At 36.0% G+C, this 72,089-nt stretch overlaps 3 protein-coding genes across 4 annotated transcripts; 2 read left to right on the top strand and 1 right to left on the bottom strand.

Moving 5' to 3' along the window:
• Positions 1-4,917: 4,917 nt before the first annotated feature.
• On the top strand, positions 4,918-5,232 carry LOC144971781 (uncharacterized). The gene has a single exon (XM_078912855.1). The coding sequence runs from the start codon at positions 4,918-4,920 to the stop codon at positions 5,230-5,232; it is 315 nt and encodes a 104-aa protein (XP_078768981.1).
• Positions 5,233-8,145: 2,913 nt separating this feature from the next.
• LOC144970665 (small ubiquitin-related modifier 3-like) lies at positions 8,146-21,000 on the top strand. Its single transcript, XM_078910528.1, has 4 exons — positions 8,146-8,231; positions 15,150-15,275; positions 15,660-15,731; positions 20,677-21,000. The coding sequence occupies exons 1-4, from the start codon at positions 8,202-8,204 to the stop codon at positions 20,740-20,742; spliced, it is 294 nt and encodes a 97-aa protein (XP_078766654.1). The 5' UTR covers positions 8,146-8,201; the 3' UTR covers positions 20,743-21,000.
• Positions 21,001-27,790: 6,790 nt separating this feature from the next.
• LOC144970654 (MBT domain-containing protein 1-like) lies at positions 27,791-64,386 on the bottom strand. Of its 2 annotated transcripts, none has more exons than XM_078910496.1 (22): positions 64,180-64,386; positions 60,030-60,045; positions 59,104-59,219; positions 58,413-58,587; positions 56,773-56,930; positions 56,186-56,252; positions 55,559-55,638; positions 54,390-54,513; positions 53,908-54,042; positions 52,265-52,353; positions 51,269-51,412; positions 49,552-49,645; positions 47,222-47,301; positions 45,277-45,378; positions 44,449-44,596; positions 43,223-43,302; positions 41,784-41,848; positions 41,163-41,332; positions 38,732-38,845; positions 37,731-38,078; positions 36,058-36,527; positions 27,791-33,518 (listed from the first exon to the last, which is right to left on the bottom strand). In XM_078910496.1, exons 1-22 carry the CDS (start codon positions 64,180-64,182, stop codon positions 33,357-33,359), a joined length of 2,940 nt encoding a protein of 979 aa, XP_078766622.1. In that variant the 5' UTR covers positions 64,183-64,386; the 3' UTR covers positions 27,791-33,356. The 2 variants fall into 2 exon arrangements, with proteins under 2 accessions (XP_078766622.1, XP_078766623.1); XM_078910497.1 differs by having other exon boundaries at positions 38,732-38,830; positions 64,180-64,383.
• Between the last annotated feature and the right edge of the window lie 7,703 nt (positions 64,387-72,089).

The raw sequence follows: 72,089 nt of genomic DNA, 5'->3' as shown, positions 1-72,089 counted from the left end.
CTGCCCTGCCAGCCGAGCAAGTGGGCTTCAGGGAAGGTAGGTGCACCACGGAGCAGGTCGTTGCCCTTATAGAGAATATTGAAGCAGGTCGAAAGGAAACAGCAAACTGGTGCTATTTTTATAGACATACCAGCGGTGCGAAGGATTAATGCTCAAACTTGCAAAGATCATAAGGTGCGAAAAGACCTTGAAATTGTACTCTTCAATCTTAGGGGAAATGTGCCGACTCCCAAGTACCGTGGGCTGGACCGCAGCCTTACCTACCGGGTCCATCTCGGAGATGTTACCCGGAAGTTAGAGAAACGCAAAAGTCTTCTGAAGAAGTTGGCGGGAATAACTTGGGGTGCTAATCAAGCGCTTCTGGGGACTTCCGCTCTAGCACTATGCTATTCTACCGAAGAGTACTGCAGAATTCATGTCAATGCCGTCTTTGTATTATTCAGTTCCAACCACCTATGAGCTTAAACGATGACACTGGTACTCTTATCTTTTCTGAATCTGTTCTCTGTCGGAGACAGATATTCTTCCACCCTTGATCTTATTCTGTTGAGTATTATTACGCTGAGAAGTTTCCATAGTGTTGAAAGAAGAACATTTGTTCTTAGAATTTCTAATGGTCCTTTTTTCTTGTTTGGTTTATTCAACAGAATTAGTTTACTGGAGCCGAGATCAATATGTGTTTTATGTTTGAACATTCCATTAAATATATTAACATATTAAACATATTAGCAATGGCGACTTGATGTGGTTCAGTTAGACATTTTTGCTCCTTTGCTTTGATTATGTCCGGGCCTTTAGTCCGTTGGCTTAGCGGCCCAATCCGTGCGTTTTGTGCACTTTTTGTAACCAGCAAAGTACACAAATTGGTGCAGAAAATTATGAAAATTCGAAAAATAGGTGGCTCCAAATACAATTTCTTATTGAAAAATGTGTCTTAATCTAGTCTATCTAGTGAAAACGCGCACTTTATGACGTTTTGGGGCTAGATAGATGACAAAAGTGCTAAAAAAAACAACATTCTCACCCATTAAGAACATCTTGATTAGTTTTTGGTCGTGGATATATCTATATTTGTTTTAATGTTTTCCATTATTTACCAAATATTTAGCTTTTAATTGTTTTTAAATAGATTTTTCGTCTTCTGGCCGCAGAAAAAAACCCAATAAAAATTGTAATTTTTCTGCCCAGGCAACAAAAATACAAGTCAGAAGGACGACCTATCCTTTACTAAATATGTACAACGATGTCTGAGCTTTTGTAAACGGAAAATAAGAACAAGGCACTAAAAAAAACTATATTTAAAGCAGTTAAAGAGCTTTCTTTCAACCTGTGTGTACATTACAATTATGCTTAATCGAAATACGGTTTTATCATTTGACACCGCCCCTACCTTTCAAGATAACGACAACTCCATCTACTGACAATGGCATCGTGTGTTTAAAAAAAGCTGAGAGGAGTCATGGTTTTTGCCAAATACCAGAAAGAGAGGTCTTATTGATAAACTGTCTACTCTGGGTTTATCAATGTCCTATGATAGGGTAAACGATATTACAGCTGAAATGAGTAAAAGAATTTGCCAGTCCTAAAAAGAGACAAATATTGTCGGCTCTCCAAGAGCTCTCAAAAATACATTTACAACAGCATCAATAGATAACATACATCACAAACCATTATCATCAACATCATCAGAAAGTTTTCATGGGACAAGATAAGCTTAGTTCAGCACATCGGTCAAGAAACAAACACAATCTGTCCAAATATATTTGAAAAGGACATTGGAACAAAAGCAAAGGCCGTCTTACCAAAAAGCTATACATCCATCTCATCCCATTCAGAAGTAACATGTTCAATACCATTGCCAAATGTAAACCTTGATGCGATGGCATACATTCCGAAAAATGTGTCATTGTTTCAGAGTATGACTGGTTAACAGATTGTGAAATTCAATTTTTGAAAGATGAAGAGTTGGAAATTTGGTCAGCTTTTAATTCAATGCAAACTTGTTCAACTGCTTATAGAAGTATTTCCTTACTGTTTCCCCTTTTATATCAAAGTATCCAGTCCTCAGCTACGGTCCGACATTCTTTTGCATTGTCAAATCTGCTCTGTCCTCAATCAATCCATCACAGCTACCTGTCATTACAGCTGATCAACTAGTATATCCTATAGCAATACAAATTCATTGGTTGATGCCTTCGATGTATGGTGAAGACAAATGTATTATGATGATGGGTGGCCTTCATATGAAATGTGTATCTTGAAAATTCTTGGAACATGGTTGGTTGGAAGCGGCTGGGTAAATACTTTAGTTGTAGCTGAATTTGCATCTCTGGGGAAAACTGAGTCATTTCTAGCTGGAAGTCATGTCAAGCGTTGTCACTATGTTCACCAGGGCTCACTTTGTGTCATTTATCACTTAATGCTCCAATCCTGGAAATATTCAGCCAATGAAGAAGAATCCTTGGCGCCATGGCTCTCCAGGCGGCGCAAGGAATCCGTACAGTGTGACGATTGGTACCAAGCCATGTGTCTCCTGACCCTTCTGACTTTTGTGTAAAGCATAAGATTTGCTAATTTCCTTTTGTTCAATGATTTATATGTCAACTGTGTCCCTGGTTATTTGCATTGGACAGGACAAATTATGTACATTGGGTTCCTGTGTTCCTTCGTTCTCTTGATGTTCTTAAAACTATGCACCTTGCCATTTTCAAAGAATTCGTGGATGGTCATTTTGTATCTACAAAAACAGACAGAGCATTTTCCTGCAAGTCTGATGATCATTCTGATATGAGCAGAGCAAAATAACGAACTTATCAAGTCAGATGGTGGACCTATAGGTATTTTTGATAAAGAATATGCTCTACTAAACTGGATGGTTGCAGGTCCCGAAATTGTATCTTTGCTAGAAAGTTGTGAGAGAAATTTTGACATCATCAAGGTAATGGAAACTAAATGTCACAATGAGGACACGCCTGCAAATAAGAGACGCTTCACAAAAACTGTTAAAGATTTTACTGCAGAAATAGAGACCTTTGGAAACCCATTTAATTTGAGGAAGAAGAGGATAGACTAATAACATTCCACACTCGCCAAGTAATGTCAAAGGAATCGGCCCTTGTCTGTCAGGGATGCATACACAATTGGAAAGCAACGCTTTCAGACTTGTTATAAACATACAATTGAAACCGCAATCCATGACCCGTTAAAAATAATCTTCCCATCTTCCATGCAAGTTTCTCAAAGAAATCATCAAAACAGAAAGAGATTGTCATTTGTTATCAAGACTTAATTCTTGCCGGAATAGAGAGGGAAATTCGGACGAGTTTTTTAAACATGAAAACCACCCTTAACCATCTTCCCTGTCAGAATTCGGAAGGCTCCGTTCATGTCAAAAGTCTGACATTATACACTGTCTTCCTCAGTCAACGACTGTCCTGATTCAGTTCAATTTTGTGTCTATGACGGAGCACTCTCATTCATATGGTCTCCTGGAGGAAACTGTAAACATTTGGAGAATATGCTTCTGGTGTATTTATTCATTATAGAAACACCCAGTTGAAAAGATTTAATCGAGTGGACATTGTATTTGACGTCTACGTCAAAGGAAGCAGACACAAGAGGTGTGCCTCTACAGAGGAGTTTGATGTGAAGGACTTAACATCAATTTCTAGAAAATATTGGCCGTCAATTGAAAAAAATGAGAACAACAAAGTACAACTATTCTGTTTCTCATCCTCAAAAGTATCAACAATGAAAACACCAGGGAAGCGTGTTGTTTACACTACAGATGAGAATATGTCCGCATCTATTACAGACGTAGAACATTCATTGCAATCGCTGTACCCTTGTACTCAAAAAGAGCACCAGAATGGCACTTCATTTGAAAAATGGAAGCTAATGTCATTTCAATTCTGGGGTTATACGAACAGTTCACTTACATGTGGTTATCATTCTGATATCACAGTTTGCTGCAATGAAAATGGAAAAGGTGTTTGCAACTGTGGTACAGAAAAATAGGAGAAACCTATCCAGTCAATTGTTGAATCCCTGGGTCCTGAAAAATCTCTGGCTATATCCTTCTTCTATACCTTTACGGGGTCTGACAGTGTCAGCTCATTTTCAGGGAAGGGAAAGAAAATAGCATGGTCAGTTTGGGCCGCATTTGATGATGTTACAGACTCATTTAAAGCTCTTGCTAATCAACCCTCTAAGGAAGATATAGCCAGCCATTTCAACACCATCCAGAGATTTGACAGAGCAACAAAGTTATCTGCTGTCAATGAATGCAGGCGTGAACTTTTTACAAAAAAGTCACGCATTCCAGACAATATGCCACCAACTCGTGAAGCTCTCAAACAGCATTTAAAACGAGCAGTTTACCAAGATGGTTATGTGTGGAAACGCTCTCTTGCTAAAGACCCTAGTCTTCCTTCCAAATCAGATTTTGGTTGAAAAGAAGATGGGATACTAAAGTTTTCCACTTTGACTGACCTTACTCATGCCTCATCAAAGAGATGCTCCAAAAGATGCAATTGTGTTAGGCATCTCTTCCATGTACTCTATTATGTGCCTGCAATGGTCAATGCTCTAGAGACAATGATTGACTATAAACACGTTTTCCAAGTGTATGTTTTCAACAAACTATATAATTAAAAAAGGAGGCAATTCTTCAATAATGCTGTTAAATATGTACACAGAAAAATGTTTTAAATGGTTCAATACTTCATTGAATAAATATGTATTGTACAATATATCAAAATGTAAACGTGTTATTTTCTATATGATAGAAATACTTTGTACGATTATGTTTGGGAATGGTTGTAAGTGTGTGTCGGGAGGGGAAGGGGTACTTGCCTTGGAAGTTGAATTGCCCATTATTGTTTTGCTGAAGCCTTGAAAGAGGGTGTAAACATAATGATGGATCAAGTCCACCACCTGTTCAACTTGATCTGGACAAATGAGAAAATACCATCTGATTGGAAGAGGGGCCTGCTAGAAAAATTACCCAAACATGGCGATCTGTCCCAGTGTGACAAGTGGAGAGGAATCACCTTGTTTACCATACCAAGCAAAGTGCTCACAAGAATCATTCTTGACAGGATGAAAGTTACTTTCGATAAATCACTACGAGATGAGCAGGCAGGCTTCATAAAAGAACTGTCATGCACAGACCAAATTGCAACTCTAAGAATCATTGTTGAGCAGTCGATTGAGTGGCAATCATCCCTATAATGTATGCTTTATAGACTTTGAGAAAGCATTTGACAGCGTAGAAAGGTAAAGCATCTAGAACATCCTTCTCCACTATGGGTGCCAGAAAATTTATAAACATCATCAGACGACTTTATGATGGGTTTTCCTGCCAAGTCATCCATAATGGTCGACTCTCAGAGGATTTTGACATTACATGAGGAGTTAGGCAAGGCTGTTTGCTGTTCCCACTTCTATTTCGTGTGGTATTAGACTGGGTGACAAAGACAGCATATGACAATTCGAACAATGGCATCCAATGGACGTTTTTAAAAAGACTTGAATACCTCGAATTTGCAGATGACCTAGCATTCCTCTCACACCACCTACAAGACATGCAGAACAAAGTCACGGCCCATGGAAGAAACAGTTCAGTGAGTTGGTCTCGGGATTAGTGAAGAGAAGACAAAACTACTGCGCTTAACCTCCAAACAAGAAGCACAATCACCATCTCTGGCACAGAAATTGAAGATATCAGGGATTTACATACCTTGGCAGCAAAATCAGTCAGGTGGAACTGATGCAGACATCATCGCTAGAATCAAGAAATCGCGCCAGGCCTTTGCAATATTAAGACCAAATGGATGTCCAGGTCAGCCTTAGAAAGTGGCGGTGGGTTGGCCATACCCTGCGGAAAGAGCCCTGTATAATCAAGCAGGTTCTCGAATGGAACCCACGTGGCAAGAGGGAACGGAGTCGTCCAAAACAGACTTGAAGGAGAAGCCTTCACCAATATTTGTGCGTCTCCAATCTTACCTGGAGTGAGGCAAAGGTCTGTGCCAAGGACAGAAGAATATGGAAGAGTGCTGTTGAGGCCCTGTGCTCCGCCAGGAGCCAAGAAGCTCAAGTAAGTCAAGTCAATCAAATTAGAATGGAAAAATAATTAGTGAGTCCAAAGGACCCAACGGAATACCAAAATAGCCACATTGTTATAAAATATTTTTAAAAATTCTTTAAAATTTATTTTTTTCACCTTTAAAGGGCAATAACTTTTGGTTCCAACTATTTTTCAGCTTGGAGTCAACTATTTTCGAAATCTTCATAAAGTTCTGTTTGTCATCACAGATTACTTTACCCTCATCATCAAACATTATATGACGACTTTTTGTTGTTGTTTCTGTTTAATATTTTTATTAATAACTTTGATAGAGATAGATAGATAGATAGATAGATAGATAGATAGATAGATGGATAGATAGATAGATAGATAGATAGATAGATAGATAGATAGATCGATCGCTTCAGCTATATATATATATATATATATATATATATATATATATATATATATATATATGTGTGTGTGTGTGTGTGTGTGTGAGTGTGTGTGTGTGCGCGTGCGCGCGGGCGCACGCATGGCACGGTACTTTAAAAATCTGGTGGTTTTTATCGATGCGTGTAATATGCCCATTAGCTGCCACATTGTGCCTCTTTTTACAGATGCACATGCCATGCAACTTCTCTCCCAGTTCGGAGGGGACATCATCTCGTTTTCTCCTTGACCAAGAAGTTTAGCGCCAACTTCTCACTTTGAGGTAACACGTTGTGCTGACGCCTGGGTCTTCTTTCGATATAAACTTATAAACCTAAAGGAAAATTCTCCCAATGACAATTATAATTTTTTTTTTTTTTTTTTTTACCGTTTCAGGTGTTTATAATAAAATAAATAATAATAATAATAATTCCTTTTATTCATCACTAAAAGGACATATTTCTATAGGATCTATCCCAGAATAGAATAACCCGGGCGTCAGCCGCAGCGCAGCGCCGCAGAGCGAGCTAAGGCTAAATGACCTGCTCAAGGCCACACAGAGCAACGGATAGTCGAACTCGGTACCTTTCGAGTACGAAGAAAAGACCGGAGCGCTGAGCCACGCTGTCCCACAGTATGAGTGTGTATGCGTATGTGTGTGTGTGTGTGTGTGTGTGTGTGTGTGCGTGCGTGTGTGCGTCCGTCCAAGGAGGTGGTAGGCATGTGGCAATGGAGATGTGGCGGAACATTTCCAGGCTACTAAATGTATGGGAGGAAACTTTTACCTTTCGACTCGACTAATCATATGAATATAACCGACTACTTAATTTACCATATCGTTGGCGCTTTGTATTCAATGTTCTGAAATATCTGATATTAATAGTCGGCCAATCAAGTGCCGTTTTGCCCGTAAGAAAATAGAGGTATTTGCAAACCAAATGCCGCAATCAAAAAATTAAAAGACAACCGTAGAACAAAGGACTCTAAAAGTATCATTAATTATATCAATTTAGTATCGATTTTAATAAAGGAACTTGAATAGAGCAGTAAAGTTAGATGCCCCAAACGTAAACAATAACAAGTTGCTAGTGATTTCCGTTAGGGACCGGAATAATTTACGCACAATATAGGTCTCCCAATTTTGTAGTGTGATTTGTAGGCAATACACTTTCAGTATTGAAAATATGTTTACATAAAATCTAACAGTTGCAGAAATAATAATATAAGGCTAAATTATTCTGAAAATCAGGCTCTGAATAATTCTCGTTTTGTTCACACCAGCGCAATAATTTGCTCTGGTCTAAAAATAGATAGACTGTAACTTTTGATAAATTTTAGAAAATTTTACCTTTTGTTCCATAAAATATCCATATCTAGACATTATTTGATGCATGATCGAGTATTTATGAATATGTGTTTCTTTTGCCACCTAACAGCCAAATTTTAAAGGTTATTTTTTTCTATTATTTACATTGGAACGTGAGCTGTCAAGACAGGAACATGTGGTTTGCCACGTGCTTCTCGACCTTTGTTTACGTTTGGGGCACCTAACTTTACTGCTCAATAAAAGCTCATTCCCGCTATCCCAGTGTGCACTTTCCTACTTATTTCCCTTTGCTTTGTGCTTATCCCAGTGCGTGCGCCATTTTTGCAACACTTGCAAGTAAAAACCCAACGCACGTTTCACATTATTTTCAAGATGGAAGAACAACAAAGCCAACAAAAGAAGGTAATTAAAACAATTTAGTTCCACACCATGTGTGTGACGGTGTTAATTTGTCATTAGCTATTTGTTAAGGTAACTAAAATGGAACCGGCTAGCTCTTGATCCTTTGTTCTGAGTTATCACTGTCTTGTCGGTGGTGTCGGGTCTCCCGAAAAGCCCATAGTCCCAGACATTTTTATTTAATTTTAAAAAATTTTTATTCTCTATTGTCTTCTGGCACTTTTCTACTCACTTCATATCTTGTTGTTACCAACATAAGTGCCTGCTCCACTCACTTTTCTGAATTAAAAATTCACCCCATACACCGGAGCATACTCAATGTCTCAATCGTTTCTATGTTATATGTTTGTGATGAGAATATTGGCTTTTAAGCTTAACTGCTGGTCAACATTACTTCGCGATGGTGGTGAACGAATCGGCGGTCTCAAGAAGTGGGTGAGAGAGGGATCTAGAAATGACTTTGAGTTTGAAACGAATATTTTTGTGTTCGTGGATAGCTCACACGGTAGAGCCACGCTCTCACCTGCCAGGCGGAGTTGTCGTACCAATAAGGTCGCAGGTTCAAACCCCACCACCGCCGCGAAAAAAATTTTTATTCTCTATTGTCTTCTGGCACTTTTCTACTCACTTCATATCTTATAGTCCCAGACACTACGATACAAGTACAGTAGTACGGGAGGCCTTCCGAAAGCTCCTACATCCCCAGTATTAATGTTCTAGTTGGGGGTTTGGGAGGGGGGAAACTTTCTAAAGTATATATTAGAAAGTCTCCCTCCTCCCAAACCCCATAGCCCTACTAAAACAGGCACTTTCATTAGGGAGTTTAATAGAAATTCTAAATGTACCTCACACACTTGAAACCAATGTCATATGAAAGAGCTGGCAACACGGATTACAAAACAGTTTGAATTTTGTTTGTATCTTGATTAGAAATGTAGTTACGGTAGGCACTTTCATGAATTTTTCAAAGGGGACTAAAGGAAATAAAAGTTACGGCAGTTCAAAGTATGAAATTTCAGACCGATTTTTACCCCAAAATTACCATTGCAAAGTTGTGACCGAAATCGCGTGATGTTAATAAAAAATGGTTAAAACAGTCAATATGGAGTTCTTATCATATATTGTATACCAAAATGTTCGTCTTATCGAGGACAATGCATTTACATTAATAAAGAGGAAGATAAACATTTCAAATTAACACATTATTACATAATATGACGCAAATGTTACATAATCAAGAACTCGGCTAGACGTAAGAAACAATTTGCTCTATCACTTTTGGATTTATCCCCAATATCTCACTGAAACAATTGCAAATAATCCCCTCTTCTAATTAATACATAGACAATAAAAAAGGGTTTGAGAGTATTTAAATGAAAAGATATAAACATGTTGTGTAATGACATAATGAGTTTATATTTACCTATGGCAATTTAACTGCATATAAATAAAATGGTAAATTGAAAAAGTTCAAATAAATTGAAACAGATTCCCGATTATACCTAATTAGAAGGAAAATTCTGGCTTTTAATACTTTAAAAAATTCTGCTGAACCACTTTGGGTTTATTGCTATTACATCATTTGAACTGACAATTAATATAATTTTATCCCCCCACCCCCTCCCCCCTTCTCTCTCAATGTATGGGGGTGTCAAAACTAATTGAACTTCTTACCATAATAATTATTAAGGCTAAGGCCTTTAGAATATGGATACAAATGATAAACATATCTAAACATATGGGAAAGAAACTTGATGACTTGATGGCAAAGTAAAATAAAATTAAATTAAAGCAATTGGTATTTTTAAAATATCGATATTATTAATATCGGATTTCACAAAGAGAAGAATTATACGAACTTTTAAAACAAAAACTATAAAATGCCTATAAATAAAGTTGGAAAGTATGTATTCAAAATAAAAACATAGCAAATAATAGTACTGAAAATATTATGGACTAAATTTAACATAATACATAACTAAATTTAAAATATCGATATGATTATCGATATCGTCTGGCAGCCATGATGAGAAGATAATGTAAACAAGGCATTTCGGCGCAGAGTTAAAAGGTGTCTGCGCATCGATATAGAGCCCTGAAATTTGGCATGAATAAAGTTTAGATGTTATTCTAAAAACAAGCGTTTAAATTTTAAAAACACACGCGGTAAATAAAAAAATAACGTAGTGTTTTTATGCACCTCCGTTGACGGTGTATCTTAACGGATCGTTTTTATACACCTCCGTCACGCATGCGCATTCCACCCAATTTCATTAGCGATATTGTTTTTCTTCATTTGGACATGGCGAAAGTTATATTGTGACATCTGTAGGATGTCTTTGTTAATAAATTTATATAAAAATATTAATAACTTAAAAAATCGAAATATAAAACCAGAAAATAGAAGTTGCATTGAAGGTAAAATAATGTTTGAGAAAGACCTTATTAAATGTGAAGAACAGTCAGGTGGCTCCGTAGCGCAGTGGACAAGGTGTCAGACTCCAACTTTGAAAGTACCGGGTTCGATTCCCAATGTTGACCCTTTTTTTTTTTTTTTTTTTGATTTTCTTTGTTTTTGTTTGCTTTTTTTTTCTTTCTTTTTTTTTTTTCAAAAACTTTTTATCGTGTTTTTAAAAAAAAACTTCGATTTTAATTATCTAAAATTATTTATTTATTTGAGATCAGTATTTGTGTGCCATGTTTCTTTTTACTTTTGATTTTTTAAATTATTGTTATTATTCTTTAATTTATTATCATTGTACATCGGTAATCACTAAGCAGCGTGCTAAACTACAATCTAAAACTATTTAAACCTCATGGACGTATGCAGCAACAACTTTACCATCACCGCCAGCGGAGGTGCATAAAAACGGTGCGTTTTTGTACACCTCCAATGGAGGTGTATAAAAACGGTGCGTTTTTGTACACCTCCAACGGAGGTGTATAAAAACGCCACCAAAAAATAAATGCATTTGAAAATTGCCAAATTTTAACTTCATATAACTTTTGGAATTATTAATGGATTTTTCCTTAATTGGCACCATTTAAAAGGAAATTGAAAGACGAAAATAATGATATCAAAATATCTGCGATATTCCTCTTTACAACGAAGTTATGCATCTTTAATTGAACCCCCCAAAACGCGAACGGCAATTTTCGGTCACAACTTTCCTATGGGCGAGTTGGGTCAAAATTTGACTGCCACTGCTGCTGTTTACTAAACTGCCTACTTTGATAAAATTTTCAAACTCAAAATATCTTAATTTGACCCAGTCAGGGGATGGGACTTGAAAAAACATAAAATTTGATACCTTATTTGTTTATCTACGACTTACGGTTCCAGAGTTATTTATATTTTTCTGTTGACATTTTTTGTCAATTTTACAGAGAGAATCTGTGATCTCACTGCTGCCTCAAAACCAGCATCTCGCGGCTATCGGGAAATTTTGAGTTTTGCAGTCAACATGGCCCACTTATTGTTTTCAGTAATTTTGTTTCAATTAAAAAATAAATGGCAAGTGTTAGGTATCATTTTAAAGGTGAGAAAATAAGCTTTATTTTCATATAAATCATTTTCATGTATGAAAAGTATGGACAAAATTAAGGATAAATGAAAATGGAAAATAATATGAGGTTTTTGTTAAAAAAAGTGGGGTTGATGGCGGAAAATATAAAATAATGAGCGAGTGTATCAATTTTGATGAAATTTGGCAGAGATGTTCTTCAATTGATTGTCTATCGATGTACGAAGTATAATTAAAATGTATCCATAATTTAAAAAGTTCTTATAAGTCAAAATTTGATAAATTTTTATTTCAATAGCTTTCTGAGAAATACAATCAGGAATTAAGAATAAAATATACCGTTAGAAAGCTTGTTTTGTGCCCTTTAAAATGATACCAACATTAGTCACATAGGTTCACAAATAACGCCATGGTGACCAAAACATTAAAGGGCCAAAAATAAAGTTCCAAAAAACGAGTTTCACCTTACAGTGAGCCTATCGGTGGCCACTGAACTGGAGTTATCAAATTGCCTAACTAAAACATTAAAAAAAGTTTCCCCCCTCCCAAACCCCCTACAAGTTACAACAAGAACATTAATATTGGGGATGTAGGAGCTTTCAGAAGGCCTCCAAAAAAAAAGTTTCCCCCCTCCCAAACCCCGTACTAGAACATTATAAAAAACGAATACATTACTGGGGATGTAGGTGCTTTCGGAAGGCCTCCCCAATCAACAGATTATTTGGACTGAATAGTCACCAGTGGGAGTTTTTGTTTGTTGTTTTGTTTAAGAATATGTGTTAATTATTGATAGTTACATTAACGGAGTGTCTACATACACAGTAGCTTTAGTTAGGCAGTTTAGTGAGCAGCAGCAGTGGGAGTCAAATTGTGACCCAACTCGCCCATAAGAAAGTTTTGACTGGAAATTACGTTCGCTTTCACTAAAAGTTTTAGAGGGGTTCAATTAAAGATGCATAACTTTGTTATTATAAAGAGGAATATCGCAGATATTTTGGTATCATAATCATTATTTTTGTTACGGGCACCTAGCCTCAGGATCTACATACACGGTAACATTTATACAAGGCAACCTTGAATCTCGCCTTTAATAGGCAGTTTAGTGAGCAGCAGCAGTGGCAGTCAAATTTTGACCCAACTCGCCCATAGGAAAGTTGTGACTGGAAATTGCCGTTCGCGTTTTGGGGGGTTCAATTAAATATGCATAACTTCGTTATAAAGAGGAATATCGCAGATATTTTGGTATCATTATTTTCGTCTTTCAATTTCCTTTTAAATGGTACAAATTAAGGAAAAATCCATTAATAATTCCAGAAGATATATGAAGTTAAAATTTGGCAATTTTCAAATGCATTTATTTTTTTATTTACCGCGTGTGTTTTTAAAATTTAAACGCTTGTTTTTAGAAAAACATCTAAACTTTATTCATGCCAAATTTCAGGGCTCTATATCGATGCGCAGACACCTTTTAACTCTGCGCCGAAATGCCTTGTTTACATTATCTTCTCATGTCTGCCGGGCGATATCGATATTCATATCGATATTTTAAATTTAGTTATGTATTATGTTAAGTTTAGTCCATAATATTTTCAGTACTATTATTTACTATGTTTTTATTTTGAATACATACTTTCCAACTTTATTTATAGGCATTTTATAGTTTTTGTTTGTATATTTCTTCTCTTTGTGAAATCCGATATTAATAATATCGATATTTTAAAAATACCAATTGCTTTAATTTAATTTAATTTTACTTTGCCATCAAGTCATCAAGTTTCTTTCCCATATGTTTAGATATGTTTATCATTTGTATCCATATTCTAAAGGCCTTAGCCTTAATAATTATATGGTAAGAAGTTCTATTAGTTTTGACACCCCATACATTGAGAGAGAAGGGGGGGGGGGGGGATAAAATTATATTAATTGTCAGTTCAAATTATGTAATAGCAATAAACCCAAAGTGTTTAGCAGAATTTTTTAAAGTATTAAAAGCCAGAACATTCCTCCTAGTTATAATAGGGAATCTGTTTCAATTTGTTTGAACTTTTTCAATCTACCATTTTATTTATATGCAATTAAATTGCCGTAGGTAAAAATAAACTCATTATGTCATTACACAACATGTTTATATCTTTTCATTTAAATACTCTCAAACCCTTTTTTATTCTCTATGTATTAATTAAAAGAGGGTACTGGGTGGGGATCCTGACCTCCCATAGCGGGCAGGGAGGTACATACTGTGTCTTCTATCCCCTTATATCTGTTTTCCAACTTGCTTTCTGTCTTTGTCTCGGAATGAGATTACTTGGTTTTGTCCTGGCACTGGCCGGAATCCTAGCTGGGAGGGAAACAGTCAAATGCATAGTTATTGTTTTGGGAGATGATATTTTTTTCCTTGTAAATCATCTCTCTGTTATGTATTATTTTTATTTTGAATGTATAATGTAAGCATTTGAGTGTGTTCCTCTTTGTTGGATTTTGTGCTTGTGTCTGGATGAGACTTGTAGGTGATTTCAAACTAAGTACATTGGTGGTATGCTCTTGGAATCTACATCTGATCCCTATTTGTTCTCAGTTCCCCTTTGTCTTACTTTTTCTTGGGTGCTTTAATTGTAATTCTAGAACTTTTTACTATACCATTTTCTTCCTTTTTACTGGCGCTGATATAACCTAAATGTGTTGCAAGCGCCGTAAAACCCTTAAAAACAAAAAACAAACATAAAAGAGGGTAATTATTTGCAATTGTTTCAGTGAGATATTGGGGATAAATCCAAAAGTGATAGAGCAAATTGTTTCTTACGTCTAGCCGAGTTTTTAATTATGTAACATTTGCGACCTATTATGTAATAGTGTGTTAATTTGAAATGTTTATCTTCCTCTTTATTAATGTAAATGCATTGTCCTCGATAAGACGAACATTTTGGTATACAATATATGATAAGAACTCCATATTGACTGTTTTAACCATTTTTTATTAACATCACGCGATTTCGGTCACAACTTTGCAATGGTAATTTTGGGGTAAAAGTTTTTATGATATCTGTTTGACTTAACGAACTTTCAAACTGACTTTAAACCATAACTGGTTTTAAACAAGATGCTACCAAAGTTTTTAAAATAATGTCTTCTGAAGAAAATGAAACTTAAATTGATAAATTCCATCGATCTGAAACTTGCCACTAATACTTATAAGGCCTTTAAACTAAATGTAGGGTCACAGCCCCTCGATCGTTTATCAGCTCACTGTTGGAGTGCCTAAAGCCTAAGTAACTCCTGTCAACAAATTATTCACTGTTCACTAACTTCATCTACCATCGCCATCTCATTCTAACTCCAATGGTGCTCATTCATTAGTTGACAATTTAATTCACATGTAAAATTTTACTGGTTATTGCAGGAGGAGAGTAAGGAGACAGAACACATCAACCTGAAGGTTACAGGACAAGATGGCAGTGTTGTCCATTTCAAGATCAAGAAAAATACTCCCCTCAGAAAATTAATGGGTGCTTACTGCAACAGAGCTGTAAGTTTTGGTTGTGTTTACTTATTTAAAAGATATAAATAATAAAATGATAATAAATAAAGATTAGGATTCTTGTGTAATGTTTTACTGAGGATTCTGTAATAATACTCTTTTTCAAGTTTATTTTAAAAAAATTAAGCAGGCTGACTTGCCAGATACTTAAGCATTTACTTGTTTTGGTGCAGTAACATTTATTAGACAGTTAAATCTTCTTGGTAAATCGAGAGCTGCCAAATTATATTAAAAAATTATTTTATTTTCTTCCCCCCTCGTTTGTATTCCTTAATGATATAGTCTCTTCCACAGTTGAAATGACTGTAGTGTTCAAAGGCTTCTTTTAACATATATAATGTTTTGTTCATACCTTTTATTCTTCTTGCGCAGGGCATTGAAACTGGTGTTGTCAGGTTCAGATTTGATGGGAACCCAATCAATGATGAAGACACACCATCTATGGTAAGTTGTAACATATTTTTAAGGCAGAGTTTCAGTTTGCTTTTTTAATGCTGTCTTCCAAAGTCAACGTTTTGGACGTTTTTTGCCATGAGAAAATTAGGTATGGTATTTAGGCACTTTCCAGAACCAAAGACTTACTTATTTGACAAAGCAAATTAATTTTCTTATTTCCACCCTTAGATGACGTTAAAACTGTTACCCTTCTCTTTGCTGTGGGATTAGTAAATTAATTATTTCTTCTTTAATGTGCTCGTCAGATAAATGATTACATAGAAACTTTTTTTTTTCATTTTCAATGATTTATTTGGTCCTTTAAAAAAGTAAATAATTTGTCAACACTGTTTCAAGATTCAGACAGTTAAGACGTGTTTCTACAGTACAACCAGGGCACAACAAAGTCTCAGTGAGGGTGGGGTGGAGGCTGTTGTGAATGTGGGAAATTTGGAATGCCATGACTGTTTATTTATTATTTGAAAATAATAGGAATTATAGCTATTTTCATATCCATTGAGCTGTATAACTTTCATATTGGTCACAAAAGGACTTGGTAGACTGTTGCAGAGCTGCCAACCTACCGCAAAAAATGCGGAATTGTACGCATTTTCAGCGATTGTACGCTTGTACGCATTTCCCCCAAGATTGTACCCATTTTCAGTGTACAGAGTCACTTCAGTTTTCTTTAGTTGTAATTCATATTATTACTAGCCTATTGAGAAACCTTGATGACCAAGTGGATGTTCATATATTTTTTTGACCAATTATGATCTTCATGCTGGGAGGTAGAATTCTGAAAGGATTGGATTTTAGTCTTGGGAACATCATTGTTGCTGCAATTGAGCTTGTGCAGTGTGACTTTATATAAGTATACCTTCCTCTTACTTTCACAATGGTTAGTTTCCGTCGATTTCAGGATTGTACCCATTTTTATGAAATCTCCCCCATTTTGAGGTCCCATTGTACACATTCTCGTCAGATGGGGTTGGCAGCTCTGCTGTTATTGCAATCAGTGCTAGGCTTTGAAGTAATTACTGTTCTGCAAAGTGATGTCTAATATGCATGCCATTTTATTGCCTACCCGTTTCTATGTTATATGTTTGTGATGAGAATATTGGCTATTAAGCTTAACTGCTGGTCAAAATTACTTCGCGATGGTGGCGAACGAATCGGCGATCTCAAGAAGTGGGTGAGAGAGGGATCTAGAAATGACTTTGGGTTTGAAACGAATATTTTGTGTTCGTGGATAGCTCACACGGTAGAGCCACGCTCTCACCTGCCAGGCGGAGTTGTCGTACCAATAAGGTCGCAGGTTCAAACCCCACCGCCGCCTCGAAAAAATTTTTTATTCTCTATTGTCTTCTGGCACTTTTCTACTCACTTCATATCTTGTTGTTACCAACATAAGTGCCTGCTCCACTCACTTTTCTGAATTAAAAATTCACCCCATACACCGGAGCATACTCAATGTCTCAATCGTTTCTATGTTATATGTTTGTGATGAGAATATTGGCTATTAAGCTTAACTGCTGGTCAAAATTACTTCGCGATGGTGGCGAACGAATCGGCGATCTCAAGAAGTGGGTGAGAGAGGGATCTAGAAATGACTTTGGGTTTGAAACGAATATTTTGTGTTCGTGGATAGCTCACACGGTAGAGCCACGCTCTCACCTGCCAGGCGGAGTTGTCGTACCAATAAGGTCGCAGGTTCAAACCCCACCACCGCCGCGAAAAAATTTTTTATTCTCTATTGTCTTCTGGCACTTTTCTACTCACTTCATATCTTGTTGTTACCAACATAAGTGCCTGCTCCACTCACTTTTCTGAATTAAAAATTCACCCCATACACCGGAGCATACTCAATGTCTCAATCGTTTCTATGTTATATGTTTGTGATGAGAATATTGGCTATTAAGCTTAACTGCTGGTCAAAATTACTTCGCGATGGTGGCGAACGAATCGGCGATCTCAAGAAGTGGGTGAGAGAGGGATCTAGAAATGACTTTGGGTTTGAAACGAATATTTTGTGTTCGTGGATAGCTCACACGGTAGAGCCACGCTCTCACCTGCCAGCGGAGTTGTCGTACCAATAAGGTCGCAGGTTCAAACCCCACCACCGCCGCGAAAAAAATTTTTATTCTCTATTGTCTTCTGGCACTTTTCTACTCACTTCATATCTTGTTGTTACCAACATAAGTGCCTGCTCCACTCACTTTTCTGAATTAAAAATTCACCCCATACACCGGAGCATACTCAATGTCTCAATCGTTTCTATGTTATATGTTTGTGATGAGAATATTGGCTATTAAGCTTAACTGCTGGTCAAAATTACTTCGCGATGGTGGCGAACGAATCGGCGATCTCAAGAAGTGGGTGAGAGAGGGATCTAGAAATGACTTTGGGTTTGAAACGAATATTTTGTGTTCGTGGATAGCTCACACGGTAGAGCCACGCTCTCACCTGCCAGGCGGAGTTGTACCAATAAGGTCGCAGGTTCAAACCCCACCACCGCCGCGAAAAAATTTTTTATTCTCTATTGTCTTCTGGCACTTTTCTACTCACTTCATATTTCATCACTACCACCACTGCTACTACTACAACTACCACCACCCTCGCCACATCGTCATCACTACCGCTACTACTACAACCACCAGCACCACATCACTATCACTACTACTACAACCACCACCACCACATCATCATCACTACCACCACCACTACTACTACAACCACCACTACAACATCATCACTACTACTACAACCACCAGCACCACATCACGACCACTACTACAACCACCAGCACCCCATCATCACGACCACTACTACAACCACCAGCACCACATCATCACTACTACTACTACAACCACCACCACCACATCATCATCACTGCCACCACCACCACTACCACATTATCATCACTACCATTTGTACAACCACCATATCAACATCACTACCACCACTACTACAACCACCACCACATCATCATCACAACTACTACTACAACAACAACCACTATCACATCTTCATCATTACTACCACTACTACAATAACGACCAACACCACATCATCCTCACTACCACTAGTACTACAATCTCTACCATTAGGTTTTGGCGCTTTACTTCATTTAATATAAGGATACTTTGGGATTGTATTTGGCAATGTGTTTATGTATCATAATATAATTGCGGGTGGTTGGATGGGAGCATCACCCTTGAATCATATACCTATGATGTTCGCATGGGTGTACGATCCGATAGTGATGTCGTTTCTTCTCTTTACTAGCCTATCCTGCTTCTTTGGTTTGTGATTGTATTTTTGACAGGGGATATTTTTTTTTCTGTAAATCTTCTGCCTGTTTGTTCTTGGTTATTTATAATTTAGCTTATGATATCTTTAGGTTATGATTTTGATTTACATTTGTACTATTTTTGTTAGATTGCTTGTTTTTTTGTTTCAGCGGTCTCTCATATAACCTCAATTGTGTTGGAAGAGACCTAAAGCAACAAACAAACAAAAACAAACAAACATAATATAATTCTAATCTGTTATCTATTTAGAACTATACAATATGTAAACACAATGCCAAATACCATTCCAATTCCTTTTTCTTGTGTGCGGAAATTCCTCTTTCGGCATTGAAATTCCTACGAGTGGTGTCTGAAACTCCTGTGAGCCAAATTTAAAGTTCTGTAAATACAATGTGTTTATGTATCATAATATAATTCTAATCTGTTATCTATTTAGAACTATACAATATGTAAACACAATGCCAAATACCATTCCACTTCCTTTTTCTTGTGTGCGGAAATTCCTCTTTCGGCATTGAAATTCCTACGAGTGGTGTCTGAAACTCCAGTGAGCCAAATTTAAAGTTCTGTAAATACATTGATAGTGTGCTCACTACTACTAATTCTCCATTGTCTTCCTTTTTCTTGGGTACTTTAATTGTAATTCTATAACTATTCACTGTCCCATTTTCTTCCTTTTTACTGGTGCTCATATGACCTTAGTGTGTTGTTAGCGTTGTAAAACCCTAAAACAACAAGCAAAAACTAAAGCTTTGCATGGAAGGTGCCCAACAGAAAAAAAGTTTTGTCTGGGTTCTCAGCTATCTGTGAGTCCATAATTCACTCAACCCACACCCTCTGTTTCCATGTTGGCCACTATCCCAAAAAATTTTTTGGTACTTTTCTGATAGGAAGAAATAAATGTACTCAGTTACTCAATATAAAAGTAAATATGTGTATACATACACTCCAGCATGGTTTCCTCGAACTTATTCAAATGTCCTGAATTTTTTAATCATTAGTCTTTGTTATTATTCTATTCCTTTATCGAACTAATTTTTACCTCGAATACAGTTTCCTTGAATTGATTTCACCCAGCCAAAGGTTAAACAAAATTTATTTATTCGGTTAAAACTTTTTTTAAAAAATGCCCCTTAATTTTTAACACTGATGTCGTTCTGTGATATTGACATTTACTTGGTATGTGTATCGTGTGTACTTATTTACATTGCATGTGTGAGTAAGCAGTATAACACACAGCCGCTCACATGCTCCATTGCCTTGGTTGGCTGCGGCGGTAAATGAAAGTTGTGATACGATAATACCCCACCACAGATACACACCCTTGCAACATATCAATAAAGTGGATGTTTAAACTAGGCATCATTCATACACGGAGCAGAGATCATACCATTGACCACCACCCCCCCCCCCCCCCCAAAGACGTCATATTGCAAAGCATAGGTTTCCTTGAACATTTTTGCATGTCCCGATTCAAGGAAACCGAACTGGAGTGTAGTTTTATTCAATTATAACATGTCATGTAGAGATTAAAAACAGTAGGGGTAAAAAAAAGCCACAGTCAAATACTTAGATTAGGGCTAAGGAGGAAGCAGCATTTTCATTCTTCCAATTCTTATTTTCTCTTTTCTTATCATTTTCAGTTGGAAATGGAGGATGGTGATTCAATTGATGTCTTCCAGCAACAGACGGGAGGCTGCTTGGTTTGAATCTGAAAATAAATCTGATCACATCTGTGAGGTAGAAATGCTCCATCCACAGTCATGGATGATGCTTGTACAGAATTATCCAGAATGAAAGAAGTACGGGGGTGAAATCGGTACCTACATCAGACCTGTCATTTACTCAGCTTTTATCCAGATCTACTTAATGTTGGGGAACTAACTATTACTAGTTCGTTCATGTTTTGTATGGGGAGGAACAAGATTTTGTAGAGTTTGTAGGTTTTTTTGTTTTTTTTTGTTTTTGTTTTTAAAAAAAAAATTGTCTATGTATTGAATCGACTGATCTTTCATAGTTGGTTATACACTTTTAGTAAAAATATTCATCTCTGAGGTTGATCTGTACAGAGCTGCCAACCTACCGCAAAAAATGCGGAATTGTACGCATTTTCAGCGATTGTACGCTTGTACGCATTTCCCCCAAGATTGTACCCATTTTCAGTGTATTTGTATATATAGCTCTTCATTGGATGTTGGGTTACGCTGCTATTCATATTATTACTAGCCTATAGAGAAACCTTGGTGACCAAGTGGATATTCATATATTTTTTGACCAATTATGTTCTTCATGCTGGGAGGTAGAATTCTGAAAGGATTGGATTGTAGTCTTGGGAACATCGTTATTGCTGCGATTGAGCTTGTGCGGTGTGACTTCCTCTTACTTTGAAAATGGTTAGTTTCCGTCGATTTCAGGATTGTACCCATTTTTATGAAATCTCCCTCATTTTGAGATCCCTTTGTACACATTCTCATCAGATGGGGTTGGCAGCTCTGTCTGTAGTTAATTTCACTCAAATGCAGTTCTCTTTTCTTCCATCGTGAATGATATTGAGTTTATGGATTGATTTATTATTTTTTTAAAAGAATAATCTTCTCTCAAAATAACACAATGAAACTAGTGTGAAGTCATGAGCGCATTATCTATCTGTCACGGATCACACAAAAGCTCTCTCAATGTGGGAACTTCTGGATATTTTTGTGGAGCTTTTCCTCCAGTGAATGTCAATATCAGGTCTGTTGTGAATGTTAAGTGAACTTGTCACATTCAGCTAGATGTATTTATTTCTCCTGAAGAGTTCTGATGTGCATTGTGTCCAGGTAATGCAGGTTGGAATTTCGTTTATTCAATCCTTTGCTTTTTTAAAGAGATAATTATTTTGGTCCTGACCTTGAGTAGAAAAGATTAGCATTTGGCCAAATGTAAATTGGCGATTTTTTTTCAACATACTTTGTTGATGTGACAAGTTTACTTATTGTACAGTTATTTTTTTGAGGGTGGGGGGGTGGGGTGGTGATGGTGCCGGGGACATTTTATATTTCATCATTTCTTGTTTTGTGGTTGTCGTTGCAGGGTTGAGAATGCTGGCCTTTTTACGTCCAATTTTGCATTATTTTGAAATCGACATAGAGAATATAATGTTAAGAGCAATCAGAAGACTAATTATTAGCTATTGGAAGGAATTATGTTTCATATTGAAAAAAAAATCTATTTCCTGAGTGTCGGGTTTTGACCACTGCTGTCCCCAAGTTGCATTTTTGTATATTTGGATGAATGCATGACTGATTCTCAAATTCCTTTCGTACTGCATGACTCATTCCGTACCTCATTTTAGGTTCTGGCTACTCTCTGGGCCCTGCATTTGTTTCAAATCACCATATTTTATTCATTGATTTTCTTCATGATCATGTATTTAAATGGACTATTGATATGTAATTTATGTGGTCAACTCTCAATTTGAGAAACAAAATTACAACTGCAGTTTTTTTTTATTTTTAAAAAATAATTTCAATAATGTTTTTGTTTCACAATTTTCCTGGTCATAATCATAAGTCGTATATGTTGTCAATTTTTCATGACACCCTATAGTTTCATTGTTGTTAAATAAAAAGTTTTAACCAAACACCTTATGTATTTTTTGATTTATGGCTGAATTTTGCTGGTTTGTTGTAAAAATAATGTATCCCTTTTACACTGAACTGGAGTTCAATAGAAGCTATTCTGTCTGGGTGGGGTTCCTGACATCTTCTTTAGTGGGCAGGGGAAGTACTAACTATGGCTTCTGTCCCCTATATATCCATTTTCCAACTTGCTTTGTCTTGGAATGAGATTGTTAGGTTGTGTCTTGGCCCTGGCTGAGAGGAGCAGTCAAATACAGAGAACCCCTGGATAACGACATAGCTCGGGACCGGGAAAATATGACGTTATTAAATGTGTATTTTTTCTGTTTGCTAAGGGTATACCAATACCAGTTACGATTTCACTCTCCAATGTAAATTGTCATTGTTTTGATCGTAAACAGTGCTCGTATGCCATTTAACAAAACTAAGAATAAATATAAATTATAAGAAATCAAGTGCCAATATACCGCACAAGAACAAAGATGCACATATTTAGTTTTGATTTTAATTAAAGTACATTTAATACTGATACTGCTAATGAGTTTTAAATACCAAAATTTTTAAGTGCACCAAGATTTACAAGCGCTTAAAATATGTAGTTCCACATCTTAACTATAGCAAAAAAAAACAAACCCGGAACCAGATGTCAATGTCGCTATTCAGGGGTTGTGCTGTAGTTTGTTTTGGGAGATTATATTTCTTTCCTTGTAAATCATCTCTCTCTGTTATTACTGTTGTGTACTGTTTACTAGTGCCGCGCTGAGGACCGGTTCCAAGGTTCCTTAGCTGGAACCGGAGGACCGGTCCCAAGGTGAAGAACCGTTGGCAGTCCTCACTTCTCTTCCCAGCAATTCTAGTTCCTTTACTGCCTTTTCTCGGTTCTTTTGCCTAGGTCGTTCGCCTCTTTTCCACCACACCACCCATCCCACTTAATTAATTGCACATACGCCCTCGTGTGTGGGGTGGGGTAAGAGGGGCCGCGAGCATGGGTGAAAGTTCGCCAGCATATGCCGGAAATTCCGTTTTTTTAGTCAATGCAATAATTGCTTTCCGGCATTTTGACTCTTCTGCCGGCTTTATCATTATTGCACCACCGGAAAGTTAACTTTTAATACTAGGAAATACCGATGTGTAGACTATTTAATAATCTTTCAAAGGTGACAATTGAACACATGTGTCACTTTTCTTTCTTACATTTGATCTGTTTACACATCAGCTGATGAGTCACATTTTGTACTATATTTATCTTTTCAGTTGGCTATTAAAGGCTGGTTTTCACTATAGCCTTTCACACCACTTTTGAAGATTTGCATTGAATTATGCATATAAGCTTATTTTATACTTCAAATGGCCTCGGATCTCATGTAAGCTTCTTTGTGCGGCTATGTGGTCTAGTCTAGTGGTATGACACTCGCTTTCGGATCGGAAGGTCCTGGGTTCGAGCCTCGCTCGGCGCATAGTTAAGTCTTTGGAAAAGGCTCTTTACTCACATTCTCTCACCGTACTCGGGTGTAAAATGAGTACCTGGTCGTTAACAACAGTTGTCTTTGTCCAAAAAATTGTCATATGTCCCATCCTACATGTTAAATGTTGCTGTTGACCAGTGACCCCTTGTAAAGCGCTTTGAGCACGTTTAGTGGATATTGCGCTATATAAAAGCTCAATTAAAATAAAAAAAAAAAAAATAGAATTTGACAAGTGAAAATAAAATAGAACCATCTTTGACAATGAAGCCTTCAATCAAGGACTGTATTGCCAATAAATGTTAACATAAATGGGTTATTTCCCTTTATAATACAACTGAAAATACGTTATTTTGATTGTTTATATTTATAATACTTTTTCTTTAATATTTTGTATGAGTCTAATTTGTAAAATTATTACTATTAAATGGGGAGCAGTAAGAACGCTGTAGGTTTTTTAAAAATGCACTAAGACTTTTTGGGGTATTCAACTTGCATATCACATAGGTGGGTATTTCCCATATTTGAACCAAAAGTAGTAGTAGTCACCACTGCTACATCCACCTTCACAGCATTGACACTGCCACTACCACTACCACCACATCATCATCATTATCACTACGACCACTAGAGCATCATCACTACAACAACCTATACCAACACTAAAATACTTTTGGTCCAGCATGCCACAGACACAAAATATTAACAATCCCTTTTCCCTAACACTAACATTGACCTGACCCGCTCCATCAATCTTCGCAGACACACATGCTTAATGGATAGTGTTATAGCACCATTTTCATGTTTTGAGGTAATAAGCCTTCTCCGCTCTCACGCCTCTTACACTTAGTGGTTCTACAGTCATCTACTGTAGGTACAGTCTCAACGATGCCTTGTGATTGGCCAATGTCGAAAATGGACCGGTTCCTTGACGGTCCCAACGATGCCTTGTGAATGGCCAATGTCGAAAAAGAACGGGTTCTTGGAACCGGAACCGGTCCTTGCGGTTCTCATTTCCCAGGGACTAGAACCGGCGGTCCTAAACATGCTTGGGACCGCTCCTCACTAGTGTTTACTGTTACAATTAAAACCTATATGTATAATGGTTTGTAAACATTTGAGTGTACTCCTTTTCTTAGTGTGGGGACTTTGTCAGGATCAGACACAGGTGATCTCCAACTAAGAACACATAGTAAATTAGATGATTTTGGTATCGTTTCACTCAGGACAACTAGCTCTATCAATTGAACAGCTTAGAAATATCATGTGAGAGTGATCTAATTTTGGGTTTAGACTACCTATAGTAATAGCGTGTTATTTCCCTTGATAATTACACCACTGTAACCCATCCACTAGTGCGGGGTGGTCCTTGGCAAGCTTAAGGACCACGGTCCTACGGTCCCTGGGAAATGAAAACCGGTCCTTTTCGACATTGAACATTCCTGAGAGACTGTTGGAAGTTCGAACCGTTTTGACCTTTGGGACCGTGGGATCGTTCATTCTTGAACCGTTAAAGACCGCTACACGATGAAAACCGTGGTCTACAGGAGTAAAACACACGAGTAGTCACACTCATTTCAAATTGTAACCTAATTTGTGTAAGAGGGGTGATGCCTTCTTTATTTGCTCACCGTACTTCATTGTTACTTCGATAATTTAATAAAATTTGAAATTTATCCCCATTAACGGAGATTATGGCATCGCCCAAGGCGTTGATCGAGTTGTTCGTGGCGTTGATACACACACGCAACTCCTACCCCCCCCCCCCCCCCCCCACACACACACACACATTAGAGGGCAGCGAGCATTGAAGAGTAAGAGAGAGACGTGAAGTTAGAATAAGAGGGGGTGGATGCGGTAATAAGTTAATAAGTAATAAGTGGGATCCATGGTGACTTTTCGCCAGATCTAACAAACCCAGCTACCCATTCACTGCTGAGTAGACAGGGATTCAGAAAAAACTCGACTGCACGCGGGATCGATCTCGGGCCCTTTGCGTACAAAGAGAGTGCTCTATCAACTGAGCTATCGGGGTCCCCAAATATTCTATTGGACTTTTTTAAAATACAGACGTTATAACTGGTTTTTTTGGAAGGAAGAAACTAATGAAACTCATATTATTTGATTAGTTAAAACACCAGACGAAATTTTAATATTATTGTATTATTTTAAATGACAACAATGCGATAGAAAGGAGTGGTGACAAGAGATGGACAAAAGAAAACAAAAAATCGGACTTGCTACTTGCTAGGTTCGACAACACACACCACACACTCCTTAGTAGTCACATGCATTTCAAACAATAACCCATTAGAGAAGAGGGGTCATGCCTTCATCATAGATCATTGTCATTGCGATCATTATGGTGTAGTAAATTTTGAAATTTACCCCGTATAATGGAATCGTCCAAGGCGTGCGCCTCCTGTTCCCCCCCCATCTCACACACGAAAGGGCGGTTTGCGGAGTGGAGGGAGGTGGTCGTCTGCCTCTATGGTCGTCTGTGTCGTTTAGTGTATGGCAAAGGGGGGTGGGTGCGATTAATTAAGTGGGATGGGTGGTGATTGGTGGAAGATAGGCAACCGAGGCAACGAATCGCTGGGGAGGTAGTATGGCGCGAGACCGTTGAAAGGTGATAAGAAGTGAGGACCGCCGCCGGTCTTCCACTATGGGACCAGTCCCCGGTTCACAGCTAAAAGACCGTGGGACCGGTCAAAGGGACCGGTCCTCAGCGCGGCACTACCATCCACTCAACGACCACAATGAACGTCGCTCGATTATGACCAATATATTCTATGGATGGAACTCATTCAAAACACTGGAAATTCTCATTATGTCGGATTATTCCCCTTGTCATTCTATTTTGTAAAGGGCTGTTTCCACCTTTCCTTTCATTTTCTTGTATTGTCTCAGTTTGGCTTTTGTTTCTTTTTGTTTTTTTTTGTATTTAAGGGTTTTACGGCACTTGCAACACATTAAGGTCATGTCAGCAGCGCCAGTAAAAAGGAAAAAAATGGGATGGTAAAAAGTTCTAGAATTACAATTAAAGCACCCAAGAAAAAGTAAGACAAAGTGGAATTGGTTCAAATAAGAAACCGGTGTAGATTCCAAGAGCACACTATCAAAGTACGTACTTAGTTTGAGAACACTAAAAGTCTCATCCAGACACAAGCACAGGTCCCCACTAAGAGGAATACACTCAAATGTTTTACAAATAGTATATAATATAAAGAAAACAAAATACAATGCATAACAGAGAGATGATTTACAAGGAAAAAGATATCAACTCCCAAAACTAACTATACATTTGACTGTTTTCCTCTCAGCTAGTATCCGGCCAGGGCCAGGACAAAACCAAGTAATCTCATTCCAAGACAAAGACAGAGTGAGTTGGAAGACAGATATAAGGGGATAGAAGACACAGAAAGTGTCTTTAAATTTGGCTTTAAAAGTTAAACTACATGGTAAATAACAGTAGAGAATAGACATGTTTCAAATTCCGTGCACCACCTTTGGGCGATTCACTCTAGAATCTCTTTACCCCACTCCACAACAAAACAAAAATCCACAGAGAAAGGACAACGGATAGGATACCCTATCCCTTTCACTCCTACCAGTACTAGGAGAAGACAACTTTCTACAAACACGGTTGAAAAATAAATTTTGAGTGAGTTGAGTAAAGGAGTCAATTGAATTTATTTTTCTGCATAATAATAAAAAAAAATCACAGGTTTTCTCATACACCTCTGTACAAAATGGAATAGTAATATAATATATACATACTTATTGGCTAGAGTAAAACAGTTTTAGTTGTATTTTACCACGGCTGGGACTAGCGAATATGTGACCTATTGTCTCAAAACGGTATTATGCCATGGTGAGCATTATATTTGTAGAACAGGGGGTGGGGGTGGGGGAGGGGGGGGAGGGCAATAGTTTCCAAAATTTAAAATTGTGTTTTGTTCAAAAGTGTGCTATGTCTTCCCCCAGTGGTCTTCAATAGGGAAGAGAAGTTGTGACGTCACCCTTCTAATGTTTTTTGTTTTTGAGGGTTTTACGGCACTTGCAACACATTAAGGTCATATCAGCGCCAGTAAAAAGAAAGAAATGGGATAGTAAAAAGTTATAGAATTCAATTAAAGCACCCAAGAAAAGGTAAGACAAAGGGGAATTTGTTCAAATAGGAAACAGATGTAGATTCCAAGAGCACACCATCAAAGTACTTAGTTTGAGATCACCTAAAAGTCTCATCTAGACACAAGCACAGGTCCCCACTAAGAGGAATACACTCAAATGTTAACAAATCAAATACAACATGTAAATAAAACATAATACACTACATAACAGAGAGATGATTTACAAGGAAAAAAATATCATCTCCCAAAGCAATAACTATACATTCGACTGTTTCCCTATCAGCCAAGGACTCCGACCAAGGTTAGGACAAAACCAAGCAATCTCACTCCAAGACAAAGACAGAAAGCATGTTGGAAAACAGATATAAGGGGGTAGAAGACACAGTATGTACCTCCCTGCCCGCTATGAGAGGTCAGGATCCCCACCCAGTCACCCTTCTAACTGGTTCCTAAATCCTTGGAAGTGTGTATGTAACTAGTCCCTTGGAGAACAAATAATGAATAGTTTACATGCTGAAACATAAGGTGGAATAACTATTTTAGTAGCAGGGTGTATAGGCAGATTCTAAGAATCACAGGACATAAAATAACGAGAATGTATTGTTTTAATTGACACATACTTCCCTATTAAAATCAAGATGCCTTCATAAAGAAGAATGCGTTTCGTTTCCTAACGTTAAAATCATTATTTTAAAATTATAATTTTGAATCATAAATATTTTGACTTTTAACTCAATTCTTGTAACCTTACTCATCCCGACATAATACAGATCAATAGGATGGGTCACATATATGGTACTGGCACAAATAACAAATTGGTAATTGTCAACATTTGTTTTATCGTCTTTGTATTTGATACAGTCCATGCTCACCATTCAATTGACAAATCAATAGAAAAAAAAGGCTGTTGGCGATAAAATGAGGCTCAGTACAATAGTTATAATATATATACATACATAGAATAGGGTCAATATTTCATGACATACGGATCATAGTCATAATATACACCAGTCAGAGAAAGTGGACTGTTTTTGATGATAAACGCTCTCGCTCGATGGTTTGGACTTATTTTAACCAGTAAACTGCCATTCTTGAACTCTAGAAAAGCTCTTAAATTTGGCCAGAAAACTCGTCTTTCGAATATTGATCGATAGAAATGACCCATTTAAACCAATCAATATTATTTCGTTCAAGGATGAGTTTTCTGACCAAACCTTTAAATAGAGTTTTTACATGGACGGCAGTTAACTGATTAAACAAGGAGTTAACTTGCAAAACTTTTCTAAGTCATCATTTAGATAAAATTGCTATTTTTGTCAATTTATTAATTATAGTGAGGAAGAAAAATAATCTTCTTTGCATCTCGAGATTCCAAGGGATAAAAGAAAAACAAAAAACAAAACCAAAACCCTTGAAGTTTGAAATGAAGCATAATCCACTAAATATTCTCAAAGTGCTTTACAAGGGATCCAAAGCCAGCAGCAAAAAAGTCCATAAAATAAAAAATTAGTGATTAATCATTATCTATCTGGGTGTGAATTTGGGGGTTTTGAGGTTCTGAAAGTCAACTGTACCGAGACATGAGAGTTTATCATCAATATCAAAATGGTTTTTTATGTTTTGGTTTTAAGGGTTTTACGGCGCTTGCAATACATTTAGGTTATATCAGCGCCAGTAAAAAGGAAGAAAATGGGATAGTAAAAAGTTCTAGAATTACAAATAAAGCACCCAAAAAAAAGTAAGACATAGGGGAACTGGAACAAATAGGGATCAGATGTAGATTCCAAGAGCACACTATCAAAGAGACCACCTATAAGTCTCATCCAGACACAAGCACAAAATCCCACAAAGAGGAATACACTCAAACTCAAATGCTTACATTATAAATTCAAAATAACAAATATAATAATACATAACAGAGAGATGATTTACAAGGAAAAAAATATCATCTCCCAAAACAATAGCTATGCATTTGACTGTTTCCCTCCCAGCTAGGACTCCGGCCAGGGCCAGGACAAAACCAAGTAATCTCATTCTAAGACAAAGACAGAAAGCATGTTGGAAAATAGATATAAGGGGATAGAAGACACAGTAAGTACCTCCCTGCCCACTTGCAACACTTTAGGTCATATCAGCGCCAGTAAAAAGGAATAAAATGGGATAGTAAAAAGTTCTAGACGAGAAGGTAAGACAAAGGGTTTTTAGTTAAAATATGAACAGGTGTAGATTCCAAGACCACACTATCAATCTACTTAGTTTGACATCACCTAAATGTCTCATCCCGACCCAAGCACAGTTCCCCTCTAAGAGGAACACACTCATACTTACAAATAATAAATAATATGTGTGAAACAAAAATAACACAGGGCATAACAGAAAGATGATTTACTAGACAAAAAATATCACCAGCCAAAACTCTTACTATATTTTTGACTGTTTCCCTCCCAGCCAGGGTATTCGACCAGGGTCAGGATAAAACCAAGTGCATGTAATCTCATTCCAAGATGAAGACAGAAAGCATGATGTAAAACAGATATAGGGGGACAGAAGACGCAGTGAGTGCCTCCCTGCCCACTATGGGAGGTCAGAGACCCCACCCTGATATCAGAATGCCCTATTCAAAATATCCCAGTCATTATCAAAGGATATAAATCTGAAAAGTAGTATATCATACTTTAGTGCCATACCAAAAATAAAACGTACGGTACATACATAAACAAAATTCAGTCTCTCTCCCTAAATTGGGGGGCAAGACGACAGTTCGAACACCCTAACACCTGAAAACTGGGCCTACATTAAAAATCTAAATTTGTCCAGAGGATAAACCCCCCCCCCCCCCCCCCCCCCAAAGAAAAAAAAAAAGAAATAGCAAATCTTGAACAACTCTCCGTTTCCCAAAATATTTTGAGTAAAGAGATAAAATAAAAATCTATGGACGTGGAAAAATAAGAATATTATACACGGCAAAATCAACTTAAATCTTTTCTTTTTTACTAAAGGCAATTAACGTTTATTTGTTTTGTTTTTAAGGTTTTTACGGCGCTTGCAAGACATTAAGGTCATATCAGCGCCAGTAAAAAGGAATACAATGGGAAGTAAAGAGTTCTAGAATTACAATTAGAGCATCCAAGAAAAGGTAAGACAAAAGGGGAGTTGGTTTAAATCGGAAACAGGTGTAGATTCCAAGAGCACACTATCAAAGCACTTAGTTTGAGAACACAATATGTAAACAAAACATAATATAGTGCATAAGAGAGAGATGATTTACAAGAAAAAAAATATCATCTCCCAAAACTAACTATACATTTGACTGTTTCCCTCTCAGCCAGGGTATCCACCCAGGGCCAGGACAAAACCAAGTAATCTCATTCCAAGACAAGGAAGTAAGTTGGAAAACAGATATAGGGGGATAGAAATAGAAGACACAATAAGAACCTCCCTCCCCACTATGGGAGGTCAGGAACCCCACTCAGATAGACAATTGAATAACTTTCTTTAATTCATAATATCACTATAGTCATGAAATGTACAATAAATTCTGTCTGAATTTGAAAAAAAAACAAACAAACAAACAAACGCACAAACAACATAACTCTGTATACATTTAGAGACTAGAATCTGTACACATGTAGGCTATGGCAAGATCGTAAATACACACTAAATCGGTCAATATAAAAACTCTACACTATGGTACACTTAGAACAAAATGCTCTTATACTGGCCATTGTCTTAGAACATAGTCTCCTGTTATTTGCTTTTTACGAAAAAAAGCAAAACGAAAATACACAAAACTAAAACAAAGGAATCCAATCCTACCAAATAAAAAAAAATATGTTAAAGCATGCCAGTTAGATCGTAATTGGACAATTTTTGATACAAAACTAACGTTTTAAAAAATTTTAACTATGCAATTTGACTGATTCTGGTAAAAAGTAGAGAAAATATAGTGGTTTCACCAAAAGTGCCCCGTGACACTTCAAAAATCACATGATTGATGCCACCAAACTGTCTTTCAAATGAAACGATATGCAACCAGCTTTGACACCATTTCAAAAGGGATGAAAACCCCACTGACAAAGTGCTATAAGTTATTGAATCTGTCAGAGGTGGCAACTCACATCTTTGAAAGTTTGGTTCTATTCGCCATCACGGCAGGTCCCCCCCCCCCTCCCCCCAAATCTTTGTACATTGCAAGTGATCGATTAGCTAGGCATAATATTACTCTCAAATCTGTGGAAGTACTTTGTCATAGACTTGCATCTTTTTAAGTAGTCTATTTCACTGGGCAGAAGTATGAAAGATGACTTAAATATATATAAAAATAATACAAGTGACAGCAAAAAGTTTTTCTGTAAGTAAACCAATCGATGGTATACGTTTAAGCTTAAGTAAAACACCAGTTCTGCCCACTTGATCGATCGAACCAACACATTGACAGTCAGTTACCTCATTTACAGGCTGATTGAGAGATTTAAGGACAATCAATAACCCAACTGACCGTCTAACACGTATAACAAAGAGCTAAGTGACGTCATTTTCATTCATTCCATATGACCATTCAGTAAAGGTGTACATATTAAACAAATATCCCATCCAATAATAATAATAATAATTTAAAAAATCATATCAATTTCTTCCTTATATTTATATATGTCTTAGAAAGCCCTGGAGCAGTGCCAAATATTCTCAATTTCTCATTCCTTCAATATAATATAATAAACTTTTCATGTAATTCCTTTCTTTAAATCATCATATTCCTAAACCTAAGGATTTCTGTACAGTGAAGAAGATAAATTATGTCCTAGGACCTGTAAAATAGAAAACTGAAAAGGTGTGTATGACACTGGTCAGGACAAAGCAGAAAGAAAAATATGAGAAAATAGCATAGACTGGTGATGATCAAACCTCAGACCTCATACTCAAGTCGTGGAAATTAGGAGGTTCGATCCCTAGTTGAGGCAGGCTGGGGAGGATGTTTTTTTTCTTGTACTTTTCTTTATGTTCTGTCTGACAATGTTTCATAAACACCTTTACAGATGTATATCTCAGGCCTGCGCCTGCTTCTAAATTTATCACTAAGTCGTATAAATAATAATTTGAATAAATGCTAGGAGGACGTAGACGAAGAAGAGGATTTGTCCAAAGCAGCAGAACATGCTTTGACTTGCTGCACAAGATCACACAGTCTCATAAGAGGGCCGTCCACAGAGCTCATCAGTTTGGTCAGGCCATCCATCTCCATGGTCATCAACGAAGAGCCGTCGATGTTCTGGTAATAAAGTAAGAGGGCTCTCAATTAACGTCAAGGCCAAAATAATAGAAGAAACCCCCCCCCCCCTCCCCAAAAAACAAAACAAAACAAAACAACCTTTTCATTGCCAAGTGGAAGATTGGATCAACCCAGGCATCGGCTGCAAAGTGACCTAAGGTGGGGTGACTTGCTCAAGGTCACACAGCGCAGAGGAAAGTTGAACTCGGAACCTTTTGGGTATGAAGCAAAGTCTGTACCCCTGTGCCACATTTCTTTAAAATTTAACTCACAACCTCACATGACCAGGAGGCACAATCTTTAATGCTTAATCTGAAAGTGAATTATGAGTATCAAAACTTTAACCAGGGTTCATTTAATTTTTACAAGTAGGATTTAGATTTACATCTTTGAGGTAACGTTCTGCTGTGTGTGGCACAAAATTGTGCCCTCAGGAAACAGTATTTTTCAACATTTCTAACCAGACTTGGGTGTAAAATGAGTACCTAACGGTGACAACATAATCTTTCGACGAGAAAGAAAAAGAGCTTTACAGGCCCTCTATGTATCAAGGTCATTGACTAAGGACCCCTTGTAAAAGAGCGTTAAGCATATTTAGTGGATATTGTGATCTACAAAAGCTCATCTTTGACTCTTACCTGACATATGTCACTGTTTTCACTGAGACAGAAGTAACAACAATTCTGCGACTCTCATTGCATTGATACACAGCATTAAGATATATCCTGGAAACCTATTCAGCTCTGCTTAGAGTAAACTCTTATTACTGTGGTGTAGCACGTACGTTTAGATCAAAAGTTAAAGGGTTCAAATCTTTAGTGAAGAGTTTCAAATTCTCTCTCAGTCATAATATATCATGTTCCCACCTATACTTAATCAGTAAGATCAACTCGACTCAGGTGTGATTGAGTATCTGACTAATGGCAGTGACAAATATTGGAAGAGTAGTACAAAAAGGATGCCTAGGAGGTGACTAGTATGTATGAAATAGAAATATGGTTCAATATGGCCTACTGGGGGAACAAATTAAACTTTATGAAATGCACTGGCATGATAAATCAGTGGAAATATTATATAGAGTCATCCCTTCCCTTACCGCCCATTTCCCCGACGGACCAAAAAGAGAGTTTTTGTTTTGTTACGTCTTTATGTGAATGAATTTAGTTGTAATAACCCGATTACATCATTAACGAAGACTGCTTCCGCCACTACAGACTGTCATAATAGCAAGTTGTAGCGAAAACACTCAAATTGACAATTTTTATTCAGGTAAGATGAAAATGTTTCTTGTCTTACGGGTTGCACGTCATCCGTCCTGACTGACAAATAAGCCGAATGTAACTCTTCGAACAGAAGAAATATATTGAGTGGCTTAAAACTGCCTCCTGGCATCTATATTTAGGCATTACTATTGTCAAATCGGTGTTGAATCTCCACTCTGCCCTGAAAACAGGTTGGCGGTGAGGGAAGGGCATTTTCGCATATCCTGTCCCCTACCGACCAAACACTTTAAATGGGTCTTTAAAAAACCCTACCAAACACCTTAAAACGTTTTATGACCTAGATATGTAAATTGTTGCTAAACAGTTTGTTGTTTAACAGTGGCTGCTAATAGGAAGGCAGAAAAAGAGGCTAGATGCAAAGAAAACTGAGCAGGAAAGGAAACATCAGGAGAGGGAAAAAATAAAGCAGGTAGATTGGCACTGAAGCAGAAAGGGAGAGGGAAGGACAAAAAAGAAAGACAGAAATCATCCTCGGCGAAACTAGTCAGAGACTCGTACATAGGTTATTCTGGGCGATGATTCATCATGTTCATCAGATTGCTTCAGCAATAGAGAGTACAATGGCCGAATTAGTTGCGGCCGGTGCAAGCGCTGGTTACATAAAAAAAAAAAAACAATGTCGGGCAGCCAGCTTGATACCATTGAAGCCCTTGACGAGGAAGGGCTCAATGAGTATTTGTTCAATTTGATTTTAGTTTTAAAAAATAAATCCGCATGTCATGTCTTGTCCTCATCATTGTTACTATATTAATGTTTCCTTGGCAGGTAGACATTGTAAAGAGCCTCGAGCGAGAATCTTAAGCTGATTTGTTTTGTATTTTTGTTGTTGTTTGTTTTTTAATGAATAACTGATAGTCTTATTTATTGTATATTTACGATGATAATTACAGTGCAGCCTTTCTTGTTATTCATTTGAGCTTTATCTCAAATTGTAGTGCATCATAATAATGTTCCGTTAGTGGTAAGATCGGGTGGCCGGTACAGGCACGATGGAAAAGAATGTGGACGGTAGGGGAAAAATACATCACATATTTAAGACCACTAGAACAGGGATAATATTTCTGGCCGGGGAAAAATCAGTTGACAACCCAAACCTATCACCATGCCTTAAGATTTTGCGACATTGCTCTTTGAAAACATATTATTTATGGTGCTTGTTTTGGAGAGATTATTGCCCTTGTTCTCGTAAGGCGTTAGCGGACGGTACGACTCTATATAATTTTAATATTTATTTAATCAAGACAACTCAAACTAACCTTTTTAATAAACATATTAGTGTAAGCACTGCATCCATTAACTTTCAGCACATCCACCACATCAGAAAGGCTCCACTTGTTGAGGTGTAAGGCCCGTAATCGTGATGATAAGGTCAAAACAATAACTCCAACACTTGTACTAGATTCATCATCGACTGGTGATGCTTTGGATGATGATGATGAGGAAGAGACGATGAGGTTAGACTTGGATTCCATGGCAAGGCTGTCCATGGAGGACCCGTTCATTGCCAGATTTGTTGTCTGAGGAACAATGCCTTGCTTCAGCGGTTTTTCCAGGAGATTGCTCTCATCCTTCATTGACGTAAGAGAGGAGGCAGCTGTGTCCCCTTTCAGTCTCTGGGCAAGCTCTAAGGAAAATCCCTCTGGTAGTTTGTTGTGGGGGATAAGTTTGGGAGGCTTTTTATCACCGCTCTGAGCGATGATGGGATTTAATTCAGCACCATTGAATGCTGGGAAGGAAAAAGAAAAGTTTCAATTCTGGATTTGATTTTTTAAAAATTGACATGTGTTTACAAAAGAATAAGAAATAATCACAATAACTCAAGTTGAATATATGCATAATTTCCAACAGCAATATCTTATTAATTACTATTACCTGTGTATGACCCATGGAGCTGGAGTTTATCCCAGTTTCTATGGTGTGAAAAGAACATTTACAATTCTTAGCTACCTTTTAGATAGGACGCTAGTCTATTGCAAAATACTTGCCACCAGATCTATCAGACCCAGCTACCCAATCACTGCATTTATGAAGAGGGTTTACCAAAAATGTGAAGACAGTAATATTATGCTCAATCCAAACAATGTCTGAATATCTTTGAAAAGATTTCTTTTAAAACCTGAGAAATGAACTGAAAAATTGAAAGTATTATTGCAAAGCAAGCAACATCAAAACAAATCTGTTTGCTGGTGAGTTGAGAGGTCTTAAAATTGAGTAATAAAGAGCCAAAAAGGTTTGAAAGCATGCAAAAGTATTTCAAGTTTGGTGAAAGTTTAAAAGTTAGTGTGAATGTTGGTGCTTTGAACTCAATGAAAAAGTAACAATAAAAAAAACATAGAATGGAAGCTTCATTTTTATTTATGATGACAGATGATGTGGATGTTTCAGGTTTCCACTTTGTCAACAAAACATGATGATTGAGAGACTACAGATGAATGAGATGAGATGATAGCATTGTTAAGGCACATGATTCATTCAGATGCATCATTTATTAAACAACTCCATCCCCTCATCTCTCATTTGTCTTTTGTATCTCATTTATTGTGTCTTAACCCGAAACGTCCACAAAATCTGTCTTTGTAAATTAAATTGAAGCTTTCAATTTCATTTTATAATTGTTATATTCAAAAGTTGGGGGTCCCAATAGCTTAGTTGGTAGAGCACTTACTTCACATGCAAAGGGACCAAGATCGATCCCGGGTGCAGTCGAGATTTTTTTCTGACCCCCTGTCCACCCAGTAGTGAATGGGTAGCTGAGTCTGTTAGATTTGGTGGAAAGTACTTTGCAATAAACTAACGTCCTATCCAAAAGATAGCAAGCAATTGCTATTGTCCGTTTCACACTATAGAAACCGGGATAACTCCAGCTCCATGAGCCTAATGGCTGTAAAGCACTACTACTACTATTCAAAAGTTAATGTCTCATACTTACAAGATGACTGAAGACTGTTACCGATGTCTGGTTCTAATAAAGGTGGTAAGTTGGCGGCCACAGCCTCAGGGGACAAGACTTTGTGTGGTGGGAAGGCAGGATTGCTGATGTTGGTGGCAATGGTGGCGGAGGTGGTGGTGAGTGACGATGAAGACAATGATGGGGAATCACTATGGTGGGGGAGGTGCATGGATGAAATGTCGGAGAAACGACCCTTGAAGGCACTGATGGCGGTGTTTGGGATGGAGGGAATGGACTGGTTAGGGGATGGAGATTCCTTGATGGAGGAGGACAGCAAAGAGGTGGTAGTTTGGTTGCTCAAGCGTTTGTCCAGACCCCCACTCCTCTCTGGATAAAGAGAAAAAAAAAAAAAAAAAAAATTAAAAAAAAAAAAAGAATGTCAAAGAAATAAATAATCATAGTAAAATATAAAGTTGGTTAGCAATAAAAACATGGAGAAATAGACAGCATGACAATGTGATAAAACCAGAAAGGCTTTTCTGTCTTGTACATGGTAGTCTCACATACTATTTTTTAGATAATTTTCATAGTGTTAATTGGGATTTAAACAAAAAAAAAAAATTCGAAAATTAATCCGATCCATTCTAAATTGAAGGGAACTCTTGAGAAGGAAATAATATCTTGAAAATATGCAAAATAACAAAAACAATACAGACAGTAATATGTTATGTGAAACCAGGGGAAAAAAAGACCAGGAGTAACTTGAACTTTACTTTTGCCTTTCTGGGTTTAAAGCATTCTATGGCAATTTGTATTATTGGCTGAGGAAGGGTTTTGAGCCAAAAACAAAAGTTGGTTATATATATTATTTTCCAAATCAATTTTGCCTGATACTTCTACGTCAATAACTAAAGGTATCCTTGTATTTACAGACAAAAATAAACAAAACAAATACATTTCAAGCTGTTTTCAATTCTTCTATATTTCTGTTTTAACCGTTTTAGATTAAACTGGTTTCCTTTGAAGAAGATTAGACTTACTCTTCCTGGGGCCTCTGTATACAGATGTTTTACCCTTGCGTTTCCGGGCATGGACAGGTGCAGACCCAGACGATGGGTTATTCAACATATTGGAGTCAACTGGAATATAAGAAGCTATGAATTATTCTGACATTGAATCGAGTTCATAATCTAAATTCATTCAATAAAAACTCTACCACAGCTCAACTGAGTTTATTTCAAATTATCATTTCTCCTATCATTCATTTGGAGGTCCCGAGAGCTCATTAGAGCACTCACTTCAAATGCAAAGGGGCTAAAATTGATCTGGAGTGAAGTCAAGGTTTTTTTCTGTCCCCAGTGATTGGGTGATCAGGGCCTGTTAGATTTGGAGGATAGCACTTTGCGATAGACTAGCTTCAAAGGGTAGCAATAAGTAATTGCTTTTGTCAATTTCACACTATAGAGACTGGGAAAACCTCCGGTTCTATGAGTATATCTTGTTTGTTTGTTTTTAAGGGTTTTACGGCGCTTGCAAGGTCATATCAGCGCCAGTAAAAAGGAAGAAAGTAGGATAGTAAAAAGTTCTAGAATTACAATTAAAGCAAACAAGAAAAGGTAAGACAAAGGTGAATTAGTTCAAATAGGAAACAGATGTAGATTCCAAGAGCACACTGTCAAAGTACTTAGTTTGAGATCACCTAAAAGTTTCACCCAGACACCATCAGAAGATCCCACTAAGAGGAATAAACTCAAATAGTTACAAATCACCTTAAAAATAAAAAATAACAATGCATAACAGAGAGATGATTTACAAGGAAAAAAATATCCTCTCCCAAATCTATAACTATACATTCGACTGTTTCCTCCCAGCCAGGGTCAGGACAAGTCCAAGTACAATCTCATTCCAAGACAGAGACAGAAAGCAATTGAAAAACAGATACAGGGGATAGAAGACACAGCAAGTACCTCCCTGCCTACTATGGGAGGTCGGGAACCCCACCCAGTGATAATATCTATAACAACTATTTGAACCAAAAGAGAAGAAACTCAAGCTGAGCTTGTTAGAGTTTATGTACTTACTAATCATTTTATCCATAAGTAAGTAAATGTCATTATTCCACCCCTCTCAATTCTTAATAAACACGTAATTGTTGAATAATGCTTTGAACACACATTTTATTGGTGTGAAATAAGGTGTAAAAGGTAGCTGATTGGTAATTTAAAATAATCTTTTGGTGCGCTTGAATACAAATCCAACGTTTTTAGTTTTGGGTCAAATTGCCATTCAAGCAGATACAAATTATGGTGAATAGAAGTACCATAACTTTTGGTTATAAAATATCTTATAATCTTACTTGGAGGGGTAAAATAAATATATTCTTTCATTTCTTTGTATTTATTAAACTTGTTATATTTTTATCATGCAATAACACATACTCGCAACCTCATGTTATTGGGCACGACAAAAATAACTGCATATGAAATCGAGAAAATTAATAAATACAAAGAGATGAAAGAATAGTATATTAATTCATGTAAGAGTAATCAGTAAGAGGAATGTGTCATGAGGACAACACACATGTAAACACTATTTTCTTTTTCTAGGGCTTGATGGTTTCTATGAGGGAACAAAACTCATAAAAACACACAATTCGTAAACACAACAAGCCACAATACTGATATAACAGTCCTGCATTATTTGGTCACCAATCAAGGGACTGACTTTGATAGTAAGTGCATTCCTAACTATGAAATCAGAAGTGGTATTTGGTTTAGTGCTCTACCAGAAGATTAGAATAGAGCCAACAACAATAAAAGCATGGGAAAAAATGGTAAATAACACACATAAAAAAACAAATAGATTTAGAGTTCGGTCTTCTCACTAAATTTTATTAAATATAATATCCTATCACTGTTTGGTAAAATTTCCGTTTTCCACTGAGTTTTCATTAGCTTATTATGATTAGTATTTATTAACATTTTCTGTTTCCTTTTTGGGAGCATTTACAGAGCTGCCAACCACAATGTCAATAAATCAGGATAAGACTAAAATTTAAGATTTAAGAGTATAATACCAGGACGTCCCCACACACACACAACTTCCCCCCCAATAATTTTAATGTAGTTTAATAAAATAATAAGACATAATTTATACTTTATTCTACAAGAAAAATGCTATAAATAACACTTTGAATGACTAACAATTTAGTCATGTTAGATGTGCAAATATCACAAAATCATCAAGACGAAAAAAAGAAATAAATAAAAATTAAAACATAGGATAAAAGGGGTTTTAGAAATGCCCTCAAGTTTAGTTTTATTCAACCCCCCCCCCCCCCCCCCCCACCCAAAATAAATATGGAAGTTGGCAACTCTCCATTAATATTGATTGTTATTTTTCAATACTTTTACTAGTCAACAACTTCAAGCAGCTTGCTATGGAGACATAGTCAGAATGTTTATTACTTACATCGTGACCTTGGCCCCTCAAGGCCGTGTTTCATGACCTGACACCAGCCAACTGGGAAAATGTCTGGACTATGGCAGTCCACCCACTGGTCATAATTGTTTTCCCACCCGTCAAAATGGATACGGAGCAGACGACCAACCACTTTGGTCACTGTGGCCACACAAATCAGTCTGGGAATGAATTGATACTAACAATATATAAATAAAGTTTTTTTAAAAAGACTCATTTTCTCTGCTTTATCGATACCCTAAGGGATCTTGATAAATTTGTCAATTAAGCTGAATGAGCACTTAAAACAAACAAAAGATAAAAACATTTACAAATTTTGCTTGAGGAAGTTTAGCAAATAAATGGAGGGAGTGCCTATTGTGATAATAACAATAATAATAATAATAATAATAATAATAATAATAATAATAATAATAATAATAATAATAATAACAATAATAACAATAAAAACAATAATATTAATAATATTGCATTTTCAATAAAATCAAAATAACACATTAAAAAATAAACCAACGAAAAACCATCAATTTAATACTTGATTTTAGCTATTCTTCGACAAACAAGCTGTGGAAACATAAGTGGCAAAATTGCATGCAACACAAGATGACTTACCTGGGCTCCATTAGGTCCACAGCTTCCACCTTCATACCAGGCCTGAACCCATGCTTAGGAATTTCCTGATGACGGAAAACACAAAAATTCAATTCAATAAACCCTTTAACCCTCTCCTTACCAGCAATTTTCAGGATTTTCCCCAAAACTTCACACCCAACTAACACAAAATAGATTTTTTATCATTCAAACACAGTAAAATTCTTGCGATACATAAAAAACATGCTCTTCAACACACTGTTCATTTTCTTTAAATTTTATGATGTACAATGTGACGATTTTGCTTTAGTTAGGAAGGAGAGGGTTAACAGACACAACAAGACTGAATTTCTCTGAAACTGTAACTTCTCCCATAAGTGAATACTAAGCTACCAGAAGCTGTAGACTGTAAAAAAGTAATGTACAAAAAAAACACAACATATAACAGCTTCAAAAGAGAACAAAATAATAAATGCGGAACATTTTGGGCTCAACACTTTTCGTCAGCCAATAAAAAACCAGAAGTGTCGAAAACTTCTCTGCTATTTCTCTAGATTTAATGTGATATAGTTTTAATTGTTTTTTTTTTTTGTTTGCTATTGACTGAAGAAAGACTTTGAATCTGATATTGTTCTGTGTTAAGCATTTTTGAACTGTAATATTCATTTTCAGACATTACTTTATGCATTGTCGATTCCGTGGAAAAGGCTCTTTACTCACATTCTCTCACCGTACTCAGTTGTAAAATGAGTACCTGGCCGTTAATAGCGTTGTCTCTGTCGGAAAAAATTGTAATATCGCCTAACAGGTGTCATGTCTCATTCTACATGTTTCGTGTTGCTGTTGGTCAGGGATCACTTGTAAAGTGCTTTGAGCATGTTAAGTGGAAATTGCGCTATTTAAAAGCTCGTTTTTTTGGTTTTTTTTTTTTTTCATTTTTTTCTTCATTTATCAAAGCAATACTGTTAATGATGATGAACATTCTCAATGCTATATATATCCCATTAATAACACTTTTCATCAAGTATATACTAACTGCTATGTCAAAAACATAATATTTAAATCAAAAGAAAAATATATAAAAACAACTGGAAGGTAAATGAAACAGTAAAAAGAAGAAATCAAACTGCTTATTTCCAGCATTCTCTCTTTAGTACCTATTCACCACCTTCATTTTGAACTTGATAAAAATCAGAAAAGGTGTGAATGAAGCAGTGCCAGACAGAGTAGGGAGAAAATAAAATAAAAATACCATCCCAAAAAATCAACCTGCCTCTACTTGGGATCGAACCTCAGACATTCTGATCACAAACCTTTTCAAATGTTTATCTAACACCACTGCCCACCCCTATTTTATTTTATTGAACTTGAGACCAACATGAACAACAAATACTAATCCCTTGGCATAACCCCCCCCCCCCCCCATAAAAAAAAAGGATAGAAATTTATACTAGACATACCTTATCAAAGAATTTGACGGGAGCTGCCATGGATTTCGTTTGTTTTAAGTAGTCAAACCATTTGAACGGCGGTTTGGTACCTAGATGGGATATGAGGAGTGAAGAGTGAGTCACTTTGATTGATTTGCTCAATGGTAGTAGTAGCAGCAGTAGTAGTAGTAGTAGTAGTAGTAGTAGTAGTAGTCGTCGAGTAGTAGTAGTAAAAATAATAACAATAACAATAGTAATAATAATAATAATAGTAATAATAATAATAGTAATTATCATTATTATAATTGATTATGATGAACGATAGTGTATTTATAATTTTTTTAAATGGGTTTATGGAGCTTGTGAAGCTTTTAGGTCATTTAGGCACCAGTAAAAAGGACGATGATAGGGAAACAGTTTAGATCTGAAGTTAAAAGCACCAAAGGGGACTGGTTCTAATAGGGAACAGAAGATTCCATTGGCAATCCGTGCCTATTTTGACATTAGCATAAACAAAGGATCCCATTATGAAAAATACTCAAATGCTTACAAAGTACAACATATTCAAAATTAAAAACTATAATAGTAAAAACCGTATGATTTACGAGAATAAAAAATATAATCTCTACAAAAGGAACTGTACACTTGACTGCCTCCCTCTCAGCTAAGAATCCCCACGAGGATCAGGAAAAACAAAAGAACCTAGAACAAAGACACAGAGCTAAGTGGAAAGGAAAAACAGATATAGATATAGAAAGATAAAAGACACAGCAAGTGACCTCTCTGTTCACCATGGGAAGTCCGAAAACCCACCAAGGATGATGATAGGGTAGTGTGTAGTTATATAACAATATTAGTAGTATTGGTTACAGTGGTCATGTCGATGTAGTGATGGTAGCAAATGCTGTACGCTGATGAACTTTCAAAAAAATTGATCAACCAACTTTAAAATGCTGCAGAATAAATGTAAAAAATTCGGAAGCAAAGGTGAGCACAAAACAGCAGACAAAGCAGAAAAAAAAAAATGCAAGAAAAAATAATCCCCGAAAATCAGCCTTCTTGACTGGAGATCAATCCTCAAACATGAGTACCTTCTCAGAATAGATAAGTGGTTCAATTTGGTAAAATATCAACTTTTTACTTGGGTTTTACTGTAAAACTTTGGTTGGGAAATCAAATTCGGTCACAACTAAAACCAGTACATCAAATCATACAGACTGGTTCTGATCAAAATCAAAGGGCAATATGGCCTATACCTCTGGGTGGTGTCAATTCTAAGTGGTTGATTTCACAAAATCCGACAGGAAAGATACAAGGGGATGTGGCGTGGTAACAAAACCAGTCGCTGCCATTCTCTGCCATGGATCCGTCAATACCAATCATCAAAAAATTATTACGTAGCACCTGGAAAAGGATAAATTGTAACATCGTAAACTGTAAAATTCACTACTTGATATTCAAAATTTTTCCCATGTGCTGTGTGATGCATATGTGAGAAAACTATATGTGATGCAATTACTGATTTTGAGACTTTATTAAAGCCTTCATCAGATGATTGGTCTTAAGATGACTCCCCTAACAACCAGTCATTTCATTTCGTCTTGCTATTGTTATACATTTGGATTCATCGGCCCCTAGGCCTTTTGCATCTTATCGATTCAGGTTTGGAATAATATGGGAAATTATTGAGGGTACTTTGAAATAAAACATACGGGGAAAACAAAAAAAAGGAAGAATGGCAATTACCAATTTTACTTCTCTTCACTGTTATCGACAAACCTGAATGCAGCACTAAATCTGATGTTCTCAACAATTTATATGTTTTAAAATACAGTAATCTTTTTTTCTTAGCATTCTGTTGGCAGCACTGAATTCATCATGTCAACATAAAAATTCATGATTCTTGAGTTGCTGTTAAGTGATAACGACAGAGAGAGAGAGACCTCTTCTGGAAATTCCTATCTTATCTAAGACAAAAACTGTTATGCAAATCTCTGAAAACAGCGAAATAATTTGCAGTATGGTTTTTAACCACAGATGGCGTAGAGGATAACACCCACATTTGATGATAACCAACAACATACCTTGGTGACAGTGGCCACACAGATGGCAGACAGATTGAGGGGGTCAATAGCTTCCAGTTTCATCCCTACTTGGAAAGATGCTCCGTGTGGAGGATCTTTATGCTGGAAAAAAAAAATCAAAATAAATGATGAAAATTCCATCCCTCAATCCAAAGGTAAAATTTGTCTTTAGCAATTATTTGTTTTGAGCCTAAACCAAAGTATTAACTCCAGCAAAGCACAATGCCACAAAGAGAGCAACAGTGGTTAATTCTCTTGCTCAAAGAAAAGACGAGGTGCAGAATGCAGAACATGAGCCTTTTTCTTCCTGTTCATGGTCCTTGAAGTAGCTACATAAATAGAGGATCCAGAATACAGTTCACATTTATGAATTGCACGACACACAACCTCACTCATATATTCATAATACACGCTATGATCAATTCATTTTTGATATTTTTTTCCTCTCTTCCAAGACCCTTTCAAATTCTGTATTGTTTTTAGTATTTATCAACACTTGAGGGAGTTTATTCCACAAACGAACATCAGAGGGAAAGAAAAGAGTGTGTCTGTTCTTGATGTTTGAATTGAAAGTTTGCTGTCGTGTCCTCTTGTTAGTCTATTTTTTGGTCTAATGTAGTTGGGGAGTTTAATGCTGGCATTACCTGTATTCAGTTTTTGGAAGGTACATATCTTGTTTCTTTCACGACGATGTTGCATTTTTTCAAGACTTAAGCCTTCTGTGAGTTTTGTTACACTAGTGTTATGAGAGCAGCTCTATTTTGTACCATTTTGATCTTGTAGATATCAATTTGGTGTAGGGATCCCACAGTTTGCTTGCATATTTGAGGATGGGCCTTACTATAGATTTTTAGGCGAATGTCTTGAGTTTTGACTGGACAGCCACTCTTCGTGTTAAAAAAGCGCTTGTTCTGTTTGCTTTTAATGTTATATTTGCAATGTGTGATGTCCATTTGAGGTTATGGGTAAGATTTAGTCCAAGATATTTAGAAGATTTGAGTTTATATCTAATTTTTGGCCATGAAGGTGGTAGTCGTAGTTTACAGGTGTTTTTTTTTTGTTTGATATCGTCAGAACGTTGCATTTGTTTACATTGAAGTTCATAAGCCACGACTTCCCCCAAGCTTCCAGTTTTGCCAAGTCCATGTCCAGTTCAACGCTATCTTCAGTTGAGTGGATGTGCTTGTAGAGTGCAGTGTCATCAGCAATCATCCTCCCTTTTGGTTCAATGCATTGCAGACCACCATAACTGGTGCATTGGCCTCATGGGCAAAGGGACAAGTTTACAGTCACTCCATAGATTTGCTAACATTTCAAAAACAAGTATGAACAATTCTTGGGCAAGTCAGTGACATGAATGAAAATATGATAATCGTGGTGATAATTGATTTGGAATAGTAAACAATTGACATGAAAATGTTGCTACTCGAAGCTCGAAAGAAAAAATAAAGATAAGTATTGAATTGCAAGCTTCACTCTATTAGACGAAGGCGGATACTCTGGACGTTTCAGGTTCTCCCATTACCAACAAAACACGATGAATGAAACACTAAGGATGAATGAGATATGTGTGAATGGTGTAGTAAAGGTGAATAAACAAAAACAATTATCATTAATAATAATAATAATAATAATGCTGAAAACTTATATAGCGCTATAACTCCGATCATTGTTTTTGTTTATTCACCTTAACTACTTTTAGCTTTAAACACTTAACAGAAATATGAAAAATAGCTATCAATCAAGGAAATCAGAAATGAAAACAAAAATGGAATGTCTCAATAAATTCAGGAGAGTCGGTAGTTAGTACTGATTCCAAGTTGAGTTAATCATTTTGAGTGAGATAACTTTTTTTTTTTTGCATTGGATTCATTGCAATATAACTCTCGATCAAAGGTAGAAAATAGTAAGAGTGTCAAAAATAGAAACTATGATTTTTTTTTACCCTGTTCAGCATGTCAGCTGTGACATCATTCATCGCATACTGGCGAGTGGTGATTTTATTCAAACAGGAGTTGATGTATTCTGAAACGATCAAAATTAATTTTTTATAAATGAGGTTGAATCAAATTATAATGAATTAAGACAAGAGTCATCCCTTCCCTTACCGACCAAATAGAGAGTTTTTGTTTTGTTACATCTTTATTTGGATAACTTTAGTTGTAATAACCTGATTACATCATTTACGAAGACTGCTTCCGTCACTACAAACTGTCAAAATAGTAAGTTGTAGCAAAAACGCACTCATATTGACAACTTTTGTTCAGGTAAGATGAAAATGTTTCTTGTCTTACGGGTTGCACGTCTGACAAATAAGCCGAATGTAACTCCTCTAACAGTAGAAATATATTGAGTGGCTTAAGACTGACTCATGGGATCTATATTTAGGCATTACTATTGTCAAATCGGTGTTGAATCTCCACTCTGCCCTGAAAAACAGGTTGGTCGGTGAGGGAAGGGCATTTTCGCATGTCCCGTCCCCTACCGACCAAACACTTTAAATGGGTCTTTAAAAACCCTACAAAACACCTTAAAACGTTTTATGTTGTTTTGCAAAAAATGTCCAGACCTAGACATGTAAATAGTTGCTAAATAGTTTGTCGTTTAACAGTGGCTGCTAATAGGAAGGCAGAAAAAGAGGCTACAAAGAAGACTGAGCAGGAAAGGAAACGTCAGGAGAGGGGAAAAAATAAAGCAGATAGGGCAAAAAAAAAAAGAAGAGAAAGACAGAAATCATCCTAGGCGAAACTAGTCAGAGACTCATACAGAGGTTATTCTGGACGATGATTCATCAGATTGCTTCAGCAATAGAGAATACAATGGCCGAATTAGTTGGGGCCGGTGCAAGTGCTGTTTACATTAAAAAAAAAAAAAAAAACAATGTTGGGGCAGCCAGCGTGATACCATTGAAGCCCTTGACGAGGAAGGGCTCAATTATATTTGTTTCAATTTAATGTTTCTTTTTTTTTTTAATCTGCATGTCATGTCTTGTCCTCATCATTGTTACTATATTAATGTTTCCTTGGCAGGTAGACATTGTAAAGAGCCTCGATCGAGAATTTTAAGCTTATTTTTTAAATGAATAAATGATAGTCTTAATTACTGTATACTTACGATGATATTTACACTATAGTATTCCTTGTCATTCATTTGATTTATATCAAATTGTAGTGCATCATAATAATGTTCCGTTAGTGGTAAGATCGGGTGGTCGGTAGGGGATCGGGCTTTGGGTGGTAGGGGAACGATGGAAAAGAATGTGGTTGGTAGGGGAAAAATATATCACATATTTAACACCACTAGAACATGGATAATATTTCTTTCCGGGAAAAAAGTCAGTTGACAACCCAAGCCTATCACCATGACTTAAGATTTTTCGACATTGCTCTTTGAAAACAGTACTTTTTATGGTGCTTGTTTTGGACAGATTATTTCCCTTTTTCTCGTAAGGCATGACAAGGCTCTTAGCGAACGGAATGACTCTAGCATGAAATTTCCATCTTAACATATAAAAATGATGGAAGGGGATGACCGTTTTAACAATTTTTTTTTTTTGGCAAACTTTAAAATCTTGATTTTTATTTGCATATATTATTACTGTTGTTATCATTACTATTATCATAATAGTTATTATTAGTTTAAAGATGTTATGCTATTAGTCAGTAAAGGCCTAAAATAAAATTCTGATCTTGATCACCGAGCAATGAAACAAGTTCCCTGAATAAAATACTTGTGCAACTACACATATGGGCTACTTGTGTGGAGTTAGTTGAGTTTGGTGGACCCATGGAAATTTACTTTTACTTATCCTCTTAGCACTTCAGCTGCACACAAAAGACCAGAACTTTAGTGCATTTTTGATTCACTGTCTGATTCTGTAACGACTGGTATTTTGTTTTGATGGAGTAGAGTTGCTGGCCTGACGTCCAACCCCCAAACCAAGAGGGCCAGGATTAATTTCGGAAGTTAACTCCTTGACAGGTTGCCATCCAAGGTTGTTGAGTCCTATTAAACCATAGTCAAAGTGTCCTAAATGAGCTGCCTTCCGAGGCTGAGAAACCTGCTTGTTGCATTCAAATTAGCCTGGCCTCTACCCTTCGACATGCTCAGTATGACAAGAACATGAGCTCCAGCTAGTATAGCCCTCTTGATCAAACAAGGCTGGGAGCTGTCACATCTCAACAAGGAGCTGTATATAAGCCCCACTGGAATACTTTCTATTTAAATATGCATATGCATATTAAAAAAGAAGATTAGAAAGGAAACCCAACTCACCGTGAGAAGCGTGTAATTTGTGTCCCACTGTCTGTGACCATCCCACTGGATGGATTAGGGGAGAAGTCATATGACACCAGAACTCGTCTTCCTCCTAAAGAATAATAGTCAATTCAAAATATTTGTTTAACCCTTAACATGCTGATTTAAATTTCACTTGGACCCGTCGTTAAGTCTGATCACCAAGAGGACAGTCACAGATTAAAAGAAACCCTAGTCTTATCAATGTTATTGACCGATAAGTAAAAAGTTGGGTCATCATTTACACCCTGATAATAGACACAGGAAAGTTTATGAATTCAACACATGGGTGCCAGTGAAAATAATTCCAGCCCTGAAAACCCAGATCCAAAATTTTCCACCCTGAAATTAATTTTTAAAATATGAAAATACCTACCTTGCCGTCTGTATGTTGCTCACGGACCCGTTTAGTCGCCTTTCACGTTACAAGTCAGGGTCCAGCAGACGATATCATTCTTAGTCCTTATCCACATTTTAAACATTTTAAAACATTTGAGATGTGATATAACCCGAAATGTGAAGCTGTAAAATTTTGTGAATCCGGAATTCCGGGCTGGGTCCGGAGGTCTGGGACCCATGATTCAACAAAACCCAGTCACAAGCTAAAGGTTTACTGGTCTTATCAACCAAATTTGAATATATTCAAAAGGCTGTTACTCTTTTATCAAGTCTATCAGTTATGAGAGTATATGGGTCAGAGCCAGTAATCAAAACTGGATGAGGTAAAAAAAAAAAAAGAAAAAAACCCCAAAAAATCCACAACATATCTAACTGGATTGAAACTTGATACCCCCTGATTAAATGAAATATTGACTTGCCACTAGGGAAAATCTAAAAATCAGGTGTGAAATGAATTTATCTGAACACATTCTAAATGTCATTGAATCATCTATTCGTCAGTCAAAATCAAATAAATTCAACATATCAAAAAACAATAGCAGTGTAAAGAGTTGGAGATAATCATATCTGTAATATTTGAATTTTAAAGATGGTTTACAGCAATATTCAAAATACAGGCAAAAGACAATAATCCAGACTATTGGAAATCTGAGGTTTTTCAGCAGCCAATATCGTAACATAAATAATAACTTAAAAATAATAAAGAAAAAATGCAGTTTCATTAATACTCCAAGCAGACCGACTGGCAAGCAAAAAAAAAAAATCAACGGCTACATAAATAACATTGAAAATACATGCTTTGATAAATAACTTTTCAAAACACAAGGCCACCATGCAGAGCTGCCAACCCCATCTGATGAAAATGTGTATAATGGGACCTCAAAATGGGGGAGATTTCAAAAAATTGGGTACAATCCTGAAATCGACGGAAACTAACCATTGTGAAAGTAAGTGCACTTACATAAAGTCACACCGCACAAGCTCAATTGCAGCAAACAATGATGTTCCCAAGACTATAATCCAATCCTTTCAGAATTCTACCTCCCAGCATGAAGATCATAATTGGTCAAAAAATATATGAATATCCACTTGGTCACCAAGGTTTCTCAATAGGCTAGTAACAATATGAATAATAATAATAATAATAATAAAGAAAACTGAACTGACTCAGTACACTGAAAATGGGTACAATCTTGGGGGAAATGCGTACAAGCGTACAATCGCTGAAAATGCGTACAATTCCACATTTTTTGCGGTAGGTTGGCAGCTCTGACCATGTAGCAGACACTGGACTAACCTTACTGTCCACATAATTCAAACGGAGTCGACACCCAACCATCTCCCTGATAACAGCTACTCTCATGGCAGACACGCACATCTTGTTGACTACCTCCAGCAACATGCCCTCCTGCAGCTTGTGACCTCTCAGCCATTCTTGGGCCTAAAAATATATATGGGAAAATAAGAGAAAAGGTGAATTAAACCAGCGACAAACAACTACCAAAATATAACAAAATAACTAATAAATAATGAGTTTCAAAATAGCTGCATATTGAGTAATAGTGATAAATATAGGGGGGAGGGGGGAAGGTAGTCGAGTGGTTAAGGCATTACACTGTGATCTGGATGGTCCTGGGTTTGAACTTTGTTTCAGTCACTGTTGTCTTTTTCCCTCAAGTTTCTTCACTAGGACAATATGGGTGATTTCTGTCGACTATAGATGTTCGTTTGATGGATTACCTATATTACTTTATGGAATGCCTAGCCAACATCACGGTGGAAGAATGTAATCTATTTTTCAAAAACGAATACATTTTATATAGCGTCCTATCCCGAATTTACAGGCTTTAGATAATTTACCAAAATCTCCCTATAATTTTCACACTTATTTATATGAATTTTATTACTTGACCATTGATGTATTGTAATTCACAATAGACTTGTAACTATTTCTGAATTAAATGTTTTCCCCATATTTCCTTTAAAATTTTGGTAATAAAATCGGAATCTGGTGTAAAATTCAGAATCTGCTAGTGTCCCAAGTCTTTCAAAGTGACTGGTTGTATGGATTTCTAATAAAACTATATGGGAAGAAACCATCAAAACCCTGTAATTTCAAGTTCAAGTCTAAGAGTGTAGCCCTCTCTAACTTATAGTCTGGCATTTCCCTAAAATTACGTCAAAATACAAGGCAACAATCCAACAATCTCCAAAAAATATTGCAAAGCGAGATGAGATTAGTAGCAGTTATACAAATAGAAGAAAAAATAAGAGTAATAATGACAACATTTACCTTAGCATAAAAATGAGGGGGGATAGTACGAGTCCCTGTGAGCCTTTTGATGAGGAACTCCTTCCAGTCCAAATACTTGTCTTTGATGGCTGAAAATTGATTGGTATAAACAAGTTTAAAAGGAAAGGACTTTAAAAAAATAATTAACTCTAAACTACAGTTTTCAGGATTGAAATCATATGTGAAACAATCTATCCATAATCCATCCCTGCGAATATCTTCCACCCCTAATCTTGCATAAAAAATATCTTTATACTTAATACAATAATAATAATGATATTAATAATAATAATAACAACAACAATAACAACAACAACAACAACAACAACAACAACAACAACAACAACAACAACAACAACAACAACAACAACAACAACAACAACAATAATAATAATAATAATAATAATAATAATAATAATAATAATAATAATAATAATAATAATAATCATAATAATAATAATAATAAAACTATTACTGTCCAATCCGGATAATCACAACTTTCGGCTAATCGCATCAGTTCCCAGGAAACGGAATTTTTAAATTCTATATAAAAGTCACTGGTTAATTGCAACAAACTTTGGTTAATCGCAACACATTTTCGCCCTCAAAAAGTGGCAAATTCAAGAAATCAACAAACAAAATAAAATTAAATTTTATCATGGATGAAATTGTTGAAGAATCGAGAGTGAGACAGATTTAATGCTGCAGTAGTGTGTCACCACTCTAGTACAGACAAAAGAGGGTGAGACTTTGCAGTATGGGTTTGCAATGTTATCTGTGGCCATTAAATAGGAGCAAGGGGGTTGGGCATAGTCTTGACAACAGGTAGACAATGACAGTAGTAAAGAGAGACTGGGCAATATCCTTTGTTTTGGGACTGACAACCGTCCATTGTGACCAATGAGTTTGGTGAGAGCTCACTGTCTATCATCAAGGCTAATCTCTTACAAATGTTGAGAAAAAAAGAGTGAAAGTTAATCCAATCAAAGCTGCTTTCGCTTATAAAGGGCTGCCATATAGTTTTTATTTCAATCAAATTGCTCAGCCTGTGGTGGACTAAGAACATTGTATAAAACAACTGGTTGGAGTTTACCATATTTGTGTAAAATGTTGCAATAGTGGACAGGAAACTCAACATCGGTTAATTGCAACTTCGATTAATCACAAAATATTAGCTGATCCCAAGGTGTTGCGATTATTCGGAGTGAACTGTATTACCAATAATAATACAATTATGATAATAATGCAAGTTTGTCAAGCACAACTTATCCTGCAATATGAAGGCTCTGGGAACATTATAATGACATAAGCATGACAAAGTAATATACACAAAAATGTACTGATTTTATCCACAAAAGAGGCATAGAGTATAACTGTATCTATTTTACATCAAAATCTTCATTTGTGTTATGTACTTTCAAAAATCCCATCTAACAGTAAAATCCACTCCAATGTCATTCCTTCTTTAATAGACCTCTTACTTCTAGGCGGGATTTTGTGAAAGTCCTCAAAGAGAATATTACCCCAGAAGTCTTCTAAAACCACGTCTAACATTAAACTCAATTCTATCGTCATTTCTTCTTTAACTTCCTTGAGCTCATGTGAATGGAAAATCATCGTGAACTTAAGACAATTTGACTTACTTCTAGGGGGAGCCAGCATCTTCCCGTAGGTGGCACACCATCCCACATTGTGGATGTCCTCGGACAGGACGTTACCCCAGAAGTCTTTAGAGCTGTCACTGCCAAACCCTTCATAGCGAAGAAGCACCTTGTAGCCTGGGAAAATAAAGATGACAACGATAATAATAAATTGGTATTTTGATGGGGTAAGCGAGATGCCATGTTGAAAATAAAAGAAAACCGAATTAAACGTCAAAATTATAATAATTATAAAATTGGAGCTCCATACAATTTTAGAAACTGCAATCATTGATTTGAATGAAAACATTTCAATCTGAACCAAAATGCAATGAACAAAGAGTACTTCAAACATCTTCAACCTATTAACATAACATTCTAGGTTGTACATTTTGTGTTAAAGTACTCATAATCAAAAGCCTTTACTAGATCAATTTTTTAAAAAATCAAGGAATTTAAATTAGTTTTGAATCAGATAACATTACCGTAAATTTTGAGTACAGTAGCCATCCAATAGACTTTGATGTCTCTTGGAAGGTCAAGATCAGTGTTGACGACCTCTACAAGGACACCTTCCACCATCTGGTCCCATGAGTCATGCATTGGGACCTGAAAAAAATAAAACAAAGAATATACTTTTTATACTGCAGCCATTTTTGGGGTTGGAAATATAGATTTATCATTAATTTGATAAGAATCCATGATCTTCATAGGCGAATGACATGCTCATTGACGTCAGAGGGAGGGAGGGAGGGGACTAATGGTGGCAAGTTTTCATGTAGTTTACCAGGATGTTGGAAAATCAGACTTATTTTAATGTTTTTCAGAAAAGGAGAAATTTAAGAGGTGGCAATAATTTCTGATTTTATATGGCATTACATCTATTGGAAAAAAAAAGGTACAAATGAGTGCATTGAATGTACGTACATCTGTATTTCCTAAATTCTTATTGTGCTCTCCATGGCCAAAAGAGCAGCCAACCCCAATATGAGAAAAAGATTGGGGAGAAGTGCATAGTTTGACAAGGTAACCATGTAGACATGTATGATGCTAAATAAATTTAGAAATGATTAAGTTTCAGTATGTCATATAAAAAGAAAAACGTTCCATTCATTTTGGCCAGAAAAATTCTGACTTTATACATTGTTAGGTCAAAAACAACAACCACCCCCCCCCCCCCCCCCCGCCAAAAAACAAAACAAAACAAGCTGAGCATTTATATAGCACATTATCCACTAAATGTGCTCAGAGCACTGTAGAGAGACAACATTTAACATGCAGGGCAAGACATGAGACATGACGCCTGTTAGACGATAGTGCAATTTTTTGTCAAAAAGAGACAACGCTGTTAACAGCCAGGTACTCATTTTAGACACCAAGAGAACTGAACTATGCGCTATGTTGAAGTGTGGCAATTATCTCTGTTCTGTTTGGTGTCATGCTATCAAACAACTAGTATCACAATGAATATGCTAAAAGGAGAAAAGAAAAACATTAGAGAAAGGAAATAAAAACATCCCACAAAAATAACATTTTATTACCCAACACCCCCAAATAAATATAAATAAATACATAAAAAAAGACAACCAACCAAATAAAGCCCGAAATAAAAATGCACAAGAACAATAAATGACCCAAAGGAAAATGATCTCACATGGTTGAAGCAAAATACAGGAGCGGCTGAGACAGATGAATTGGCCAAGTAGGGACCCCAGTCAAATATGTGTGTTACGTCTGTAGAAAAATAAGACACATTCTGTATAAAATGTCTCATAAAAATTGATGAAACTAATCAGGCACTGATATAGCTCTTTGACTGATGAAATGCTAGCACACCAGGTGTGAATTTGATCCTCAATGGTGAAAGTGAAAGTTGATTATTTGGCCATAGTTTGTTTTTAAATCTAACTTATCTAGCACTGCATCATCATTTAATTTTTTAATTTTTAACAATCCCACCAGTCACTTGATTATTTAAAAGAGGGAGATTTTCCGATTGCTTTATCAATACTTTTCAATTCTTTTGCTACCAAAATCTTACCAAGTTTGTATCATACTGATGGCCCGTTGATCCAACCTGTCAAGTAGCCTTTTGCAAAGACATGACTTCAGAGGTTAAGATCAACGGGCCACCGATATACACTAATTTCATGGCAACAAACAAGTGCAATGTTGCCTATATTTTGACAAGTTAGAGCAACTACTGTCTTGTGTTTTTAAATGTTATAATTACTCATCAAAGCTGGCACATATATTTAAATTAAATCTGGATGAACCTTACCTCCCCTGTATGATGATTGAAGTAAACTTTGATTCTTTTGGTTCATCTTCTTAGCTCCTGGTTTTCCCTTTTGAAAGACAACGTAATCATTAAATGAATAAATATACAAATAAATAAAGAATCAAAAATTAAGATGTAACAATTCTGGAATCGACAAGTTTGTCACCAATAAGTCAATAAGTGTTTTAACCCTCAGAAATAAATAACCTCCGTCTTTAAAAAAACAAAACGTTTATCAACTACCACCAATCCTACTATATGATATCCAGAACTCCCATCTTTCCAAAAGAAAGCTTAAAACAATGTGAAAAAAATGACCCAAAAAAAAAAAAAAGAAGAAAAGAATATTAACTATCCTCTTGCCAACAATAGGAAATCATCACATTCCATAAGATAAAAGTAACTTATTTGAAACTTAAATTCTTTATATTCTTTGAAAACAGAAGAAAACGCAATATCATTATAACTATTAGTATTAGAATATCATTCTGTGTGGTTAAGATTCTTTCACAGGACAAAATTATTTATAACATAAAAATTTCTTTATTTAAAAAAACCCTCACAAAAATATATGCCAAATCAACTACCTTTTTAGCAGCGGATGGTGGAGATGCCTTTGAACCCGGCAGTTTTCCATCTCGTTGACTGAAGGCAAAACTCTTTGAACATGACAGGCTACAGAACCTCTTTGATTTTGAGTAGAAAGCATGTTTGACACCCACCGACCCACACTTTTCACAGGTAGCTGATTGGACAAATGAAAATGTAGATGAATTAATGGTGTGGAATCTTTATACATTGTCTTTATCTTAAGTGTGTCCAAATGCCTCAAACCAGTATTGTGTCTTAGTGCATCAGGTGTTCATAAATGATTTTCAAGTAAAAGCAACCAGTTATGTGCAACTTAAGATTTTGTTATTTTAAGAAAATATATTTATTGTCCTCATGGAAACATGTAAAATTGAACAAAGTTTCATATAAATTTATATAAAATTCATTTTTTTTGTACCTAAAACATGCATCATAATATCAATTTGAGGCAGTAGGTTAAAAATGAAAGTAAAAGTAAAGGAAGATAAAATTGATTAACTATACAATATATATATATATATATATATATAATATATATATATATATATATAATATATATATATATAATATATATATATATATATATATATATATATATATATATATATATATATATATATATATATATATATATAGAGGCAGAGAGATGGCTGAGTGGATCTGGAGTTACATCAACACCTAAAGGACCTGAAATTAAGCACTCATCTATTTCATGAGCAAGAAACTTAGCCCACAACCCTCACCTTGAAGCAATTTACAGAGGCTTATGTCTAAGTCAGACCTGCCAAGTTGAAAACTTCAAATCGAGTAATTTTTATGTCATTTTTTAAAAGTAATTTGACAAAGAAATTAGTAATTTCTGAAATTGTGTTCGAACAACCACAATTTGAGAACGATGATCACTTCAACATTACATCGTCATGCTTATGCGCTATTAAATTGCTTCTTTATTATAATAATTATTATTAGTATCACAATTATTATTATATAGTATAGTAGTAGTAGTAGTAGTAGTTCTTCTTATCATCATTATTAATATTATTATTATCATTATTATTATTATTAAAGTATTACTGAGAATTTAAAATTCACAATTGGCCACAAAATTTGTCTAAAATTCGGCAAGTATGCTATGTTAACTCAATTTTGCCCCGGATAGACCTATAAAAAAAAACAACATACTCCTATATTCATCTTTAAAAAAAAAAAAAAGCATTTTCACATCCGTTTTAGCGCTGTGATATCTATCAATGGTTTATTGCCTTTTGTAGTGGACTAAAAAAAGGCTTCCTTGCTATTAATTTATACTTGATTCCCAGAGCTGAAATATTTTCAAATTAAGACAGCATGGTGCGGGGTTGCCAATTCAGGAGGCAAAAATTTACTGAACTTTTACCAAACACATTGACCAACCCCTGCTGTTTTCAAGTAAAAAGGCATTGTGTACTTACTTTTTCCCATTTAGCAGGTGATTGGAAAATATATTGAGGGTTTATAACATATTAAATTCCATAAATATACGGGACGTTGGTAACCTTGGTATGGTGTCTAATTTAATACCTATCCGATGACAACAGTGATATGTCTATATTTTACAAAAGAGATGCTCTAATGAAAAGTAAAAATAAATGTTTACCCATTCCATCCTTCCTATCGTTTTGATATTGACTTCTGGAATCGTCTGGATTGAAGAGTTCCTCCTCCAAGAGACTTGTATCCAAATCTTCATTATCTGTACTAATGCCACTCTCGTTATAACTGTCATAGCCATCATATAAACCAAGAGAGCTTATCAACTCATCATCATCACCCTGTTGTCCAAAAATAAATAAATAAATAAATAAATAAATAAATAAACAAATAAAACTTGGTAAAAAAAAACAAAACAAAACTAATAATAATTTGAAATCAGAGGACCACAAGGTAAAATTATGAATAAATTTGTTTTTAAAAACAGATTACACCTTAATATTTCAAGGTTCTTGATTAAGAGAATCATACAATACCATAGATTGGCACCGTGCTGGTGCTGCAGAAGTGGCATTAAGTTGTCTTTTACAGTTAAAAAACCCATGAAACCATAATTTGTCCTGTCTTGTATCCTTAAAATGAGTTAATGACGTTCCACCATTTATCAAGATGTTACACAACCAATCTTTTACAGGAATCCAAAATAGGTCTCTTTGAATATATAGCAAGTGCCATATTTAATAAGCTAGTTGGATTCAGAGAAACAGTTCTAGTCTTGGGGTATGAAAAGTAGAACATACAGCCTCCAGAATATAATTACATCATGATTAAATCCACAGAATCTTGTATCAAAATACCTGATTGCTTTCGTCGAAAGCTTCGGACTTCACAGATGCTATTGATGAGACTTCAGTCTTTTGAAGAGAATTCAGCACGGAATCTTCTCCGTCGCCAAGACTCATGGCACTCCACTCTGTAATGGAATGAAATCAGATTTGTATATTACAAAAAAGTAGTTGATTAACCTGTAAAACACACAACTTTCTTGTGTGCCAAATCTCTTATTAAGGCTTTGGGACATACTGATTAAGAAAATGGTTGTGAAAAGCAAGAAAAACAGGCATGCAGTCAGAACAACAAAGCAAAGAAGCAAAACACCCCATGTCATGTATTACAGACCTGAAAAATGTTACACTTTTCTTCATATTATCTGGCATTGACTCTAGGGTCAGGCTTTTGTATTATAGTCTTTTAACATCTCTTTATATTTGTAAACACTTTTTCTTTGCTGCTATGTGGTCATGGTAAGACATGCGCCTTCGCACCAGTAGGTCCCTGGTTTCAAGTCCTTGGAAAAGGCTCTTTATTCACATATTCCTGCCGTATTCAAAGTGAAAAATGTTAACCTGGCCAGTAACAGCATAATGTCTTGTCATAAGTGTTGCTGATTGGATTAGAAACCCCTGTAAAGCCATGTGAGAACATTTGGTTGATACTGCAGTCAATAAAACCTCAATTATTTTTCTCTCTTTCATGAAGATGGTGCAGTTGCAACTTTTGGTAAAATTTATGAATTGGCAGTTAAGTGATTTAACACAAACCATGGGCTGGATACTGACACTTGACTCACATGTATATACAATATAACGGTTTATGCTAATTAAGGATTTCAATTATGTGTACTGACAAAAGAAAAAATTGACATTATCATTATAAGCTTCGGAGCCACACACATCTTATTTAATGTCAAGTAATAAAAAAGACAAAGAAAAGGAAATCTTACCAGTGTCGCCTGAATTCTGAAATATAATGAATACAAAGATGAGTGAGTTCAACATGAATGAGAGAGAGAGAGAGAGAGAGAGAGAGAGAGAGGAGAGAGAGAGAGAGAGACAGAGAGAGAGAGAGAGAGAGACAGAGAGAGAGAGAGAGAGAGAGAGAGAGAGAGAGAGAGAGAGAGAGAGAGAGAGAGAGAGAGAGAGAGAGAGAGGGGGAAATGCGTACAAGCGTACAATCGCTGAAAATGCGTACAATTCCGCATTTTTTGCGGTAGGTTGGCAGCTCTGTGGGCTTCTGTATCAATTGTGACATCTGGCGTCATTGTGTCTGGCCCGAAACCACATTTCACTAGACTGAGCACAAGTGGAGCACAGGTGTCAAAATATGACTTAAGAAATAATGGTGATTTTGTGGATTTGAGGAAAATGTTTGAAATGGCAAATTCTGCGGAAAATTTCTGAGAAATTACCAAAATCAATATCATCACTATTTAATGAGAATAATTCTGTCCCTGTTTATTGTATTATTTATTTAGTTAAATATATTTTATAAAGTTTCAGGAATCTCTCGCGCTCTCTCTCTCTACACACACACTCTAGTCGTTGCTCATGACTCATATCTCAGTGCTCCTGCAAACAATAGAAGTTGACATCAATAAACTACCTCTACTATTACAGCCAAACCCCATCATCATTACTACTACAACCACAGCCACATCCACATCGTTATCAAAACTATAGCATCCACCACCACCTTTACATCAACATCCTCATCATCATTTGCTACCACTGCCACTACTACAACCACAACCATCACATCATCATTATTACCACTACCACATCGTTATCAAAACTACAGCAACTGCCACCACCATTACATCATTATCATTATCCTCATTAAGGTCATCATCACTACCACTACAACATCATCATCACCATCACTACACAACAACAGGCACATTGTCATCGTCAATGAAACACAAAATAATAAAAATAGTAATAGGCTTGATAGTAATAAAATAATAAAAATGTAGCTAAAGTATAATAGTAATGTAGCTTATATTTTGCGCCCAATCCCTCAATACAATAAAGCTCTAGGTTTGTAGGCTATTACTGCAAGTACAGAACGAACCCGCATTTGCAGTACTATTGCAAATAACTGAAATGAATGATATCTACTATTTGCAATACTACTGCGAATAATGAATGCTATCTACTGTTCACAGTACTACTGCAAAGAGGAAATCATTATATTTGCAGTACTACTGCGATTAGAGGTGGCCAAAGAAAATAATGAATGGTGGGCTAAAGCACCGAGCTTTCTATCCAAACAGACATCTGCGTAACTTACAAGTTCATATATATGTGCTAGATAATTTTCCTTCATTGTTTATGCTAGTTATTTTGATCTCTGATTTGGATATGTTGTTGGATCTAGTTTTGTGGAAGTGTTATAATAAATTATATTCTTTTGTATGAGGAAGACGGGAAAATAGTAGGTGTGCTCGGTTGAGGGATGAACAACACCTAGGCCTAGGATTCGTCTGCGAAATAAACAAATCCCCGACCATCATCAACATCCCAAAAACAGTGGTTAAAATAAACAAATTATTGAAACAAAAGATGATCATTAAAGTTAACATTTAACAGGTAGGTAGGTATTGAAATTTTTAATGGTCAGTGGACAATAATAAACTACGAATCGATTTGCCAGCTTGATGTTTTCGGTTCAAAATGTCAAAAACTTGCTTTTTGAAAATGCTGGTTTGGCATTTGGTGCTATTTACTTTCCTGTTGTGTAAAAAAAAAATAATATTAATATTACTTGATATTTAGATATCTAGATAACTTGGGACACAAACTACCAACTGGCATTTTTTAGGTTATTATTGGCTTTTTTCACATCTATCTTGTTTCTAGTTTGGCCTTTGGCATACGTTTTTCTGTTCCCTGCCGTGCGCCTGTGTATAATAAATCCACAACAAAAAATCTGGCTTTTTATTTTGACATATGCTGTCTGCGAATTATCGATCTTCCACCTTACTTTATTGACAGACATGTCTGTCAATAAAGACAGCCTTTTACTTTTCGGACTGACTATTTTCACCGTACGGTGAAAATAATGTTTTAGGCTATTTTCACCGTACGATGATAATAGCATGACAGACTATTTTCACCGTATGTATTAGCCAATCAGAAGCCAGGATACTAACTGTGACGTTTGTGCCTCTGCATCCAGACCATTAGAATTCAACCCGAAATCATTTTCTTCCTGCGCGCAGACCAGTTAAAAAAAAAAAGAAAAAGTTTGCCGAGAACCAGGGAGGCCTCCCGAAAGCTCCTCGTTATAGCATTTCTTTCAATTTGTATTTTCACTTTGGACCTTTTGTTAGACGTTTATTTATTCAATTTGTCATCATATAGAAAAAACCTTGATAGATTTGTGAAAGTTTAACATTTCCTAATTTGACCATTGTTTTGATTCTCGGCTGCCATTTTGATTTGTGAGGTATTGAAAGGCAGTCACAGCAGTCCTAGGGTTGTTTTATTTTTTTCTTTTCTATTAGGGATAGTTAGAGGTCGTTTGTTTTCTCTATTAGGGGCAGTTAAAGGTACTAGGTTGTATTTTTTCTTCGGAGCAAATATTTGGCATGTTGAGCTTTCGAAAGGCCTCCCAAAGCTATAATAATACAGGCGGGATGATGAATTCAGAATTGGTTACAGTTACCAATGAAGCTTTCCAATTTCGTGGCGGGGAGGGTGTGGCTGTACTCTATGAGTATGAGCTATTCACAACTCGATAAATAATGATTTCAATTTCTATGTCTATCTTGAGCCGCTACCCTCGATTTCTTGAGGTCATGGGTTCAACACAGACAAACGCCGCAAAGTTTGTTAGCTACCAAGGTACCATTATCACCGTACGGTGAAAATAGTGTGTCAGGCTATTTTCACCGTACAGTGAAAATCGTCCACCAAGATATTGCCGTACGATGAAAAAAAGTCTCCCACACTATTATCACCAAGATATTACCGTACGGTGAAAATGGTCGCCTCCCCCCTATTATCACCGTACAGTGAAAATGGTTTGTCAGGCTATTTTCACCGTACGATGAAAATCGTCTTCCACACTATTCTCACCGTACGATGAAAATCGTCCACATAGATATTGCTCGTACGGTGAAAAAAAAAGTCTCCCACACTATTATCAACGTACGGTAAAAATCGTCCACCAAGATATTACTGTACGGTGATAAGTCTCCCACACTATTATCACCGTAGGCTGAAAATCGTCCACCAAATTATTACCCTACGATGAATAAAGTCTCCCACACTATTATCCTCGTACGGTGAAAATCGTCCCCCAAGATATTACCGTACGGTGAAAAAAGTCTCCCACACTATTATCACCCTACGCTGAAAATCGTCCACCATAATATTACGGGACGGTGAAAAAAAGTCTCCCACACTATCATCACCGTACGGTGAAAATAGTCTCCTACATACGGTCAGGCTATTATCACCGTACAGTGAAAATAGCCTGACAGACTATTTTCACCGTCGTACGGTGAAAATAGCGGCTTCCTTTACTTTTACCAACCAGGATCAACCGGTAATAAATGCTTACATTCATAACTTATCCGAATGGGCTTAAGCTTACTGATTGACATGAAATTACGAAAGGCCTTTATGATTGAAGCTATAAAAAGACCCTCATTTCAATTCAAACTTGACTTTTTTTTTTGCTGAGACGAGAGAGAGAAAGAAGTTGCTCGAGTTGCAAACAGGAACTCGCCCACAAAAACGCCAAGGAATAGGAAAGCAAACTTGCACAACTTTCAACGAACTCCCATGCCTCAAGCGAGATATGCATTTTTTCCGACTAATCTAATTCTTATCAAATTACAACCAGAATATGCAGAAGAGTATATTTAAAATGGGAGCAGGATTAGTGAAAGAAAAGACCAAAAGTAAAAGCGAGTAGGAGTAGGAGAGTTGAGTAGGACAGAATGTTGGGAGTTGGTGGGTCGTTAGGCCGGAATAAAACAACACAAAATTACTTTAATGGGGACAGAAAAAACGTTCCTCGCTCCTAAATAAGAACCGAAAGCAAGATATGACATTAGAATTTAATTTTTTCATATGTACACTTACCATTACCACATTTCTTGAAAATTAAGAACTTAAACTTAGGCAATGGTAGAACCAAAACAATAACAAATAGACTGTTGCACGTAAGCTGAGATCTGCAGCAAGCAAGACAACACAGGTTTATGGAAAAGCGCATGCGTTGTGACACCGGGAGCCGTTAGCTCCTCATATGATTGGATAATAATTGTATATTTAAGAAGCTTTCCCGAAGTCACACCAATGAAAAATGAAAATTTATTCTTACTATGACCTCATTTATCTAGGATTCCAAGGCCTTTGGAATTCCATGCACACAGAACTGTTTCCGGAGTTCATGAACTAAAAAGGTTATGGGGTCAGTGCCAAAATAAAGAAGGGTATTCCCCATGAAAACGCGAATAAAGATGAACTTTTAAGGATTATCGGAAATATCTAAATGAAATAAACAAAACAAATACAATGGGACGCGAAAGCATAATTAAATGATGCATAATAGACTGAATAAATGAATAGTAAAAACACTCCGCGTGTAACGTTTGTTTACTATAAAAAAAGAAAAAAAAAAAAAAGAAAAGAAAAGGATTAATTGCGGTCAACGGGGAACAACTGTGTAATTATTTGCAGAACAAAAAGTAAATATGCAGTTATATTCCTTTGAGATGAACTGTGTACTCGTTGTTGAATCCCTGGATTAAACTTGAGTTGTAGCGGATAAGAGGTGGATGTCACTGGTTTTATGACATTAAATATCATAAAAATATAAAGATAATTTTCAACTACTATCAGACTAATGATTTTACAAAAAGGTCCCCACAAAAGTATAGCTTTAAATTATTAAACAAGTCTGCTGATTAAATTAAATTATAACTTCATTTTAAAAGATAAAGAAATTGTCAAAATTAAAATGAAAGGTTTGACAACTAAAACGTACTTAGGCAGTAATATATAAAGACAATACAATACACACAGGCGACTTGCGCGGCGCATAGTTGAATCCTGGGAAATGGCTCTTTACTCACATTCTCTCACCGTATTCAGATGTAAAATGAGTACCTGATCGTTTACAGCGTTGTCACTTTATTAAGAAAAATATACTATCACCTAACTGGCGTTTCTTTTTGTCCTGCGCGGTAAGTGCTGTTGTTGGCGATGGATGATGACCTCTTGTAAAGCGCATTGAGCACATTTAGTAAATATTGTGCTCTATAAATGCTCGATTTTTTGGGGTTTTTTTTTTTTTTTTTGGTAAGGGGGAGGAGGCTATTTACTCACATTCTCTCATAATAATCAGGTGTAAATGACTATCTGGCAGGGAACAGCTTTATCTCTGTCCAAATTATATATATATATATATATATATATATATATATATATATATATATATATATATATATATATATATATATATCCTTTCTTTAAAAAATATAGCCTTGTGGAGAACAATGTGCTTATTTGCGTCACTAAAAAAATTATACGGCGCACAACTCTACTGAAAGATTTGAAAATTAGAAATGTATTTTTTACAGATAGATAAACCGGCAACTTGATATCCTTTTATAATTTAAAGTCAGTTTGAAAGTTCGTTGAGTCAAACAGATATAAAATACGTACCGACGACACTAACAATCTCAAAAACAACCAATTTCGACACTGTAAAAAGTTGTCAGTTTGGCGTTTTTACGCAAATCGTTGCATTCGAAATAATGTATTCACTTAATGTAAATGTTGGTGCTCGAAGCTCGAAGAAATAAATAATAATGTGAAATTGAATGTAAGCTTCAATTTAATTACAAAATCAGATCAAATGAACGTTTCGGGTTTCCCCTTTATCAACAACACAGGATGAATGAAACGCCACAGATGACTTCCTGGTGCTGTCAATAAATACCCAGGTTTAACTTATGGTCACACCCTCAACTCTGTCTGTCCAGTGTAAATATCAATACAGAAATTCCTGAGTGAGGAGCTGTCCCATTGGCTTTTTTAGCAAATCGTGGCATTCATAATTATATTATTCACTTGATCACATTAAGGTATTCGGATTTACAGAAATTTTAAATAAGTTTCACCGATTAACAACATCAACTAATATTACTGCTAATATTACTGTCGTTTTTATGCCATCGATGTGATAATTATTGCCCTGGGAAATATTTAGTTAAACGTTATCGGCAAACTGTCAATGAGAGCGATCTATATTCATGTTTTTGTCCAACCTATTCATCGATCACATGAATTTTTGCTGTACAACGATTGGAGTTTTCTCAATGTATATAAACACGCTGCTTTGTTTATGAACGATGTAAACATACCCATGTATCATGCAGAGCGAAATGACCAATTGTAACGTTGGTTATTCTTAAAATGTGAACACTTTTCACTATGTGGGTCATTTTGAGCACACTTTGCAATGTGACCAATGACCTCGAGCACATGGAAATGTAATATAGATCGTACCCATTGTATCTGTCTAGCTTCTAGCCCGAACAAACCAAAAATAGACATATTATTATGATGGAATACTAGATACTGTTCGCGTCTGCTTCAGATTTTCATTTGACCTCAGGATTAAAGTGGTCAAGACACCCATTTTCTTTCATGTAAGTTAGATCAGTGTATATTACTTAGTTTTGAATTATGGTTCAATGTTACCAATCAACAATCAAAACATGATCACCAGAGTAGTGTACTACGGTACTGTAAGGTAAGTTCTCGATCCCAGGATCGGAGAGACATTCCGAAAGCTCCTACATCCACAGTATTCTTTCAATTTGTATTTTCACCGTTGATCTTTTGTCAGGCGTTTATTTATTCAAATTGTCATCATATAGAAGCATTTTAAAACTCTAGAACAAACCTTGATTGATTTGTGAAAGTTTAAAATTTCCTAATTTGACTATTGTTTTGATTCTCGGCCGTCATTTTGATTTGTGAAGTATTGGAAAGTAGTGCAAAGCAGTCCGAGGGTTTTTTTTTCTATTATAGTTAGCTCGAGATCAGATGATTTTTAAAAATTATGGTTAGCCATAAGTCTTAGCAAAGGTTAGTTGAGGGAATATTATTTGAGTTGTTTCCCTCTGTAGGAGTTTTCGGAAAGCCTCCCCAGTATCGTCTTTCAACTCTGCTCACGTCTGCTACTTCAGGTTTATTTTCGCAGTTGATTTTCTTACCACAACCTGTTTTCACACACGAACAACTGTATGTTGCTGTGTCACGGGTCAGAGGCTATAATGGCTTACACTTCATGTTGGGCCACACAGAAAAATCGACAGAGGATGTACCAAGTTACAAAGACAACGTTGTTTACCAATCTGTCCTCATTAAATGATGGTGGGTACAATATCGAATGAAAATAGTTCTTTCCCCATGAAATTGCGGGCTTTTTACTAGTATATATAAATGCAATTACTGTCTCGTCCTACTTATCAGGTGTTGTTTTTTTTTTAATAACACGACTCCCATTCCCATTCCAACATGCGTTACAAGGTATATTCACGTCGAGTGATGGATCAAATTGCACAAGGATTGTTTCGTCACAAACAAGTCGCTTCACATGTTGAAAAGCTATTTGTTCTTTAGCTGTTCATTTTCATTTAACTTCTTTCTTGGTTAACTGATAGATTGACTTTAAGCGAGTTGAAAGATTTGGTAAGAATTTCGAACCCTGGAAGAACCTGAGTCAGTTGATCCATTATTTGTTGAAAATATCCGGGAGCTGAAGTGATGCCATACGGAAATCTGGTTTGAAGAAGAACACCTTTATGCGTGCTGTGTAAGGCGTTCTTGCGATTATATCATCATCACCATCATCATCATCATCATCATCATCATCATCATCATCATCATCATCATCATCATCATCATCATCATCATCATCATCTATTATTATTATTATTATTATTATTATTATTATTTTATTATTATTATTATTATTATTATTATTACTATTATTATTATTATTATTATTATTATTATTATTATTATTATTATTATTATTATTATTATTATTATTATTATTATTATTATTATTATTATTAATATCATTATCATTATTCATCATCTATCGCGGCTTGTACTCTTGAGCAAGTTGTCGGTCAGCTTTCTCCACGAATCACGATCCTGTGCGGTGCGCATGAAATCACATGTTTCCACTACTTTCATTTTAGTCTTCAACTTTAGGTTGTTGTTTGACACAATTGGTCGCATTTTATGGAACACTTTTTTTTTTTTTTGCTATTGCTATTCTTTGTTTTATATCTTCTATGTCACGTGCGTCACGGGTAATGATAGTGCTTAAATATTTAAATTTATTTACTTGTTTGATGGTCTCTCCTTTGCTTGACAAGTGGAAGGTCGTGTTGTTGTTATTGTTTGAGACCACCATGCATTCGGTTTTCTTAGCATTTAGTTTCAGGCCCATCTCTTCACTTTTGCACACCAGTATATCTAAATTTTCTGCACGTTTTCTGGAGAGTGTGCCATCAGAGTACCATCGTCTGCGTATCTTATGCCATTCATATTCTGCCCTCCAACTACGACGTCTTTCATATCTTCGATTTCTTTGAATATTATTACACTATATTATATGCTAAAAAGGTCCGGTGATAAGACGCAACCTTATCTTACTCCCCTCTCGATGTTAAAGAAGTCCAATGTTTCATTATCAATTTGACACACGCTGTTTGATTTCAGTATAAGTTTTTTACAAGTCAAAGGTCTTTACTGTCTACATAGATCTTTTCTAAAATTTTGAAGAGTGTTTCGTGTTGTACTGAATCAAAAGCTTTGGAATAATCAATGAAGCATAGATAAAGTGATTTTTGTTTTTCCATTGACCGTTGCATTATTGTTTTCAATGTAAAAATTGCATTTACCGTACCCTTTTCTTTAACAAAACCAAACTGCTCGTCACTTATCTCTGGAGAGATCTTGCTCTTCATTCTTTTCATAAGTATTTTTAATATAATTTTTATGGCCTGGCTCATTATGCTGATTGTTCTGTGTTGGTCACAGTCAATAGTTCCTTGTTTTGTTTTGGTATGGTTATGAATACCGATGTCTTAAAACTTTAGGCAGTTCACCCTTTTCGTATATGACGTTAAAGGTTTTTATCAGAATGTCTATTCCCAGATCTCCGAGGGCGTCACTCAATTCTATTGAGAAACTATCTTGGCCTACCGCTTTTCCCTTTTTCATCTCTTTGCAATCAGCTTCTACTTCTTCTCGCATAATCTGGGGACTCGTGTTCACAGTAGAGATTTATTTACCCAAGCACGTCCCTCTTTTGTCATCCGCGTAAAGATTTTTTATGTATACTGTTCTAAAATTTCGTTGTTGTCGATAAGTATATTACTATTTCCTTCTTTAACGCATTTTCTTGCCATGGTTGGCCGTTTTCCACTTAGATCTTGTATTGACTATAGAATTGTTTGGTGTTAGATTGTTTTAGTATTTCAAATCTGTGACATTCATGTGCAATATAATCTTCCTTTTCTCTCTTATACTCATGTTTTACAATCTTATTAGCTTCTTTATATTTATTGCTGTTGCGTTCTAGTTTTCTTTTTTCATTCATCCGTTTCAAGATCTTGTCATTCATCCATTTTTCTTTTGGTTCGTGTTTCTCTTACAGATTCTGTGATGCAGTTCGATACTTGATTCCAGGACTCATCTATGTTTATATCTGAGGTCAAGTTTTCACTTTTTTTCTTTCACGCATTCTTTGTAACCATATTTTATTTGATCGTTAATTCCCAATAGATCTAATTGCAGTTTTGGTTCCACTTTCTTTTTCTTTATTTGTTTAAGTTTGGCAGGTCGGTGGTCACTATTACAATCTGCGCTTGGAATAGTTATTGCGTTTCGTACGATGTTTCTGAATCGATGTTGGACCAGAATAAAGTCTATCAGATTTTTATAAAGGCCATCTGGGCTTATCCATGTCCACTTCTTTCTATCGTGGTTTTTAAACCATGTATTGACAATGGTAAGGTTTTCCAATCTGCACCAGTCGACAAGTCTTTCCCATCCATCATTTTTGGTACCTAGTCCTATCATTATTATTATTGCTATCATGATGTGATTAGTGATGATGATGATTCTTCTTCATCATCATCTTCTTCTTCTTCTTCTTCTTCTTCTTCTTCTTCTTCTTCTTCTTCTTCTTCTTCTTCTTCTTCTTCTTCTTCTTCTTCTTCTTCTAATTATTATTATTATTATCATTTTCTTCTATTTATTATTATCATCGACATCATCATCACAATCATCATCATCATCATCATCATCATCATCATCATCATCATCATCATCATCATCATCATCATCTTTATCATTATTATTATTATCATCATCATCATTATTATTATTATCATTATTATTATTATTATTATTTGCACTTGTTTTTATTTTACAACACTAACCACTGGATCAGCGTTGTTGAAGTAGGGATCACAGCTGACTAACACTTTAAAACCTTCCCTGTTAATCTAAAATTAGCGACCATGTCAAATAACCATAATATTTGACTGGAAAACCCAATTATCTCCTTGGAAAATACCCTACCGTTCAGTCGTAATAATAAGACAAGCAAATTTTACGCTTGGCGAAAACTTGAAAATAAAACGTTTATAAACCAAACCGATCTTATTATTGTCACAATTAATAAATTGATGTGAAATTGTATTACCCCTTTGCAAGCATCGTGTTTGGGAAATAGGCCACGTATCAACTACCAGTTAACTACCGTACTTTGGGAAAAAAACACAAATTAACAACTTTTCTCAGAAAACTCGTCCTTCAAATATTGATCAATTTAAATAACCTCATCTTGGTAAAAAAAACCCAAACAAACAAAACAAACCAACTCCAACTCCCCCCCCCCCCCCAAACCCCCCCCCCCCAAAAAAAAAAAAACAAAAAAAAAAAAAAAAAAAAAAAAAAAAAAAAAAAAAACAAAAAAACAAACAAAAAAAAAAAAAACAAAAAAAAAAAACAAAACAAAAAAACAAAAACCAAAACAAAGAAAACCCAAAAACAAAACCAAAAAAAAAAAAACAAATAACCCCAAAAAACATCGATATCCCAGTGTTGAGAGTTTTTGCCAAGATAAGTGTGAATCACGCTTGCGGAGAATTGCTTGATTCAGACACATATTTTTTAAAACCTCGATGAGTATAGCTGCTCTCGCCATCCAAGTTGTTAATTTTTGTTTCCATTGGTCACGGTCCTGGGCAAGAGTTTTGAGGCTGTCAAGATCTTGTGACTTTTCTACGGAGGGCACTGCAGTTTTTATTAGTACTTCAGGAAATAATTCGGTCTCATCTGAATCTAGAAATTTCTGATATGTAGAGATCCTGGTTCAGCGTAGTTACTATGGTGGCCTCCCTACATATTTGTTGCCATAAAGGAAATATTCTGTCATTGCAGTTTGGGCTGTCTTCTCGACGTAAGATGTGACCAAATAGCCTCCATCGCTGTTCCTTTATTATTGTACTCCGGCGTTGAACCCTGGTTCTTTCATAGAGATCAGTATTTGTGACCCAACTTCTCAAAACGGTATTATGTCCGGATGAACCAGATGCCAAAGAGTCAGATTAATGCTAAACTGGTCAAACATTTTAATTGTTGCTCATCAGAGTATTCTAAAATATGATATTCATTCTCCTTTATAAAGAATAAAACGTCAGACTGATATTTCTGGTCATAAATTCAATCTTCAGCATCTCAATCATCAAGACTTTTGAGGCGAGGGGTCACATTTGTAATTGTCTCTGGCCAATAGATTCCGATTACGCGACGTAATTGTTTGCGGTGGTATGAATCGAGACTTTCTAAGAACTTTGTCAAGATAAGTATCATTTAAATCGATTACTGTTTGAAGTACGATATTGCTGGCCAATTTTTGAAACACATGTCTTTCCAGAGTTATCTGGTCA

This window comes from Berghia stephanieae, chromosome 4 (genome assembly GCF_034508935.2).
Source record: "Berghia stephanieae isolate SIO BIC M18660-M18661 chromosome 4, UCSD_Bste_1.3, whole genome shotgun sequence".
In the NCBI taxonomy this organism is placed as follows: domain Eukaryota; kingdom Metazoa; phylum Mollusca; class Gastropoda; order Nudibranchia; family Aeolidiidae; genus Berghia; species Berghia stephanieae.
Note: the sequence above shows the minus strand (reverse complement) of the source record. Positions and strands in the feature narration are given on the sequence as shown.

What these genes read in the sequence shown, in the direction of transcription:
- LOC144971781 (XM_078912855.1), top strand. Translation starts at nt 4,918, where the DNA reads ATGGATCAAGTCCACCACCTGTTCAACTTGATCTGGACAAATGAGAAA.
- LOC144970654 (XM_078910496.1), bottom strand. An exon ending in CACCATCCGCTGCTAAAAAG is followed by an intron (nt 56,253 to 56,772) that starts GTAGTTGATTTG and finishes GTCTTTCAAAAG; the next exon opens with GGAAAACCAGGAGCTAAGAA. An exon ending in CAAATTACACGCTTCTCACG is followed by an intron (nt 47,302 to 49,551) that starts GTGAGTTGGGTT and finishes TGATCGTTTCAG; the next exon opens with AATACATCAACTCCTGTTTG.
- LOC144970665 (XM_078910528.1), top strand. Translation starts at nt 8,202, where the DNA reads ATGGAAGAACAACAAAGCCAACAAAAGAAG. An exon ending in AACAAAGCCAACAAAAGAAG is followed by an intron (nt 8,232 to 15,149) that starts GTAATTAAAACA and finishes TGGTTATTGCAG; the next exon opens with GAGGAGAGTAAGGAGACAGA. An exon ending in ATGAAGACACACCATCTATG is followed by an intron (nt 15,732 to 20,676) that starts GTAAGTTGTAAC and finishes TATCATTTTCAG; the next exon opens with TTGGAAATGGAGGATGGTGA.